This window comes from Schistocerca gregaria, unplaced genomic scaffold (genome assembly GCF_023897955.1).
Source record: "Schistocerca gregaria isolate iqSchGreg1 unplaced genomic scaffold, iqSchGreg1.2 ptg000180l, whole genome shotgun sequence".
NCBI classification, from domain to species: Eukaryota; Metazoa; Arthropoda; class Insecta; order Orthoptera; family Acrididae; genus Schistocerca; species Schistocerca gregaria.
This window is the reverse complement of record NW_026061730.1, coordinates 5,811,091-5,883,179: the sequence shown is the minus strand read 5'-3', so window position 1 is coordinate 5,883,179 and position 72,089 is coordinate 5,811,091. Positions and strand designations below refer to the sequence as shown.

General features: G+C 40.6%; 1 long non-coding RNA gene across 1 annotated transcript; it reads right to left on the bottom strand.

The window, feature by feature from the left end:
• Window positions 1–38,189: 38,189 nt before the first annotated feature.
• On the bottom strand, window positions 38,190–71,547 carry LOC126302909 (uncharacterized). The gene is made up of 5 exons (XR_007553155.1): window positions 71,497–71,547; window positions 63,542–63,631; window positions 63,299–63,460; window positions 51,722–51,814; window positions 38,190–38,262 (listed from the first exon to the last, which is right to left on the bottom strand). It is a non-coding gene; the product is annotated as an uncharacterized LOC126302909 (long non-coding RNA).
• Between the last annotated feature and the right edge of the window lie 542 nt (window positions 71,548–72,089).

Sequence of the window (72,089 nt, the reverse complement as noted above, 5' to 3'; positions counted from 1 at the left end):
AATGAGAGATTGAGACAAATGAACTCTTAGACAGATTAGACAAACAGGTGCAAGCCCCCGTGACACCTGCAGTCACATTTACTAGTGAAACAAAAACTAAAGAGCTACAAATATAGAGCAGACAAAAGCTAAACAGGCAACAACCATGTTCCTCAAATCAACAACTAACCAGGAGATGAAAGCAATTAGACAATGATAGAAAATGTCCTAGAAAGAAAAATTGTACACCAGCTCAATTAGAGCAACCACAATAGCACTCACAGTAGAAACCGCTATACAGAACACATATTTATTGAAAAATTCAAAGACAAACACCATCATTGGTGAAAGGCCTAGAAAATGAAAACCCCTTGTAGCCATCTACTACATACTACTGATGGAGAACCCTTAGAAAGTCTCTTTGAACAACGAAATTTCCTGAATAACACCACATGTGAGGAGTTTGACAGGGTCATGAAAATTAGATTCCAGCAGGATCAACCACCTGGTATACATATTAAAGAACACATTGCTGTTAATCAGTGGTTTAACTGCTGCGACCTTGGCCACAGCACTAAGGAAGTGAGAGGTAACATACACAAAATATGGACAGTCAGTTCACAAATGCACAGAGTGCAGCTCAAGCAAGACCATTGTCTGCATATCCTGCAAAAACAGATGCCATACCTGTAAAAGGGCTACAGCAGGTGACTGCCAAATGTACAAACAACTACACTACAAATACTGTCGGTTAGAAAATATTGATTGTGACAGTTAAATTCAACTCAACAAGAGATGTGAATGCAGTAAAGGATACCTCAACCACCAAGAGAAGCTACTGGAGAGCAATATTGCGACAAGAGGCAAAAAGGCCTCCTAACACACATTTAATACACAGGAATAAATTACTAGTTTGTATAAAATGGGATACTTGGTTTTCTGAACACTTGGGAGGGGATCCTGCGTACTTTCATGATTAGGATAAAAGTTCTGGTCCTAAACACAGGTTTACAACACTTGGATTATTATTCAAAACACTCACAGAACTTAACTGGTACATGCTCTGATACATATCTGTATGCATGAAGTTGATGGAGCAGTGACAACGTAGTGGTGGCAAGCAACATGGTGGCAAACTGTACTCACGGCTCTTGATGTTTGCATGCTCTTTACAATTTCTTCTTGGCAACGGATTTTTACCACATTAGAGCCATTCCCTGTTTCTGAGAGAATCATGCAACAGCCAAATCCACATCCGAGGCAACATTCCTTGCAAAACGGCTTCCAAATACTTACCTTGGCACCCTCGATGTTTACCGTGCAATGGCTAGAAACTGACTGCGTCACGTTCCCACCAAGGAGCCACCCACTTCGACCGCCAAAATCACCTTTTACATCATGCCAAGCCACTTCTGCTGTGGAGGGATTTCCCTAGATCTTTTACATTATACAATACAAGTGTTCTAAGCATGAACCAGCTTCCTATATCCAATATTTTCTTTATAAACATACATATATTATAAAATTTCATTATTTTAAACATTATTTAGTTTTTTCCATACATACAATACAAACTTAAAATTTCCTGTCAGAAATCAAAGATCTTAACTAACAAAGAACAAACACTTTATAATCACAGATACACAGTTACATAGTATAAACCTACGTCTAATTGATATAGCTGTTACACAATGATAATAGCAATTTGAATGCATCAAAGCCAGATTAAAATAATTTAGAATTAAACCTTAAACTAAGTTGAAGAGGAAAGAAAAGACAGACATTCTCCAAACAGTAAAGAGAATGCTAATTAGATTATTACACTCAAAGGGTGATTTTGTGTTTTACCAGCTGGACTCATGGACCAAATCATCCTGAGGACTGTAAATATTCCAACCTCTGCAGGACCATTGCTTGATCTGATGCTTCAGGCATGCCTGCACCAATCAGAGCCTTTTGATCTTGGGAAACTCCATAAGAATCAGGTTAGAGTGCATGTTTTGATTATATTTAAACGCATGGTAAATATTATAGCCACATTAAAATATCCATAAAGAGAATCGTTTAGATTAATGCAATGAGGAGTACACTTGTATGCACTGAGCTCCCTAAATGGCTCAAGAACAGCACATGGGAATTCTGTGCATACATGAATCCCATGCAAGCAATGGCCAACTTACAAGTCTTTGTACCAACACTGTAATAACAACTGGTGGCATAGACCATAAATCAGTGATAGTTGTAACCTTTACAAGCATAAACACTATTACAATAACTCAGCTTTGCAATCAACATCTTATCACAATAAAACTGAGATACGGTAGGGATACATGGATGATTGCCTCGCCATGTGCACATTGTACTCATAGAGCAAGGATTTATGAGGATTTAATTTAAGTTGTAGCCACCTACATAACAGGTACGAAATTTTTCATAAGTGCAGGCATCTACTGCAGGTCTGCCCTATGGGATTTTGACAGAACTGAAGAGAGGGGTTGCATCATCAATGAAACAATACAATTCGCACACTTTCACACAATATATGTAGAAGGACAAACCACCAACCCAATCAGGACATGACAGAACATAAAGCAACATTGACTACACTCACAAACAATGTGGCTATCACACAGACAACAGGCTGGAGAGCAGAGACAACAATGCAATACCATTCATTCGAACACATGGCCAAACACGGCAGACACAACACAAACCATATACTTACTATTTCACAAAGCAAACTGCTAAAAATTTTCAGAAGCAGCACAAGAACATAAACTGACCAACAGAGAGATAAGACTACAAGGCTCACATTCTAACAGAAAGAATAAAAAATGTACAAAACACATGTCCATGCCAGCAACATCCAGTACAAAACGCACACGCAGACACACGTGCACACGCACACCATGGACAGATAAACTAACAAGACTTAAACAAGAGTCTTTACATAAACAGAAACTATATCAGAAAGTTATAAAAGATAAAAGACAAACAACCAGGCCAGACAAACAAGATTAAATGCATTTAGGTAAGCAAAAGAACTTTATAAACACATGTTACTCAAGACAAGACATTGTTTCCAATTCATAACTACAGAAACATATAAAAACATGGAGGAAAGGGGGGGGACATACAAGATATTAACAGAAAAAATTAAAACCTCTTGGTTCTGGGAATGCAAGATCAGGGGATGTAGAAAACTGCATAATTTCTGATGTATAAACTCCACACTGATGACACCATTCACACAGACACACAACATCAAGCCACCCAAAAAAAAAAAAAAAAAAAAAAAAAAAAACTGCCATAGATACCTGATCCTTCTGAGCTAGCAATGTCAGAATGTCAGAACTAAAAAGAAAAGTGGCTGAACCAGATGGTATCCATTCAGAGGTGCTCAAACATCTAATAACATGGATCACTCCATGTCTGACAATATTACTGAATGATGCCCTATGGCTGAGTCTGGTACCTGAAGTTTGGAAAACTTCAAAAGTAGCTACACTCACAAAATCAGCAGACAGATAGCCTTCTGATCCTAATCATAATCAGCAGTAAATCTGATAAACACTCTGGCAAAGGTTCAGGAGATGCTACTTTGTCAGCACCTACAGGCCCCTAGAGCTCTTCTGGGCCTGAGTCCACACCAATTCGGTTTCAGACCCAGGATAATTTATAGGTGACAACATGAACAAAGCATTGCAAATTTCAGGAAAACAACAAATAAATATCCTGTGGCCATCAAGAGACACTGCAGAGCATTTCACATTTTCTGGTGGCCTTCAGCATTTTCCAGGTTAGGACAAGTGGAGGTACTACAGTCCCTGTACAGCAGTCTTTCAGGCTGCTGCAGAGACAGAGCAGCAGGATAAAAAAAAAGGAAAGAAAGAAAGAAAAACCAAGGGTTTTCCTCGTGTGCTGATTTGTAGCCCCATTTTCTGTCATGTACTTACTAGATCGGGAGAATATGACAGTTGGAGCTGTCGTGTTTGGCAGATGATTTTAGTCACAATCTCTGCAAAGGAACAGAAACCAACTAGCAAACCACTACATGCTATCACACAATGGTGTAGTAATAATAAAATCAAGACAGGAGACAGTAAAACCTACTCACTACTGAAGGGATTGCTGAAAAAGAATGTCTCAGTAAAGATTGAGGACATAAACATCAAACACCTCTAGATAGGAGTACACATATATGTTAAATTAAATTTCCATGAACACACAAAGTTCACATCAGTCAATGAATAAAAAGTGCTGTGCAAACTGACAAGGGTAAGTTCAAGCATGTACAGACTGCCTCTACCAGTGATACGAACATACCATTGCACCGTCTTTGAATCAGTACTAAGTTTTACAGCTAGTATATCGGCATACAGTGTGGTGTCATCCAAAGAGCAATGTGCCAAGGCAAGGCTGGTACCTCACAATGAAATGAGAAGTAAACATAATCACTGCCAGAAGCAATGACAAATGTGAGATGGTGGTGTAGACATGCCCATAAGTTTCCATACTCCACTGCATCAACATGCTCACTTGTGGCAGAGTGGAGGCCTGTTTACCCCATCAGCAATCATCATCGAGGACAACAGCATCGTCTCTCCACTGAGCCAACCGTGTGATAATTGTATTAAACAGAACTCTGCATAGAAGTTTATAATCAGTTGTACTCTGTTAGAAGAGACCAGTTGGTTGGTTTGTGGGGGTTAAAGGGACCAGACTACTTAGGTCATCGGTCCCTTGTTCCACGACCATAATAATACACGAAGAAAAGTCCAACAAGCAATAAACACATAACGGAGACGACAAGGGACAACACAGTACAAGAAAGACATAGACGAAGACCAGAGAAAAGAGATTAAAAGACACACAGAGTGCGACGGTCTTTGGCCGACCATGAAAATAAAACTGGAAAGGCCAACAACCAAGGGACACATTAAAACACCACAAACTAAAACCCCAGGCCAAAAGCCACAGTCGACACTAAAAAAAAATAAAAAGGGACTCTCATATTGAATGATAAAAACCCCCTGCTGGAATAAAACGGAGAACTAAGTCAGCCATGGTAGAGTCATCGGTTAAAAGAGCAGGGAGTGTATCAGGCAGCGCGAACGTCTGCCTGAGGGCAGTTAAAAGTGGGCAGTCTAGTAAGACGTGTACCACGGTCAGGGCCAATTCGCAGCGACAGAGAGGCGGGTCGTCACGGCACAAGAGATACGCGTGCGTGAGCCGGGTATGTCCTATGCGGAGCCGGCAGAGGACGACAGCGTCCTTGCGAGACCCCCGCATGGAGGAGCGCCACACACTGGTTGTCTCCTTGACTGCCCGAAGTTTGTTGGGAGAGGGCAGGGTGCGCCACTCATCACGCCAAGCAGCAAGGACCTTCTGCCGCAATACGGATCGGACGTCACTCTCTAAAAGGCCGATCTCCATGGCCGGGGAACTGACCGCCTGTTTCGCCAGTTCGTCAACCCGCTCGTTACCCGGGATGCCGACGTGACCCGGGGACCAAACAAAGGTGACAGAGCGGCCGCAACGGACGAGAGTATGGAGGGACTCCTGGATGGCCATCACCAGACGGGAACGAGGGAAACACTGGTCAAGAGCTCGTAAACCGCTCAGGGAGTCACTACAGATGACAAAGGACTCACCTGAGCGGGAGCGGAGAAACTCTAGGGCACGATAGATGGCAACCAACTCGGCAGTGTATACACTGGAGCCAGCTGCCAATGACCGTTGCTCACAATAATCCCGTAGAGTGAGAGCGTAACCAGTGTGACCAGAGACCACCGAACCGTCGGTGTAGGCCACCGCCGCGTTCGGAAACTCGGCCAGGATGGAAAGAAAGCGGCGGCGGAGGGCCTCCGGAGGCACTGAGACCTTCGGACCCTGTGCCAAGTCGAGCCGAAGGCACGGTCGGGGCACACTCCACGGGGGCAGATGGAGATTGGCCCGGAAAACAGGCGGCAGAGGAAAAAAGTCAAGGCCACGGAGAAGGTCCCAGAGGCGAACGGCAATGGGACACCCTGACCGGGGCCGCCTGTCTGGAACATGGACGATCGAGCGCGGGAACAGGAGACAGTAGTTTGGATGCCCTGGCATGCTATAAACGTGCGCGGCATAGGCGGCCAGAAGGCGGTCACGCCGGAACCGCAATGGAGGGACACCAGCCTCCACAAGTATGCTGTCGACGGGGCTTGTCCGGAACGCTCCCGTGGCGAGGCGGATCCCGCAGTGGTGTATGGGATCCAGCAATCACAATGCTGAAGGCGAGGCAGAACCGTACGCCACACACCCATAATCAAGGCGGGACTGGATCAGCGCTTGATATAGGTGGAGGAGGGTGGACCGGTCGGCACCCCACCTGGTGTGGCTTAAGCAACGGAGAGCGTTTAAGTGCCGCCAGCATGTTTGCTTCAGCTGCCTAATATGGAGCAGCCAAGTCAACCGGGTATCGAACACCAGTCCCAAGAACCGATGCGTCGCGACCACAGCAAGAGGTTCACCGTCAAGGTAAAGGCGCGGCTCAGGGTGAACCGTGCGACGCCGGCAGAAATGCATAACGCAGGTCTTCGCGGCCGAAAACTGGAAGCCGTGCGCTACAGCCCATGACTGCGCCTTGCGGATGGCACCTTGTAGCTGCCGTTCAGCAGCGGCGATGCCACTGGAGCTGTAATATAGGCAGAAGTCGTCCGCATATAAAGAAGCCGCGACGGACGACCCCACCGCCTCAACGAGCCCATTGATGGCAATTAAAAACAGGGACACACTGAGGACAGACCCCTGTGGGACCCCATTCTCCTGGACCCGGGAGGAACTATGCGACGCAGCTACTTGCACGCGGAAGGAACGATACGAAAGAAAATTCCGAATAAAAATCGGGAGCGGGCCCCTAAGGCCCCACCCATGAAGTGTGGCGAGGATGTGATGGCGCCAAGTCGTATCGTATGCCTTCCGCATGTCGAAGAAGACGGCAACCAGATGTTGGCGGCGCGCAAAGGCTGTACAGATGGCAGACTCCAGGGAGACCAGATTATCGACGGCAGAGCGGCCTTTACGGAACCCACCCTGAGACGGAGCCAGAAGGCCCCGAGACTCGAGGAGCCAACTCAACCTCCGGCTCACCATACGTTCCAGCAACTTGCAAGGAACGTTGGTGAGGCTTATGGGGCGATAGCTGTCCACCGCCAGCGGGTTCTTGCCAGGTTTCAATACGGGGAGGACTATGCTTTCCCGCCATTGAGACGGGAAAACACCCTCGACCCAGACGCGATTGAAAAGATCTAGGAGGCGTCGCTGGCAAGGCACTGAGAGGTGTTTCAGCATCTGGCTGTGAATGCGGTCTGGTCCAGGAGCCGTATCAGGGCAAGCAGAAAGTGCGCTCTGGAATTCCCATTCGCTGAAAGGAGCATTGTACGACTCCGCGTGGCGCGTGTGAAAGGAAAGCCTCCGACTTTCCAACCGCTCTTTCCGGGAGCGGAAGGCCAACGGGTAGTTCGTTGACGCGGAACACTGAGCAAAATGCTCTGCTAACCGGTCCGCAATCGTGTCGGAGTCGGTGCACACTGCTCCATTCAGCGAAAGCCCAGGGACAGAGACAGGTGGCCGATAGCCTTGGAGTCGCCGAATCTTGGCCCAAACCTGCGATGCAGAGGTACGGACGCCAATGGTGGAAACATAACGTTCCCAGCACTCCTGCTTCCGTTGGCGAATAAGGCGTCGGGCTCGGGCGCGGAACTGTTTAAAAGCAATGAGGGTCTCCAACGACGGGTGCCGCTTATGGCGCTGAAGAGCCCGCCGGCGATCTCGAATCGCCTCTGCGATCTCGGGCGACCACCACGGCACAGTCCTCCGCCGAGGTGACCCAGATGTACAGGGAATCGCAGATGCCGCCGCAGAAACGATGCTGGTGGTGACCGACTGAACCACCGCATCAATCGGATCAGTGGAAGGAGGTGCGATCACTGCGACAGATGTAAATAAGTCCCAATCAGCCTTATTCAGAGCCCATCTGGAGGGGCGTTCAGAAGAGTGACGCTGTGGCAGTGACAGAAAGATGGGGAAATGGTCACTACCACATAAGTCGTCATGGACCCTCCAGTGGATGGATGGTGAAAGTCCGGGGCTGCAAATAGAAAGGTCAATGGCCGAAAACGAGCCATGGACCGCACTAAAGTGGGTCGCCTCTCCCGTGTTTAAAAGGCAGAGGTCAAGCTGTGACAGAAGAGTCTCGACATCTCTGCCCCGGCCAGTAATCGCGGCGCTACCCCACAAGGGGTTATGGGCGTTAAAGTCGCCCAGCAACACAAAGGGAGGCGGCAGTTGTCCTATCAAGGCAGCCAACACATGACGAGAGACATCACCATCCGGCGGAAGGTACAAACTGCAGACAGTAATAGGCTGAGGCGTCCACATCCTTACAGCGACAGCCTCTAAGGGTGTATGAAGAGGCACACACTCGCTGTAGATAGAGTTAAGGACGTAGACGCAGACTCCACCAGACACCCTCTCATAAGCTGCCCGGTTCTTATAATAACCCCGATACCCTCGTAGGGCAGGGGTCCGCATTGCCGGAAACCACGTTTCCTGGAGGGCAATGCAGAAGAAAGGGTGACTGCTGACGAGTTGGCGGAGCTCAGCAAGGTGGTGGAAAAAACCGCTGCAGTTCCACTGGAGAATCTCTTTGTCCATGGGCGAAATAGGCGTGAAGGGACCGAGGAGGCGGATCACGTCACTGGGTCACCTGCTGTCACCGATCGAGGACCAGTACAATCGGCGTCCTCGGCGTCTGAGTGTATGGCGAGATCCAGGTCCTCAGCGGACGCCAGGATCTCCACCTCATCCCCAGACGCAGAGCCTGTATGGAGCGGTGGGGTGGATGCCACCGCGCGTTCCTTGGCCTTAGAGGCCTTCTTCTTCTTCTTCGTCTTCTCTCTCTGCTCCTTGGGCTTTACTGGCTGGGAGGGCTCCACCGAGTCAGTCTCCGGGACGGAGGAGGAGCGGGAAGCCCTGCGACCAGCCGCTGGCCTGCTTTTCAGCCATTGGCTGACGTCACCCTTCCCAGAGGTGGAAACCTGGGAAGGGAGGGACCCGAGGGATCCCTTGCGAGAGAGAGTCGCCGAAGAAGTCGGACGCTTCTCCGGCTTAGAGGTGGGGACTTGTGTCCCCGATGGTTGGGGGGTCGTTGCTCCTGAGGTAGGTGGTGCAGGAGCAACAGATGGGGAAGTGCCCCCCACCATCAAGGGGGCAGGTGTAGTATTCCGGCTCAGAGTGTTCAGTGGAATCGGTGCAGCAGATGACAAAACTACTGTTTTGGCAGCGGTGGCATAGGAGCTGGTCAGAGCCACAGGATGTAGCCTCTCGTATTTCCGCTTAGCCTCAGTATAGGTCATGCGGTCCAGGGCCTTATATTCCATGATCCTTCGTTCTTTCAGTAGAACCTTGCAGTCGGGCGAGCAAGGGGAATGGTGTTCGCCGCAGTTCACACAGATGGGAGGCGGCGCACATGCAGTATTAGGATGTGAAGGGCGTCCACAATCTCTGCATGTCATGCTGGAAGTACACCGAGATGACATGTGGCCGAACTTCCAGCATTTGAAACACCTCATCGGGGGAGGGATATAGGGCTTCACATCACATCGGTAGACCATCACCTTGACCTTTTCGGGTAGGACGTCACCCTCGAAGGCCAAGATGAAGGCACCGGTGGCTACCTGATTATCCCTCGGACCCCGATGGACGCGCCGGACGAAGTGAACACCCCGCCGTTCTAAATAGGCGTGTAGCTCATCGTCCGACTGCAAGAGTAGGTCCCTATGGAATATAATGCCCTGGACCATGTTGAGACTCCTATGGGGTGTGATCGTGACGGAAACATCCCCCAACTTGTCACAAGCGAGTAACCGCCGTGACTGTGCAGAGGACGCCGTTTTGATCAATACTGCCCCAGAGCGCATTTTGGACAAGCCCTCCACCTCCCCAAACTTGTCCTCCAAGTGCTCGACAAAAAACTGAGGCTTGGTCGCCATAAACGATTCCCCATCGACTCGTGTACAGACTAAATAGCGAGGTGAATAAGGTTCGCTGCCAACCGTAGCCTTTCGTTCCTCCCATGGTGTGGCCAGGGAGGGGAACGATTGTGGATCATATGCCTGAGCGTTATATTGAGGCCGAGAACGCTTAGAGACTGCTGGCGGCTGGCCGCCAGCAAGAGATGATGTACCACGCTTCATCGCGGGTCATCCGCCCTGATGCCACCTACTCCGACCAAGGGCCCTCCCCACGGGCGCCACCCAGCCTCAGCAACGACCACCTGGCGGGATGGCCATTGCTGGGAGTCCCGATGCCCCAAGTAGACAGGCATCTACTCCTTGGCATACGTGGGGAGTTAACGGCGCAGGCATCAGTAGAGCGATCCCTGTGTTGTCAGGGGGCTACAACCGACAGGGTACATGGCGGCCCCACCACAACGGACTGGCTACCGTGCTGGATTTCAGGTGAAATGTAGTCCATGATCGTCATTGGCGCATAAAGCGACACAGCAGAGCAGACTGCAAAAACCGCACCCAAGAACAAAGCCACGCCCTAGAGATGGTGAGTGGGCGGGACAGCTATGCGACGACGACCAACCAAGCTAGAGATGGTAATGAGCGATGGACACATTGCACCTTGTAAGGCGCCCTTCCCCAATCAGCTCGCTCTTCGGAAGAATTTAGAAGATGGAGGTCAAACCCGGTAGGGGACCATCACATAAGGCCGAAACGTTTGAGACTCCTTTTAGTCGCCTCTTACGACAGGCAGGAATACCGTGGGCCTATTCTTACCCCCGAACCCACAGGGGGGGAAGAGACCAGTATGGTGTTCTGTATCAAGAAACACATTAATGTTCCATGACATTAATAAATACTCAAGACATTCTTGCGGATATGAATTGAAACAAAGTTAAGTATTTCATTTGTAATAAAGCTATCTGAAATTTTATGTGTTTTAATATCACCTGAACCCCTCCTGGAGTAAAGCTAGGAACCCACAACTCTACAAGTAAATGTTATTTCATCCAGTACAGCACACAAACAGACTCAAGTTATACTAACAAGGTGTCTGACAGATAAGGACGAAGAAGTGTCTTGTTCAAACTATCAGGGGCATTAAGAACCAACTCAATTCAGGAAGAGCACTGAGTTTGTTACTATGAATATACTTGGTGAATATTACATTTACCCGATGAATATCATAATTACCAGTGTACCTACACACACCTGAGTGACAGTGACACAAGGGAGCATTTAAGGGTGAACTATACCTATCCCAGCCGAGGTATTTGTGCATTTCTTAACTGGATGTGGACCTCATTCCATGAATTCAAACCACGTGAGTCAGACAGACACCAACTTGTACATGTGGGCAAGAAGTATCCCCAGAACATACAGCTTTTCCTGCAGACAATATACAAACATTAGACACATATTATACCAAGACTACATAACACATAACCACATACATACACAATAATTAGAAACAAGAAATGGGACAAACTTAACACATTAAAAGACAACATCCCCAAAGCAACATGAGAAAACTACACACGAACACAAACCTATAGATGGTGAGCCTATACACGACCTCATGACAGATTCCATAGGGAAGCTGCATTAGAATAAGAAGAAGAAATCAACAACTCACCTACAACAAAACAACTTTGGATGATTTATATGACCATACTATACAATAAGTTAGTGAATGAGATCTGCCCCAATACTAAAATCTAAACCTGTTTATAAGATGAAGTAAAAGAAAGGGCATGTGTATTGTCACAAAAATGCTGTATAGATCGACAGATACATATAGAATAAAACTGTCAACAGATCATTAGGATGATGATGATGATGATGACGATATTAATAATAATAATAATAGACTAAACCAATACATTGCTCGAGTATCAACCATATAGCGAATTAACTATTAATGTTAAGAATTGTGACTGGTCATCATCAATTCAAAGCAGTAGTTCCAAGGTATTCATCCCCAGTCATCTATAATTTGTCCTATCTTCTATTTTCATCTTAAGTATCAAAACATTATTTATACCTCACCAAATTTAATGTTCTATGAACCGGTTTTAAAAAATGCTGCAGAAAAGTAAAATTAAAATAAAAAAAATGAAAAAATAATTATAGAATAAAAGTTGCTCAAAATGGAATCACATGGGACTAAAATAATTTTCCAAATTGGACAAGTTTCCGGATCTCACAAAACACACTTGACTATGTAAAATTTGTAAAGTACCATACACAAACACATAAATTTGTAACTATGCACCTATTTAGATACCTTTACTTTGACACAGTTGATGTGGCTTAGAACACCAGACCATTACAATACTGCTATGTGATACAGCATATCTGTATTTTTACAGTAACCTTCAATCTGCATTCTACAGGTGTACTAATTTCTCTAGGGACATTACTTTGCTCTTATTCTTCTTCTTTCTTCCCTTCTCATTGTCTTCTGTGTTTTGGATTTCTATTGCACCTATTGCCAAAGTAGAAGTGGAACAAGTTGACTGAAAGTCATCACTTCAAATGTAGTCATCGATACTACATATCATGTTTTGCATTTGAATTAATTCAGCACTTGCTGCAGAAATTTCTTGAGCTTTGAAGAGTACAGAAGCATCTTATTCATCACTTCCATGGCCCATTTTGTTGAAGCACTTGATGACAGTTTTGGACTTTATTTTCCTTACTGCCAAACCAATCCAATTTACTGCATTCAGTACAGAAACTGACTGTACTAGAGGATATGGACTTTTGGCTTCTTCATCACTAAGAATAAGAGACTACATCAATAATCATCTGTACTGGGACTTGAATGTGTACTTAACCTTCTAGTCCATTGGTTGTGTGAGGCTGGTTGAACCAGGCAGCAACCCAGTCAATTTCAAATTTGATAACTTGACTTTCAGTTTGCAGGATACATCGTCTAGGAAAAGGAGAACTTGGTGATTTCCTTTTTTAATTTTGGCACTGAAAAAGCTCAACCACTGTTCCATAAAACACAAACACCATCTATGCCTTTTCATTGTTTAGCCATTTGACTGGAAACTTATTGATATCTGTGTTTTTGAAACAAGGGAGTTTTGCCACCTTCTCAATCATCAGTGGCTTCTCCATTTCAACATGTTCCCACACAGCAGTATAGCGAGTCATTCCTCAGACATTTTCCACTGATGTACTTTTCTTGAATTGCTTCAGATTTTGTAGGCAGCACATGATAAAATAAACCCTTTTCATCAGCACTGGACAAATCTTTTGGATCATAATTTACCATTAGGTTGTGCAGTATTGTACTCCATTCTGTTTTACTGCACATCCTTTGCTTCCCCATACAATGTTATATCTAGCTTTGAAATTGTCCAGGTATGTCATGGATGCCTTAAACTCTGTATTCCCATGCTCTTTACAGACTTTCAGAGCCACTCTCTGCAAACATGGGTCCAGCCAAAGGTAATTTTTTTTGACGACGTACTTATGAAAATTCCCACACAATCTCTTTAATTACTTCAGTTCTGTCTTAACTTTTCTTTTTACTTTCCCATTCCCTTTGACTCACGTGCAGTGCCAGAGCTGTCCCATTAGCTCAGTGAGATGAGCAAAGCTGTGGAGAACAGATATGCACCAACGTTTAAGTTGTGTTCATGACAAACTTTTTTTCTTTTCCAGTTAAAGCATCAATCTGTATCAAAGTAACACCTCCACAATGTGGTATCTTCTTTCTGTTACTATTACCTTTATTTAAACATTAAGACATAAGATGAACTTCCTACAGACGTGAATGACCATTGTGTTTCGTCCACGACACAAGTAAAGCTGACAGAAAATAATAGATGATGCATTAACAGTACCTGTATCCAATGAGGTGCAAAAACACAATAGACAGGCTGCACTAGATTGTACATTGTGCTATGCACAATAATTCTATTCTGTATGTTTGACATCAGTCAGCCAGTACATAACATACCAGCTGCATTCACTTTAGAAAAGGTGATCAAACTGATCACTTGCATTTACTAACATTTTGACACTTCCTGGATCATACTTTGCTCAATCCTATGCAGGACACCAACATCCACTATTGCCAAAGCAGCATCCACATAAGCTATTACATCCTGTACATCCATAGGTGGAGTGCTATAAACTTGCTCCTTTAAGTATCCTCACAAATAAAAATCTACTGGATTAAGAAGCGGGGAACAATGGGGCCAGAACACTTGACCTCCATGGCCAATCCATTGACCTACAAATGCTTCATTTACACAGTTACACACATTCATTCCAAAGTGTGGTAGTACACCATCATGCTAAAGCCATAGCTGTGCCAACACCATGTTGAACATTTTCTAATGTATTAGACAAAGTATTGCAAAGAGACATATGATACAGCAGCATATTAAACTTATTTGGTAATAGGTAAGAGCCCAAAAGCACTCTTCCCACACTTCCAACCCATGGGTTTATGTCAAAACATGCCAAAGCCACATTCAAGGAAAACATATGGTTGTGTTCTGACTAATTATGGCTGTTGTGGAGGTTCAACATACATTCATGAGTGCAGCTACATTCATCTGTACATACCATGTTATTTATAAAATGTTTGTAATCTTTCATGTGGTGCAAAAGCCATTCACAAAACTGTATTTTTCGAATATGGTCTTATGCTGGTGTTGAGTTAATGTGTAATTACACGGATGTCGTTCTTCATCGTGCAACTTCAACAACCAGTCTTTGAGATAACTGGAACTGCCTTGAATTATTACGAGTAATTTTCCGAGGTGATGGTTTCAAGAATCATGACCTCTGTGGAGTACGTCTGGTCCTCGGATGACCTGTGTCCATTACGTGTGGAAGAAGATTACCCCGGTGTTGCTACAGGTGACAAAAAACATTTTTATCAGGATAGCGCCTTTGATGGCATACACACCAATGGCAGTAGCAGCAACAACATCTCTCAGTTATCAGATCCATCAGCACCAAAAGCATATTGACATATTCATCACTTGTGTACTCCACTGGGAAGCTGCCTGGCATGAACTTGACAAGACATTATGATTGAGCTCTGAGTGATTAGTAGACACGTGTAGTGGATCCCACTGTCATGTGATGTCCAAGATTATAAAAGGGTCTTATCTGACTCACCATGTATGTATTATGACAATCCCAACAAAATAACACAATGGAAATGACTGCTCAAAATATGAACCGCTGCAGGGAATACAGCTCACGTGAATGAAAACATATCAGTCATTTCAGATCCTCGAGAAAGATGCGTTGTTGAACAATTATTATGGAGACAACGGTAACTTCACAAACCAGCATGTGAAACATTCTCATGTGGACATGCTGATATATGGCAGGCAGATGTCATAGATATTAGGGATTGCTGATTTATGGCAGGTAGATCTCATAGATATTATGGCTGTTGATAAAATATCAGCAATATCTTTTTCACCAACATATTGATATCAAAATGGCAATAATATAAAGTGCCAATATTTTTATTTTATATTAATTTTTTTTGTATTTTTGGTAAATATTTGAAACTGTTCTTTTGAAATTGTAGTAAAACATAATTTTACTTTCAATGTGTGAAGGATTCTTACTTGTTTTAAGCTTTCATCACATCCAGTCTTTCTCTTTGACTGTGTGAAGCAATTTGGTGGCACAAAGAAGTAGTCCAGTTCCACTCAGTGGTGACAGTGTGAATAGAATAACAAGACTACCAATGCAAAGAAACAGCACACCACTTGGGTTAAAAAACAATTTATAATGCAACTTTTCTGCTATTTCTACACAGCAGCATTATTTTTAAAAAAGTAGGTGTAGGCTTCCGCATCCATTATCATTGTCAATGAAACAGCTCAGGGGCTGTTAAAATAAAATAGGAGTCAGCATTTTTAAAATAAAACAGGAGTTAGCACAGCAAAAGCCCTGAGGAAAACCACTTACAACAGTGGTCTAAACTTTGGACAATTTTACATATTTACAATGCTGTAAATAGCCCTAAAGAATTTTATTGACAGTTGCTGAAAAAGATGAACAAAAATCTAAATGACGAGATTGGTCTATGTGATAGGGCGAGAGGTGTGAGGGGGAATGCTGCTGTAATCGGCTAACAAAAGAAACTGCAATATTTAACTTCACCACACAATTTTGACATTCCTACTGCTAGGTCACTGACATTTGCAGAAATGAAAAAAACAGGTGCGGAAATAAAAAAAAAACCATGGAAGTTGACATGAAGTTGTTTGGACAGATCTGATATGTGACAAAACCAAATGATGTACCCATTGAACACCTTTTATTTACGTGCCACTTACATGCAGTTACCATTGTTAGCAAAGTGATTATCGCCAAGCACGAATGTGCATAACTTTCCTCTCAATTCTTGCTGTAAGAGATATAAGCAGGCTGCTAGCTTGTTGATGAACAGAACATCTAAAAATAAATCACTACAGTACTTAAAAATAGAGCTCTAAAACCGGCCACACATTTACAATGTACGGCTGATATTTTTATAGGCCAACGTTTTTTTCATCGATATATCAATAATTGTTTTGATAACAAGAGTTTTCTAAATAACGATATATCAGATTCATAGTAGTATTATAAATATTGACAGTCCTAATAGATGTCACACGATATGCACAAGCAAATAAAGCATTTACTTATATTTTAATGGTTATAGATACATATTCCAAATTTCTCTGGGCTCTCCATGGGAAAGCAAAGAGTGGAATGGATGTTGCATGGGTGTTTGAACAATTGCTGTGGAGAGGGATCAATTGTTGCCCAGGTAATCTTCAGATCGACCATGCAGGTTGTGATGTACCTTTCTCATTTCTTGTTTTCATGTTTTTGATTTCTTCAAAGGCAAAGAGAAGTGGTGAAGTGTTAGCCCAGCAGAGAGCCTGTGCCTACCATAATGTATTTTTGATTGTCAAGTGTTAAAAAACAAAAGATGTTTTTCCTGTTTCTTGGTAAAAGGAAGGACTCGCTCTCTGTTAATGAATGAAGGTAGACGCATATTATTTTAGAGTGTAATCCGCCATTTTGGTTATGAGAATAAGTAAAAAGTCTGTATTTTTTATGTGCATCAAAGGAAAAATACAATATTATTTTACTAACTGAAACATTATATGAGTTAAATGATTAATGGGAAATCTCATATAAAGATGTGAAACAAATACTAACAAAGAGATAAAGGGTCTGGCCAGTACTTACCTCAGCTCAGTACAGCCGATAGATACTGCTTTGTGTATCTATCGGCTGTATTGAGCTGAGGTAAGTACTAGCCAGCACCTCTATCTCTTTGTTAGTATTTGTTTCACATTATATGAGTTATTATTCCTAGTGGTACTGTAATATATAAAAATCCAAGAAGCCCACCTGTGTACTTTGGAGTTACAATGAAGATCCGATTACAATGTTGTAGACATGGTCCAGATTTCTTTGGTGGATACGGTGATCACACGTAGTATTATTAATTGGTAAGCATAAATCTACTACAATAGGAAGAGTACTTCGGCAATGCAGAACTAATATGAACCCATTAAAGGCATAGCCCAGTTTATTGTGCATGTCTAAGTGCTGAAGAATTAAACTCATTATTTCAATACATATAAACATTTACATTATTGTATCATATATTTTTTATTATATTATAAGGTGATTCTTACAGTATGTATTTCAAGGAATGGAGTACACTACTACTCAACATTCTCCCATCTGAAACTGAGTACCATGGAACATTTGTACAAAATGATAAAAACCACAAATGTATGTGTTTTAATCTTTGTGGTTCTAGATATTCAACCACAAATAATTTGGCAGTATAAGCATACTAAATGTCACTGAAAAAAATAAAATTACCAATGTTTAGGATAATGGGCTGCTAAATCTATATGACTCTACGAAGACAAGTCATTGTTTAATATCGTTATCAAAAATTTCTACACGATAGTATAAAGTTTGAATGGACATAATATATACTCTAATAAAAATTCTCACAGACATATGCTACATGTATATATAAAGGGGAAATGCTGTTAACAAAAATTTCAAAAAGTTCTTGAACAACTTACTTCAAACATATACATGATACTCTACTAAATGTTTAGACAGATATATGATAGCAAAGTATTTAAACCATTAGACAAAATTTTTCTCTCATATATATGTATTCTTTTCCCCTATATATAACTTTAAACAAAAAATGTATACACAGTAATGTGCTTTATTTCTTTTCTTTCCTTGCAGTTGGTTTGTGCAGAATACAGGTAAGTTGTATTTATGGCTTATCAGCTTATGATTAGAATACTACCACGCAACTGCATTGTCTGAAACTTTGTCATTCACAGATTAAAACCATATGAATTACTGTCACTGAAGCTACTATCTTCACAGATCCAGCAGCTGGAGATGTCTCTCTCATACCCTGCATACCAATAAACCCAACCGATTTACCCATTCATTTCATTCATTTTACGTGACTTCAGTTTCCAATCAAGGTTTTATTTACAATAACAATAAACAAGGCTCAAGGTCAAGGTCAAATAAGAGTGGATGGACAGAAGGAGATGGGGGGGGGGGGGGGGATTCTTGTAGACAGAGGCAAGAGGGAGATGGACAGAGAGAGGGGAGGAGGGTATGGAGTGAGAGAGGGGAGGACATGATGGATAGAGAGAGGAGAAGGAGGTGATGGACAGAGAGGAAGAGGATGAGGAGGAGATGGGCAAAGAGAGGGGGAGGAGGAGATCACGGTGTAATCAAATTCCCATACATATTTAGCAACTGTGAAGCACTGATGGGTTCCCTAGTATGGTACATAAATGTGTTAAAATGGGGGATCAATGCAAGCAAAAATTAAATGCCCCTGATTTGGAACATATTTCAAAATATGAGATGGTGTTTCAGAAATCTTATCAACAGAACTGGTCAACAGAGGTATTTACAGTTTCCAAAGGGCAATGAACAAACACAAGAACTTACATCTTAAAGGACAGTGAAGGTGAAGATATTTCTGTTTGGTTTTTACACAGAAGAATTACAGAGAAGATCTAAACCAGATGTGGTTCCCATACAACATGTCACAGGACATTAGGGGAACAGGGCTTCAGTTAAATGTGTTGGCTTCTAAAATTCATCAAAAAATGTCATAGGGTGTTCATGCAGAATATGATACCAAGGGCAAAGTGGAAATCTAAAGAATGCTGGCATGTAAACCTACATGTTGCAGGGGCATTTCATATTCAATGTGCTGCATACATAAAAAAAGGAATAAAATCTACTAGTCTGACTCATTCAGTGATTTAAATTCATCACAAGAATTGTGTCACAATTTTACCAACAACCACATGTTCTACAGTGTTTGATGCCCTGAAGACTCTGATACATATCTCATTTGATATTCCTGCCTATGGCCCTCTTAGTAACTGTACATGTGTCAGTTGATGTTTAGATCTGATGTCATACCTTCTGACTTTAAAAGAATGGTCATAATTATTACACACATATTTTATTAGCAAATTTTATTACATCATCTGTGTGCTTTAATAGTTTAGTTCCTTGAGTTTCTGCACATAAATTTAATATCTAATAGCCTCTGTTCTTGAATTTTCATTTGCTTTGGAAAGTAAACCGATTTTGTGACATATTAGTAGTTCCTAATTGAGGCGAATTATTTAGTTTCACCTGAGTGCTTCAGTAGTTAGGTTTTCGAATATCTGCGTATTATTAGACACAGTTCCTGTGTTTTCATCAGGGTCTACAGTAGAGCTGCGCAGCACATGCCGATAGTCGGTTTATCTGATAGTTTACTTTTCTATGGTCTTTTGTATGGACAGGGACTGCAATTGTTGTGTTCGGATGCGAGTTGACTTGGTGACACTTCGCTCTCAGCTTCAGGCTGTGATGGATTCGGTTACACATCTTGAGGCTGCAGTGGATGGGCACCACTTGTTATGGGCCAGCCGTCGGGACCTGCCGGTCCTCATCAGTGACCAACCCAGTTACTACTCACACTGAGGCTGACCCCTCACCTGTGGTAGAGTGGGAGGTCGCCCTGGGGTGAAGCAGGCAGTGAAAGACTTCTGAGGTGGCCGCACATAAGGCCTCTCCTGTTTGTCTGACAAAGAGGTTCCAGGTGCTGTTTGTGGCTGACACTGTCTCTGAGCCAGATGCTGTTGCCTGCCCTGTTTCAGAGGAAACCACTCAGCGTGCAAGATCCGGGCAATCACAGAGGGTGAGATTATTGGTAGTTGGGAGCTCCAACGTTTGGCGCATTATGACAAGAAGTGTAAGAAAACCAATTTGCATTCAGTGTGCGTACCAGGTGGAGTCATTCCAGATGTGGAAACAGTCCTTCCAGATGCCATGAAGAGCACAGAGTGCAGCCAACTGCAGGTGGTTTCTCATGTTGGTACCAATGATGTATGTCACTTTGGATCAGAAGAGATCCTATCTGGTTTCAAGCAGCTAACAGAAATGGTAAAGGCTGCCAGTTTCGCTGAAAGCAGAGCTGACCATTTGCAGCATAGTTGACAGGACCAATTGTGGACATGTGGTACAGAGCCAAATGAAGTGAATGAATCAGAGGCTCAGACAGTTCTGTGACCGTGTAGGCTGCAGATTCCTTGACCTGCGCCAAAGGGTGATTGGGTTTCGAGTTCTGCTGAACAGGTCAGGTGTCCACTATATGCAGGATGTGGCTAGGTGGGTAGCAGGGGCTGTGTGGCGTGCACTGGGTGGTTTTTTAGGTTAGAGGGTCTTGGGAAAACACAAGGAGGTCTTCAGTCAGAAAGGGTGCAGGCCATACACAGGAAGAATGTAGATACAGGAACCAGTGGTATAACAGTTGTAAATTGTCGTAGCTGTGTTGGGAAAGTACCACAGCTCCAAGCACTAATAGAAAGCACTGATGCTTAAATCATTATAGGCATTGAAAGCTGGCTAAAGCTGGATATTAGCTCAGCTGAAATTTTTACAAAGAACTTAACAGTGTTCCGAAAGGATAAGCTAAACACGATTGGTGGTGGCATGTTTGTTGATGTTAGAAGTAGTTTAACTTGTCGCAAAATTGTAGTAGACACTGTCTGTGAGTTAGTATGGGCAGAGGTCATTGTTCAAAACCAGAATAAAATAATAATTGGATCCTTCTACCAACCACCCAATTCAGATGATACAGTTGAAGAAAGTTTCAAAGAGAACTTGAGTTTGATTTCAAAGATGTACCCAACTCATACGATAATAGTTGGTTGGGACTTTAATTTATCTTTGATGTGTTGGTGAAAGTACATGTTTAATTCTGGAGATACACATAAAATATCATCCAAAATTGTGCTAAGTGCATTCTCTGGAAATTATTTCGAGCAATTAGTTCATGAGTCCACGTGAATAGTAAACGGTTGTGAAAACACACTTGACCTCTTAGCAACAAATAATCCTGAGTTAATAATGAGCATCAAAACCGATTCAGGGATTAGTGAACACAGGGTTGTTGTAGCGAGATTGAATATTGTAATCCCCAAATGTTCGAAAAATAAGTGAAAAATATACCTACTCAAAAAAGCAGATACAAATTTACTTGATACCTCCCTGAGACGCAATCTCCACACATTCCAATTAATTATAAAAGTGTAGACCAGATGTGGCTTAAATTCAAAGAAATAGTATTGGCAGCAATTTAGATATTTATAACAAATAAATTAACAATGGAGCTGATCCTCCTTGGTACACAAAATGGTTTAGAACACTGTTGCAGAAACAAACATGCCAAATTTAAACAGATGTGATATCCCCACGATTGGCGATATTTTATGGAAGCTCGAATTTTAGTGCCAACTTCAATGTGATATGCTTATAACAGTTTCCACAGTGAAACTTTGTCTCAAAACCTGGCAGAAAATCTAAAGAGATTCTGGTCATATGTGAAGTATGCTAGTGGCAACAAACAATCAATGCCTTCTCTGTCCAATAGCAATGGAGATACTATCAAAGAAAGTGCTGCCAAAGTACAGTTACTAAACACAGCCTTCCAAAATGCCTTCACAAAAGAAGATGAAGTAAATATTCCAGAATTCTAATCAAGAAAACCTGCCAACATGAGTAACGTAGAAGTAAATATCCTCTGAGTAGTGAAGCAACTTAAATCACCTAATAACATCTAGTCTTCTGATCCACACTGTATACCAATTAGGTTCTTTTCAGAGTATGTTGATGCATTAGCTCCATAGTTAACAGTCATATACAACCATTTGCTTGATGAAAGATCCATACCCAAGGACTGGAAAGTTGCACAGGTCACATCAATATTCAAGAAAGGTAGTAGGAGTAATCAACTTAATTACATCCCCATATTGTTAGCATTTATATGCAGCAGGATTTTGGAACATATATTGTGTTTGAACATCATGAAAAACCTCGAATAAAATGGGCTATTGACACACAGTCAACATGGGTTTAGAAAACATTGTTCCTGTGAAACACAACTAGCTCTTTATTCGCATGAAGTGTTGAATGTTACAGACAAGGGATATCAGATCGATTCTGTATTTCTGTATTTCTGGAAGGCTTTTGACACTGTACCACACAAGTGGCTCATAGTGAAATATCATGCTTATGGAATATTGTCTCAGAAATGTGACTGGATTTGTGATTTTCTGTCAGAGAGGTCACAGTTTGAAGTAACTGACAGAAAAACATTGAGTAAAACAGAAGTGATTTCTGGTAGTCCCCAAGGTAGTGTTATAGGCCCTTTGCTGTTCCTTATCAATATAAAGGATTTGGGAGACAATCTGAGTAGCCGTCTTCGGCTGTTTGCACATGACGCTGTCATTTATCAACTAATAAAGTCATCAGAAGATCAGAACAAACTGCAAAACAATTTAGAAAAGATATCTGAATGGTGCGAAAAGTGGCAGTTGACCCTAAATAACAAAATGCGTGAGCTCATCCACATGAATGCTAAAAGGAACTCATTAAATTTTGGTTACACGATAATCATTCCAATGTAATAACCACAAATTCAACTCAATACCTAGGTATTACAATTATAAACAACTTAAACTGGAAGCAACACACAGAAAATGTGGGGAAGGTTAACCAATGGCTGCATTTTATTGGCAGGACACTTAGAAAATGTAACAGACCTACTAAGGAGACTGCCTACACTATAGTTGTCCATACTCTTTTAGAATACTGCTGCATGGTGTGGAATCCTTACCATGTAGAACTGATGGAGTACATTGAAAAAGTTCAAAGAAAGGCAGTACATTTCGTATTATCATGAAATATGGGAGAGAGTGTCACAGAAATGATACAGGATTTGGGCTGGACATCATTAAAAGAAAGCCATTTTTCATTTTGATAGAATCTTCTCACGAAATTCCTATCACCAACTTTCTCCTCCAAATGTGAAAATATTTTGTTAACATTGTCCTACATAGGGAGGAATGATCACCACAATGAAATAAGGGAAATCAGAGCTTGTATGTAGAGATATAGGTGTTCATTCTTTCAACACGCTTTACAAGATTGGAATAATAGAGAATTGTGAAGGTGGTTTGATAAACCCTCTGCAGGCACTTAAATGTGATTTGCAGAGTACTAATGTAGATGTAGAAATTACTTTCCAGCAACAGATCTAGGCAAGGGTCCTGGTGTATTGCACTGATCAGTCTTGAGACATACAACCGATTTCCTACTATCCACAAGGCAAACAATAAACTACATCTAGGAATTGGTAAAGTTGTGGAAATATGCCCGGCTCATATGATATTGATGATTTAAATGGATGTATAAAAAAATTTATCTGTAAAAGAGTGCAAGTTACATGCAAATGTTAATATGTGTAAAATGAAAATAAAAATGGCAAAACAGACAACAGACTTTAGCCATGAATGTTCCATAAGGCCACTATAAGCCTTCTCAAGGATTCACATTTTGGAGAAGAATTCAGATAAATTTTAAGGATCAGAACAACCTGTGGATGTACAAGCAGTTAGCATGATTAGTGTCGAGCATTCCATTGCAATGAATCTGTATCTTCACTACAAAGGCCCAGGATACAAAATTGTCGAGATGTGCCAAGCAAACTGATACACCTGCCAGTGACTTGGCAGGCACCAGACCATCTCAATTTGAATACTCTTGACTGGGACAAGAATACAGTTGATTTTTTACAAGAGACAACTGCAATACTACTTCACTTTAAACAGCATGGTACGAAAGGGATGCACACAATCTTCAGTACATCACATCATTTCAGAAGCTCAATGTTGTAACATGGGAGAATTACAGGTTCCTTAAACTGATAGGATTGAAACCACATAGTGATGTCACTCAATATAATGGCCCCAGTTTGTGAATCATTTGCTAGAAATATTTCTCTCATAAGCCTTTTGCTTTAGCAACTTCTAGTAATAATGATGGGATAATAATTCGCATTCTACACACACGATGGTTTAACAATTGTGAGCAACAGTTTCCTATACTTGGAAGGGAAATTTGAGAAGATAGATGGAGGCCCTATACCAGCTTCCAGCTTACATGTAATATTTTTGCCTTTATCTGTCAAGAAATAAGATACTAACTGGATGGCATCAAGGTCGACCATAAAAACATATGTTTCTGTGTCAACTTTGGACTTGAGCAGGATGGTACAAACACAGATGAGTAAGTCTCTGCTTTTGAGTATGTATCCCACCCAAAATGTTTATGGGGTGTGTTTAGGATACAAGACACATCATGAACGCTATGCAAGAACTAATTCTGGTTTGAAGTAGAATAGATAACTCAATATAAGAGACTAAGCCTAAAGAGAATAAAAGTTCATCAGATAAATTGGCATAGGAAATGCCTCATATTCCTGTGATAGGGGAAATGCCTCATATTCCTGTGACAGTTAAATAACACTTGAATTTTTGATGGGTATGGAAATCAGAAGTTTAATTACCAAGAAGTTTATGTTCATAGGAACTGTTTGAATATTCAGTTCTACAGCAGTTCTACTAGAACTGTGTTGATTCATTATATTGGCTCTCCAGACAGAATGGGATGTCTGAAAAAGTATTCGAGTGTGTTCAACAATAGTAAACTAACCAAAGCCAAAGTGTCCTTAATTCTGAATTCTACCTATATAATAATTTACAATTTGACTGTAGTACAAACACTCATGGCCTACTCTCTGACATGTGTACAAGGTTTCACTCCAATTAGATACATCGTTCAAAGCAAAATGAAAGTGAAATCAGGACTAAGAGACATATGTGTTGAATTTGAATCATCAGATAATTTCCCCAGGTACCGCAGATCCACAGCATTTCACAATGACACCTACAAGTGTGAACATCATTGCTGACACACAGGGTTTCTACAAGGAATGAGGAAAATTTGTATTTTAAGATATCATCTTTACTGTATTCACAAATGTTGGATATGTAATAATGACATTCTCTGCAAGTGTGACACCATCCAATTGTTCAGAAAAGTAATGTGTGCCAAGACAAAAAAATCACATTGTGGTCAGCACATTGTCACCACAGACAATACTGGAACATCTCAGGAACTGCTTACAATGATATAATGACATCCGTCCAAGTCTTTGTACACAAAGACATTGTCATTTACATCAAAGTTAATGTAAAGGTGTTGTGGATATGTAATTATAAGAATGCTTCAGTTAGCAACTGGGAATAGCATCCATCTGTCAAAAAGGTGTATGAATTTGAGTGACCAACAAACGATATTTTCTTTTTCAAATAAGCTTCATATTTAATCAGTTCAATACCCTTCTAAATCCTCCTCCACCAACAGGTTTCAACATGTGTGCAGACAGGGAATTATTCACAGTAAGTATTTATTTTCATCCAGAAACATTTACGTTTCCTATCCAAAATAGTAGAGTTTTAGATATGGCTTCTACATGTCTTTGGAATCAGCAACAGTCTCCTGCTGCCTCTTTCCAACACACTATCTAACCCATTCTGAATGCATGAGGTGCACACCTCATACTTAAAGTTAACTTTTTTCTTCATCTCTCCACTCATGCTGGATAAAAGCCACCCAACATTTATGTCTCAGCCCTTTAGATAATAATGTAACACTGGACAGTGCATACAGACACAGCTGTGTCCTATGCACTCAAAGGAAGAATTCCAGATATCCAGACACTGTCGCCTCCATTACAATATCGAAACCTCTGAACTTCTAACCCAGCATACGAAGTGAATTTTGGGCCTGAAGACAGCATACTGAAATGCTAACACTGGAACTCAAAATAAAATAAAATAACTTCTCAAATATGTACTGCTATTTGGCAATCTTCCACGATAAAAGTTTTTGGATAGGTCTATGGCAGCAGCACATCACAGCATTGCTGCAATCCTTTACTTGACTAAAGTAACATCAAGTACATAGGAATGCGCAGATATTTAAAATGCCCTCTTGATTTTTAGTGGTTTAAGATATCTTTTTTAAAAACAATAATGATATTGTGTGTGTGTGTGTGTGTGTGTGTGTGTGTGTGTGTGTGTGTGTGTTTGTGTGTGTGTGTGTGTGTTTTGGGAGGGGGGAGTGCAAGCTGGTTATCTACTGGGCGATGAAGCTCAAGAAAGTTTACTATGCTCAAACTTAGAATATGTTCATGGATTCACCAACAAAACGAAGTTAGGGATATTAGTCAGCAATTTTTTGGGTCTGTTCCTTTACTCTTCTTATTTTCTAGCATCACCTGTGCTCTTTTCCAGTCACTTGGGACTTTGTGATGAGCAAGAGATTCACAATAAATGCAGGCTAGGAATAGGCCCAATACCGTAGAATACTCTTTGTAAAACTAGATTGGGTTTCCACGCAGACCTGGTGATTTATCTTCTTTCAAACCTCCCAGCTGTTTCTCTACGATAGCATAACTTTGTCATCTTATGAGAGTCAGTCTGATGCTCAATTGAGTGTATCTTTGCATGATTCCCCTGTGAGAATGATTTCTTGAAAGCAAAATTTAAAACTATGGCTTTCGTTTTGCTATCTTCAACTGCCATGCTGGACTGGTCAATAACAGAATGAATTAAAGACTTACATATGACTAGAATTTTCTCAGGTACCCTGCCAGAGCTTTTGCTGAGGTGTGACTGCAACAGTCGACATGTGCTTCATACATAGATCTTTTCACACATGCATTAATCTCTACTAACCTTCACTTGCCATCATTTGGGCATTTTCTTTTGAAGTGAGAGTGCAATAGCCTCTGTTTCCTCAGCATCTACAAAAATTTCGTTTTTAAACCATAGAGGTTCCTTTCCATCCTTCATCCACTTTCTATGCAGTTAACTCTCCAGGCAATGATTTACAATATGCTTAAACTTTGCCCATAATCCCTCTATATCCACCTTACACAAACTAAGTATTGTCAATTCACTCTCTAAGTGAGATGCTAACAACTGCTTTTCTCCTCTATCTAGCAGAAATTCTCTCCTGGCCTTCTTTCCTGATTTATTAACTTTAGAAACCATAGTTGCTATAATGATATCAATACTGCTAATCCCTGTTTGTATACTGAAATTGTCGATAAGATCCATCCTATTTATAGCTACAAGGTCTAAAATATTTCCAGTGTGTGTGGGCTGCTGAGTTAGCTGCTCAAGATAGATTTCAGAAATCATGTTCAAAAGTATTTCACATGACTGGCAGTCTATACCACCCCAATGAATCCATAGGAATCCCAATCTATACTCAGTATGTTAAAGTCGCCTCCAACTAGTCTTGCACGAAGTCAGTATTTATGCGCTACTGACAAGATTTTCTTTGAATGACTATAGAACTGTCACAGTGGAATCGGATGGCAGGTAGGAACATCCAACAATTAACATGGTTTCACCTACAACTGTTATATGGAAACAGATAACATCACTGTCACACTCAGCTTCAACCTCAATAGAGGCAATATTTTTGTCAACTGCAATGAACAATCCCCCACCTATGGCCTCCAGTCCACCTTTGCGATATACGTTCCATGACTTGCTAAATATCTCACCTTGAGTTTCAGCCAGCTCTCGATCCATGAGTAATTTGAGCATAAGAACTTTCCCGGAGGGCAGTAAATATGATAACTGCATTCAAACACTTCAACAGTTTGCTGATATTGTGACAGTTGAAGTGTCTTTATTCTGAAGGCCATCTGGCTTCCTTCGCTGCACATTGACTGTGAGTGGTCATAAGAGCACCTCAAAGTAACATCTAGCCTAAAACCCTTCATGTGCACTCCACAAGTAATCTGCTACCTGAGTAGCTGCTTATTTTGTGTAGTGCGCCCCTGACCCATCAAGGGGAGTTTACAAATCCTGACAAGATAATGCAGGTCTAGAAATCTGCAGCCAAGACCATCACAGAATCGACCAAGACTTAGATGAGACCTTCCACTTAGCTGCAAACCAAAGGATCCTGATCAACTCTGGGAACAATACTGCAAAGTGCGACCTCTGCTTGTACCCCACACGCGAGGCCAGCAGTCTTCACTACCTCTGCCAGTCACTGGAATGAGCTGAGGATGGCATCAGGATCAAAGCAAAAGGCGTCGTTGGAGCCAATATGAGGCACAACTTGCAGATGACTGCATCCTGCATGCTCAATAGCCACAGGCAAGGCCGCCTCAACATCTCAGATGAGGCCTACCGAGAGATGTATTGGGTGCACATTGGCTTACTTTCCAGCCCTGAATGCTGTGCTCCTAAGGGGCCCCATAATGCGCCTAGTGTTGGAGCTCCTGATAACTAGTAATCCCCACAACCCCGTGTGCCTGCTTGGGCCCTACTGAAGAAGCAGAGGAGTGGCCACCTGTCCACTCACAGGATGAATGGACGAGGCAAGGTAACCGGTCTCCACATTGGTGGTGTGGGTTTTTGTAGAGAACTGGGTGCCACTGTTCAGTATCCAGTCTTTTGAACACCTCCCTAGAGCTGACATTTTGTTATACCAGTGATGTGGAGCTGCAATGTAAAGAGAAGTCATCAACACACAGCAGTCAACAAATCACACAGCTCACCATGGCTATGATCCCACTGACACCAATTACAAAATATTAAATATTGGTGATGCATGAACGCTTTTTAACTGGATATATCAAGAGAATAAGATGGTAAAAAACTCCATTGATACTGGACTAAATATTGCCTGAATTGGAGAATTTGGCGGATCATCATCCTTTTGAAGAGTTTACACACTCCATTCAACAGAGGGATCATGCTGTAATTGTTCAAAAAATGAGGAAACTTTGCTGACCTCATGGCTGCAATAATGCAACTCTTTAGCCATTAGGAGGAAAATAACCCATCTCACCATACCAAATTAGCAGATTTTGAGACTGTGCAGTAAATTCCAGTGGCTGAAAAGTTTTCATTTCTACTGACGTGTTGGAAGATAATGTAATGCACAATGCAGCTTCCATGGACTGTAGCACCACAACCCCTTTGGAATCCTGTATCCTACTCCAAACTCATTTCCACTCTCCCATTAGGGTATATATGTAATATTAGTAAATATATCTAACAACAAAGATGATGTGACTTACCAAACAAAGGTGCTGGCAGGTCGATAGACACACAAACAAACACAAACATACACATAAAATTCAAGCTTTTGCAACTGACGGTTGCTTGATCAGGAAATAGGGAAAGAGAGGGAAAGACGAAAGGATGTGGGTTTTAAGGGAGATGGTAAGGAGTCATTCCAATCCTGGGAGCAGAAAGACTTACCTTAAGGGGAAAAAAGGACAGGTACACACACACACACACACACACACACACACACACACACACACACATACCCATCTGCACATACACAGACACAAGCAGACATTTGTAAAGCAAAGAGTTTGAGCAGAGATTTCAGTCGAGGCAGAAGTACAAAGGCAAAGAAGTTGTTGAAAGACAGGTCAGGTATGGGCGGCGGCAACTTGAAATTAGCGGAGGTTGAGGCCTGGTGGATAACGAGAAGAGTGGATATACTGAAGGGCAAGTTCGCATCTCTGGAGTTCTGACAGGTTGGTGTTAGTGAGAAGTATCCAGATAACTCGGACGGTGTAACACAGTGCCAAGATGTGCTGGCCATGCACCAAGGCATGTTTAGCCACAGGGTGATCTGCATTACCAACAAACACTGTCTGCCAGTGTCCATTCATGCGAATGGACAGTTTGTTGCTGGTCATTCCCACATAGAAACCTTCACAGTGTAGGCAGGTCAGTTGGTAAATCACGGGGGTGCTTTCACATGTGGCTCTGCCTTTGATCATGTACACCTTCCGGGTTACAGGACTGGAGCAGGTGGTGGTGGGAGGGTGCATGGGACAGATTTTACACCGGGGCAGTTACAAGGGTGGGGGCCAGAGGGTAGGGAAGGTGGTTTGGGGATTTCATAGGGATGAACTGAGAGGTTATGAAGGTTAGGTGGATGGCGGAAAGACACTCTTGGTGGAGTGGGGAGGATTTCATGAAAAATGGATTTCATTTCAGGGCAGGATTTGAGGAAATCGTATCCCTCCTGGAGAGCCACATTCAGAGTCTGATCCAGTCCCGGAAAGTATCCTGTCATAAGTGGGGAACTACTGTGGTTCTTCTGTGGAAGGTTCTGGGTTTGAGGGGATGAGGAAGTGGCTCTGGTTATTTGCTTCTGTACCAGGTCAGGATGGTAGTTGCGGGATGTGAAAGGTGTTTTCAGGTTGTTGGTGTAATGGTTCAGGGATTCCAGACTGGAGCAGGTTCTTTTGCCACGAAGACCTGGGCTGTAGGGAAGGGACTGTTTGATGTGGAATGGGTGGCAGCTATCATAATTGAGGTACTGTTGCTTGTTGGTGGGTTTGATGTGGACAGACATATGAAGCTGGCCATTGGACAGATGGAGGTCAACGTCACGGAAAGTGCCATGGGATTTGGAGAGGACCAGGTGAACCTGATGGAACCAATGGAGTTGAGGTTGGAGAGGAAATTCTGGAGTTCTTCTTCACTGTGAGTCCAGATCATGAAGATGTCATCAATAAATATCTATCAAACTTTGGGCTGGGAGGCCTGGGTAACCAAGAAGGCTTCCTCTATGTGACCCATGAATAGATTGGCGTACGAGGGGGCCATCCTGGTACCCATGGCTGTTCGATTTAATTGTTGGTATGTCTGGCCTTCAAAAGTGCAGAAGTTGTGGGTCAGGATGAAGCTGGCTAAGGAAATGAGAAAAGAGGTTTTAGATAGGGTGGCAGGTGATTGGCATGAAAGGAAGTGCTCCTTTGCTGTGAGGCCCTGGACGTGTGGAATATTTGTGTATAAGGAAGTGGCATCAATGGTAACAAGGATGGTTTTGGGGGGTAACAGATTGGGTAAGGATTCCAGGCATTCGAGAAAGTGGTTGGTGTCTTTGATGAAGGACGGGAGTCTACATGTAATGGGTTGAAGGTGTTGATCTACATAGGCAGAGATACGTTCTGTGGGGGCTTGGTAACCAGCTACAATGGGGCGGCCGGGATGATTGGGTTTGTGAATTTTAGGAAGAAGGTAGAAGGTAGGGGTGTGGTGTGTGGTGGGGTCAGGAGGTTGATGGAGTCAGGTGAAAGGTTTTGTAAGGGGCCTAAGTTCTGAGGATTCCCTGAAGCTCCGCCTGGACATCAGGAATGGGATTACCTTGGCAAACTTTGTATGTGGTGTTGTCTGAAAGCTGACATAGTCCCTCAGCCACATACTCCCAATGATCAAGTACCACGGTCATGGAACTCTTGTCCATCGGAAGAATGACTATGAATTGGTCAGCCTTCACATCACGGATAGCTTGGGCTTCGGCAGTGGTGATGTTCGGAGCAGGATTAAGGTTTCTTTAAGAAGGTTTGAGAGGCAAGGCTGGAAGACAGAAATTCCTGGAAGGTTTGGAGAGGGTGATGTTGAGTAAGAAGTGGTGGGTCCCGATGTGATGGAGGATGGAACTGTTCCAGGCAGTGTTCAATTTGGATTAGTTCATCCCTATGAAATCCCCAAACCACCATCCCTACCCTCTGGCTCCTACCCTTGTAGCTGCCCACAGTGTAAAATCTGTCCCATGCACACTCCCACCACCATCTACTCCAGTCCTGTAACCCAGAAGGTGTACATGATGAAAGGCAGAGCCACATGTGAAAGCACCCATGTGATTTACCAACTGACCTGCCTACACTGTGAAGGTTTCTATGTGGGAATGACCAGCAACAAACTGTCCATTCGCATGAATGGACACAGGCAGACAGTGTTTGTTGGTAATGCAGATCACCCTGTGGGTAAACATGCCTTGGTGCATGGCCAGCACATCTTGGCACAGTGTTAAACCATCCGAGTTATCTGGATACTTCCCACTAACACCAACCTGTCAGAACTCCGGAGATGGGAACTTGCCCTTCAGTATATCCTCTCTTCTCATTATACGCCAGGCCTCAACCTCTGCTAATTTCAAGTTGCCACCACTCATACCTCACCTGTCTTCATTGCATCTGTACTTCCACATCAAGTGACATCTCTGCCCAAACTCTTTGCCCTTACAAATGTCTGCTTGTGTCTGTGTATGTGCGGATGGATATTTGTGTGTGTGTGTGTGTGTGTGTGTGTGTGTGTGTGTGTGTGTGTGTGTGTGTACCTGTCCTTTTTTCCCTCTAAGGTAAGTCTTTCTGCTCCCAGGATTGGAATGACTCCTTATCCTCTCCCTTAAAACCCACATCCTTTCGTCTTTCCCTCTCCTTCCCTCTTTCCTAATGAAGCAACCGTTGGTTCCGAAAGCTTGAATTTTGTGTGTATGTTTGTGTTTGTTTGTGTGTCTATCAACCTGCCAGCACCTTTGTTTGGTAAGTCACATCATCTTTGTTTTTAGATATATTTTTCCTGAGTGGAATGTTTCCCTCTATTATATTCATATCATTAATTTGAACCCAACAATTACGTTTGTAATATTAGTAATTTACACCAATTTAAAATGTTAATTTGCCTTTGACTACATTGTGTCTCACCAATACATAGAATGAAGGTAACATATTTCTGGTTATCTGTATTCGAATTCGCCAAAGCAACTTTGAAATTTGCACTAATTTAAACTATTGTGGTGAGATTGTTTACGTCGGGCCTCACCATTATATTGAATGAAGGAAAAACATTGGATTAAAAACTAAGGTACCATCATAATTTGCTCACAATACAAACTACAGGCACATGGAAGGAATAAAATTGTTATTGTAGTTATGGAGTAACTAGCAATTAAATCTATGATATTGCAAGTCATCGAGAGACATCTATTTTTATGTTTTTTAAGTCAGAAATTGTTCATTCTCCAAACAGAAACATGACACAATGCTTTTTCAGAAAGAATCAAACATGTTCATGTTTTAATTGGTGTTAGTTACTATAGCTGTAATAGCGACTAAATTTAATTCCTTCCTGCCTTTCTATAAAATTATTCACTGTTATTCTATGGAATTTTCTATGTGATTTGGGAAGATGCATGTAAAAATTTTAATTGTTAAACATGCAAAATTCAATGTATAACAATAACAGTAATTGTTTAAAATCATATAAATAGAGGCAACTTGTATGATACCAGAGGTTAGTCCTACATCAGTCTTAAGTCTGCAATGGACAGAATTTTTGTATTAACAGCATATAGTCAGACTTTGTATGTTCGCAATCCAACATCTAGCATACAAAATGAAATTCTTTGTGTACAAAAAGTACTGAACTTACTTATTTCATTCTTCATTACACAATTCCCATGTGGCAATGCAGTAACATCAAGTTGAACCTAGGCCAGCATCAAGAAAAAGCACTCTCGATTACACAAGATATGTTTTTTGAGAAAATTGCTTGTACTTCTTAGATATCCATGACAACTGGTAGTGACCATACATATTGTATGCTGAATCCCCAATCTGACTTGTTTTAGTTTGAACAGACGCTTTCTATGCAGACCATTTGTCACTGGTTTTGAGGACCTTCACATTCATTCTTGTCATGTGTCATAATTAGGCACAGTCTATGAGTGAGACAGAACTATATCGAATAATTTTTTGGAATACCTGTTCATGAATAAATCTTCAAAAAAGGTAACAACTTGCTCAGAAAGACAAAATCATAATATGCTCTAATGTCAAAATGGTGATGTACACTGGCGAAACAATACACCACAGCAATACACACAGCATATGATTTATTATTTTAAAACAAAATTACATTGGAAACTATGTTGACATCATCTTTAGTAAAATTGTAGCAGCCAAAGCATAAAATTCCCTAAAATAAGTCATGATCAGCCTTAACTGGTGAGTAGAGGCAGAAAGTGTGTGTGTGTGTGTGTGTGTGTGTGTGTGTGTGTGTGTGTGTGTGTGATGCGAGCGTCTGTGTTGGGGAGGGGGTTTGTGTTTGTAGTTCACTCATACATTACACAGCCCCAAGTGCTGTGACTGACCCCATCATAAGTTTACAGGATTCAGAGACAATGGCAAGGAATCAAGGTATTCATCTCTGACACAAGAGCCAGTGATAATTTTATCATTGGTAAGAAAACCCAAAACTATTTTACAGAGCTGAATACTGTTAATGTGGCAAAGTTCGGGCCATACTAGTGAATTGATGTGTGAACTCTTGCTAAGCTGTTCCTAACATTTTTTCCCCCTTTCTTATTAAAAATCAATCTCACACTTAGTAAAGTTTTCTGTGGAAGAATGACATTTGAACCATTGAAGTGCCCATCTCCATGCTTTGATGGCTGCAGCAATCAGTTTTAGCCCCCACGCCACAAGTTTCTGATGACACTTCTCAAAGAAGTGGGAGACTGTCACTTGTAGTGTGTGAGATTTATTCTCACTTTTTCTTACACAATAACTGGGATAAAAACTGTGTGCCCAACCGAGACAGGAGACAAACAATTTACTCTTTTACCACCCACTGAACTAGCAACCTTCTTGCATTTGAAGGCAAGGCCAGGTACTGTGTGCCACATCTTCACTGAGACATGATGAACCATTGAAATCTATATTAAGGTCATAGTTCTCATCTCTCCTACTATTGCAATTATTACTGATTAATTGTTGCCTGGTTTTACACATAACCTGAAGTAAAATATTTGTATTCTGCTTTGGACTTTCTGCTAAGAAACATACACTGAGGGCAGTTTCTCCCATGTATACAATTATTTGAGGAGATAGAAGTATCCTTGGCTCTGCCCCTCAGTATTCAGCGAAGGATGAGGCAAATTGAGTGTAGTGAATGAAATGATCTTCATTAGAACTGGAGCAGATTTGTTTCAAACCTTCACTGAGGTATCTGTTCTTACTTTCAATAAATTTAATTTTTATAGTCAAATAAGCTACATTTAATTACAAAATACTTTACTTTATGATTGCTCTCAGCCTAAGTGGGAAAGAAAAGCACCTAGTATATTACAATAACTAATAAGCTCTTAGGGAGTGATATGCACTTCGAAAAAAAGGTGTCACGAAATTTTAACCTAGAAGAACTAATGTTGTGTAGGTCAACAGTGCACCATTTATAAACTATGGAAACTTTCTGCCATGCACTTTGATTGACTGTGGGTTTGCCCTGTTGCCGGTGGTCTTGAGAATGCATAACTGTGAATGATTTGCCTGCTAGAGATCAAAACGTATCCAAGGCATCCCACACACTCGATGGTACTGTGACAGCTTTCCACTCAGGGAGCCTCGGGGCAAATCCACCAAGGTCCCAACACATCCATTGCAGTTTCATGATAAGACGTTCTGGGAACAAACCCCTCAACAGCTGTTAGTTCATGTACAGAAAGCCTTTTACAAATTGTGTCGGCACTGAAAAGAGCCTTTTTTGTAGCTAGGACACTGTTTACCAAAGCAGGTGCTCAAACTGGCGACCCTCTGAGGTGACACAAGCTTGGTAACGTCAAACGGTGTTTTGCCGAACTCTTTTAAAGATTCCTGGCATTGCCCTGATGTGATTGGTGGCATGCTCAATGTGATACATTAATTCCTCTTCATTTTTAGGTGGTTCACGTGCAGGTGAGTGAACAAGAACCTTGAAGAATCCCCATAGGAAAAAGTCTGGTGGCATGAGATCTGGTCTTCAGGGCCATGTCCTACAAGCACCTCTGCCATTGAACTGGCCGTCAAAGAGTTAATTTAGATATATGCACACAGCACGACTGTTATGTACGGATGCCCCATCATGCTGCAACTACATGCGTAGTCAGATGTCCAGGGGAACGTCTTCCAGCAGGCTGGGTAGAGTTTCTTACTAAAAATCAAGGCAATTGGCCCCAGTAAGTTGACGAGGTAGACGGACTGGCCAAATCAGATGGTCGCCCACAATGACTACCTAAATGTTAAATGAAAATTGTTCCTGGTTTCCCTGGGTGCATGTGAGAGGAGGATTTCCCCTTGCCCAGTAATGAACGTTTTGAGTGTTGTAAAGGAAATCTTGACAGAAGGTACACAATGGTGGGGAAGTCAGGACCTCGTGCAACACTTCACAGAAACCACCGGAAAAACCCTAGCCTGTGGTCATAGTCCGCCACAGGATGTAGGTCTTTGACAGGGTGGAAACTAAATGGATGCTGTCCATAGTTACTCAGAACCTCCCAGACTAACTGATGAGTGACCCCCAAGTTGTGTCCAACCACTCGAGGACTTGTCGTAGGTGCTTCCTTGAAGTGCTTGAAAACAGTCTCTTCAAATGCAGCATCCTATCATGTTTGAGGTCTTCCAGCATCATCACGATATCCCACTAATGAGTATGTTTCATTAAGTTGCTGGCTAATTGCTGTAAACATCTGGGGGTATGGGTGGAGTCTTGCTGCATACCGTTCCTCACACAACTGTCGAGCTTCATGCGCATTACCACTGGCTAGTCCATAGTCAAAATTCATATCTTGTTGTTCCTCAAATCAATACTGTGCTGCCATGCTTACAGCATGACTAAATCACAGGTGATGTTTCTGTGCTCTGAAGTGAAGCTTATGTGTGAATGCCTCTGATGTGAGGTTGAGACAAACAACAAGACCAATTTGACGTGTGTGTATCACATGGTGCGAGTGACAGGGTGAGGGATGTTTGTATGTGTGAACCAACAACCATAGCACTGCCCGTCAACTGATGAACAGCAACAGGGCAATCCCACAGCCAATTGGAGCATGTGGTGCCAAGTTTCCATAGTTTAAAAAGGATGCGTTGTCAACCTACACAACATTAGTACTTTTGGTTCCTATTGGCGTCAGCTATCTAGGGTTAAAATTTTGTAACACAATTTTTCTGCACCCTGCTTAAATTATCAAGAAACTGCTTACTAGACAATGGACATATTTTGCCTGAGTCAGAATCATGGCAAAAAAGTCAAAAAAATATCTGAGGGATCATCATATGGACAATTTTCTGGGAGAGTATGCCAAACAGTGAGAATGGCTGCATAGTTACTTTTACATGGCACTGTGAAATATATGCTGAAGAAAACAAAAGTTTTTTAGTGAACTACTAAATGACGTACATTAAACTCAAGATATCCGAGGGATGAGAAGACTAACCTGAAATGTGTGTGCAGAATCATTTTGAAAACCAGGTTAATATTTTAAGAAGATTATATGCTAAAAAATCAAATTTTTCAGATGTAATACCAATATCAATGCTCCTTCCCCTCCCCCTCCTCCCCCTCTTCCACCTCCACCACCACCGATTAAACTTACCACCAATGTCTGAGGTGTATTAGTTCTTATGACAACTGATTGTTTCTTATTTCTATACTGATTATCATTGATTTTTGCCTTTTGTCAATTTGTGTCCAAGTCAACAATGCCATTATCTTCATCACTTGAGTCTTCACTATCACTAATAACATCGAAACTTATTCCAGCTGCCAGAAAATGATTCTTTGTAGTTGTAGCTATGTTGCTACATTCTGGTTTATTTCTTTTGAGGATTACACAATTAGTTCTTTCTTCTTCTAAACATGGCTGATTTCCAGTACTTTTAGTATCACATTTTTCATTTATAGCATTATTGGAACCAAGTCCATGAACTGTATCTGTGAACTTATTGTTGGCAGGTAAGGATGAAAATGCAGAATTCCTCTTTCGTGTTTTGTTTCTGAATTCCTCACAACTACTTTCTTGTGACGATTGCCCAGGGGTTTTTGGGAGGAGGAACAGCTGTCTAAAATAGCTTCATTGTCATTTCCCTTCCACTGAAAATCTTGTGGTTCTCCTGATTATCAGACAGAAAGCAAAAAAAAAAAAAAGATTAAAACTGAAGTTATTATAAAGAAGAAGTCAACTTAATGCATGAATGTAAAACAATCAAAGAGAAATAAAATAATTAATTAATGGAATTATCATATCATTTACAATGTGATATAAATATGTATGTACAAGAATTAAATGATAAACAAGCAAATCTGTGAAACTAAAACCCTTAAGTGGTAACTAAGTTAGTCAAATGAGTTTAAAATGAACTAACACAAAATCTGGAAAAAAATTAAAGAAAGCTTTCTCAGAATCTACATAAAGATAATCACTAACCATATAGGTATGGTACTGAATAGACAACATGCACATACAACGAGACTGGAAATGTCGTTGTGTTTTTGGACAACATTCTTCTTAGCTTTCAATGTTCTCCTTCTAAGCTGATGAAAAACACAGACCCATTGACTCAAACATGCACAGCTACGTTGACCCAACTGATTACATAGCCCTAAGGCAGCAGCCCAGTGGTGGGAGGAGTTCTGCTGGATGGGGAGGGTGGGAGGAGTAGTGAGGGTGAAAGGCAGTGGGAGGAAAAGGCAACAATGGAAAGAGATAGGTATGCAGAAACAGAAGACCCACCAATGAGCAGATGCCACAGGTTCTGCAATATCCAAGAAGTCAAGCCTGTTGTGCTCAGCAACATGTTCTGTTACTGGATAGTCAATTTTGCTGTTTGTTATATTTTTAGATTGGTTATTATTCAAGTGTCGTGTTTACATAAAAATCTGTACCAAGGTCACAGCTGAGTTTTCCCTATTCCATTCCCACATGGAGCACAGGAAGAATGATTGTTCACAAGCCTCTGTGTGTGCTGCAATAAATTTAATCTTGTCATGACAATGACTATGGGAGCAATCTGTAGGAGTTTGTAGTATATTTGAAAGAGTCAAAATTGATAGCAATTCTAGAAACTTTGTTAGAAGACTTTCTCAGGACTCTAAGGCTGCCAGTTCAGTTCTTTCAAAATCCGTAACTCTCTTCTGTGGATCAAACAAACCTGTGACCATTCATAAAACAAGCCTGTGACTATTAATACTTCCCTTCTCTGTATGCATTCAATATCCCCTACTAGTCCTAATTGGTAAGGGTCCCACACAAACAATATTTTAAGATGGATCACATGATTGATTTTTAATCTATCTCCTTTGTAAACTAATTGCATTTTCCTACTATTCTACCAAAAAACTGAAGTTTGCTACATGCTTTACCTATGACCGACCTTATGTCATTTTCCCTTTCATGTCATACCAAGTGTTACACTCGTGTATTTGTGTGACTTTACCAATTTCAACTATGATTCACTGATATTATGTTCATCTCACACTATGTTTATTTTTTATGTTGTGAAGTGCACAATTTTACATTTCCGAACATTTGAATAAACTTGTCAATCATTGCACCACTCTGAAATCTTATCATGGCCTCAGTGAATATTTTTGCAGTTTCCTTCAAACTGTATTTCATTGTAGATAACTGCATCATTGAAAAAAGTTGAGTTTCTATTAATATTGTCTGCAAGGTCATAAATATGCAACATGGGCAGCAAGGGATCCAACACACTTCCCTGGGGTACATCCAAAGTTACTTCAGTTCTATATTTGTCAATAGTTCTCTATCCAAGATAACATGCTGAATCCTTCTTACTAAGAAGTCTTCAATCCAGTCACAAATTTTGCCCAGTACACCACACGATAGTACTTTTGTTGAGAAATGTAGGTGTGATATTAAATCAAATGCTTTTTGGAGATCAAGAAATACTGTAACTTTGATGGCTTTAGAACATTGCATGAGAAAAGCATGTGCTGATTTTCACATGATTATGTTTACTAAATTCACTCTAATTAGCATGGAGGAGGTTGTTCTGTTCAACAGCTCTTATACGTGGGTTCAGAATATGTTGTAAGTTTCTGCTACAAATCAATGTTCAGGATACTGGACAGTAATTTTGTGGATCACTTCTGCTAACTTTCTTATAGACAAGTGTAACCTATGCTTTCTTCCAGCTACTGGGTATGGTTTTTGCCTGAGAGAACTACTATAGGTTGTAGTAACAGAGGGACTAACTCAGATCAAAATTGGGCAGAATTTGAAAGGTACTCAACCGACCCCTGAGATTTGTTCAAATTTAATGATTTCAGCTGTTTCTCAATGTCACTGAAGCTAATACCATTTCACTCATCTCTTCAGTGGTATAAAGATTTAACTGGTGCAATACTCCTGTGTTTGCTTTTGTAAATGAACATTTGAAAACAAAGTTAAGAATTTTTGCTTTTGCATTACTACTCTCAATTTCAGTTCTCGTCTAGTCTGCAAGTGACTGGATGCTAACTTTTGTGCTACTAAAAGCCCTTACCTATGAGTATATTCCAAATTTCATTTAGCATTTCTATCTGCAGCCCTATGGTTTCTTTTACACATATTATCCAGTAGTCTGTTTCTTTAAAAGATTCTTTACAGTGACTGTATACCATAGAGGATCTCTTACATCATGAACTGTTTACTGGGTATATAACTTTCCAATGTTCAGTCAACTATTCTTTGAAACTTGAGCCCTAATTCCTCTATATGTCCCTGTACTGTGCTGAAAGGTTCCAGTTCCTCACTGAGATATGATACTACTGCCTCTCTGTCTACTGAACACATAGGAAAAGATAGATTGCTATGTATCGTAAAAATGACATGTTAAGTTGCAGACAGTCACAATTAAAAGATATGTAAATTAAAGGGGTATCACTGCTGTTAGCTGCAGTGAAACATTAAGCAGAATCAGTGGTGATATTCATCATTTCAGAGCAGTATTAAACGAAGGCAGATGCTGAGCTAAAAATGTGGTTAAGTTGTTTTAGTCTAGAGTAACAATGGGAGCATTCCACAGCAACTGGTTCAGTGGAGTGGTTCAAGGAATAGGGCCATATATGGATATGCAACAGGAGATATACTTGTAGACTAGGTTTGCAATGGAGTGAATGTGAAGGTTCTGCCAGCATACCATAGGGGCACATTGCCTGTTACTCCAGGTATGTTATCAATATGTGGTCATGTTCTATGGCAGGGGATGGCTGCTAATAGAATAAAGTACTGTTGATGGTTTGTAGTCTCAGTGACAGAGGTTCTCATAGAGCCATCGGAGAGATGGAGATTGTTGTCCAGCACGGTGGCATGCCAAGTTAAAGAGGACCGTGCAAACAGAAGAGGACAGAAAGTCTGGATGCTGTGGAAGAATAAGGATATAGTGTCTTGCCCAGATCAGATCAGATCAGATCATAATATAATTAACAAAGACAGACATGACAAGGGCATAGGATTTTTGGGTGGCTAGTAAGGCTTCCTTTAATAACCCATAAACAGACTGGTATGTTTTAGACTGGTCGCACTTTAACTTTTCTGTGGTTTCCTTTAATTACACTGACTGACCACATTAAGAGTGCTGTCAAAGAGTGGTACATGCTTCAGCAGCAGCTTCTCAACTACCAAAAGTACTGCATGTCAAAGCATGTCAACAATGATCTGAGCATTTTATAAGTAACACAGTATCGAGTGTTACCAAGTGGCAGATTTTGATTTCACAGGTATGTGCTTTTGAACAAAGGGGTTTTACACTGAAGTGACAAAAGTAATGGGATAGCAATATGCACAAATACAGATGCCAGTAGTGTTGTGTACAAAAGGTATAAATGGACAGTGCACTGGTGAAGCTGCCACTTGAACTCAGATGATTTATGTCAAAAGGTGTCCAATGAGATCAGGGCTACAGGAGATGAATTAACAGACTTTAGATGTGGAGTGGTAGTTGGAGCTAGACACATGGGTACCCTATTTTGGAAATAATTACACAATTCAATTTTCTGAAATCCACAGCGTCAAGACTGTGCTGAGAATACAGTTACCTCTCAATGAGCACAATGCACTGGCCAACTGCCTTCACTTAACAATTGAGATCAGTGATGTTTGAACAGAGCTGTCAGTACCAACAGACAAGTGACACTGCAAGAAATTACTACAGAAATGAATGTGGGACGTAAGATAAACATACGCATTAGGACGGTATAGCAAAATTTGGCATAATGGACTCTCACAGCAGATGACCAACACGAGTGCCTTTTCTAATGTCACAAAATGTGGCTTGTGAAGACACTGGTTAGACCCTAAATGACTGGAAAACTGTGGCATAATCAGACGAGGCCCAATTTCAGTTGGTACAAACTTGTGGCAGGATTTGTGCAGATGTGTGCTGCAGACCCCATGAAGTTGTGGACCTGAGTCATCAACGAGGCACTGGGCAAGCTGGTAGTGGCTCCATAATGGTGTGGGCTGTGTTTACATGGAATGGACTGGGCCCTCTGGCACAACTTAATACAGCATTGGCTGGAAACAGTTATGTTTGGCTACTTGGAGAACATTTTCAGTCATTAATGGACTTCGTGTTCCCAAACAACAATGGAATTAATATGGGTGACAATGCATCATGTCACTGGGCCACAATCATTTGTGATTGGTCTGCAGAAGATTCTGCACAATTTGAGCAATCGATATGGCCACACAGATTACTCAACACGAGTCCCATTGAACATTTATGGGTCATAATCGAAAGGTCAGTTCATGCACAAAACCCTGCACAGCAACATTTTCACAATTATGGATGGCTATAGCAGCAGCATTCTTCAATATTTCTGCAGAGGATTTCCAATGACTTCTTGAGTCTGTGCCACATTGAGCTACTGCATTACACCAGGCAAAAGGAGGTCTGACACAATATTAGAAGGTCTCCTAAGTCTTTTGTCCTCTCAGTGTATTTTGGTTATTGTGCTGTTTCTGTTCACCCTAATCTTCCATCCTACAACTCTTTATTTACACAATACCTTCAACAACAAGTTTCATAAACAAGGCATAAAGTAACATGTACCCAACCATTTTCTCTTTTCTAGTTATAAAGTTCTTCACCTGTCATATTTCTTGCTGACTCACTGCTGGACTTAGTTCCTTATTCAATCAGTCTCCTGATTTTCAATAAACTCTCTTGGAACACCAAAATTTACAGGCTGTAATAATTTTTTTCTGATTTTCCATCATACATGCTGTGCTCTAAACAGACTTTAATTAATCTTTGTCTGATCTCTGCATATGGGGAAGCATTTAAATGGTGTTCCATTTTTATCTTATGGGACCAAATTGCTTATGTCGTCGGTCCCTATGATGTTCCATAATTCTACATAATTTGATCAGCAATATATATCCATAATTTGGTATGCCTGTCTAACAATAATCCTGAAACATTAAGCAAGAAGAGTTGAAAGAATTGCCATCCTTTCTCATAATTTATCTTTGGACAGCTGAGTAAAGGACTCTGAAGTGACTGTGGGACAATGAATGAGACAACACTCTTAGCCATGCTTTGATTATGTCAATCTTTCAATGTAATTCAAACAGAATACTTTCCATCATATATATCACACAAAAACATTTTCAAAGATTTTTTGATATCTGTTGGGCACACTGTGAGAAAATTGAGAAATGTTTTGTCATACCAATATGCAAAAATACTAAGACAATGAAGAGTCAAGGTAAAACCACATCCTTAGGTAACAAACAAAATATCTAGAGATACAGGTACAATTGCAGTCTGGACACTTGTTAAATATCTTGAAAGAACACTTGCTGAGTAATTTGTAACTCGAGTCATATGACTGAAAGGTGGAAAGCTTTTCTAGAAATATTCATTTTCCTGTAGCTGCCCTTACGATATTCATAGACTTAAAATATTTAGAAGTAAAATCATAGTATTAACAGACAACCTGTTTCATTAGTATAATCAGTATTCAATATAAAAGGAAATTTAAGTTGTAACACAGTTTAATACAAAGAACAGTCAAGGGCAAGATGCAGAATTTCACTCAATCAACCAATTGTTTAATGTTCAATTAACGAGGGTATTTGAGATACAGAACAAAGTCAATTGGGGGAAAACCAGCCAATCTCCAGAAAACACAGAACAGAAAAATCTGGGTGGCCGGATGGTGATTTGCACCATCTCATTCAGCAATTCCAGTGCACAAAATACTGTGAAACAGTGAATAATGCTATCAAACAAGCTAAAACCATGCATCACATGAGAGAACAGCAAACGCACTGAATAAAATTACAACTATTACAACAGGAATAGGGCATTCAGGGTTAAAGTGAAAATTTACGCAATCCAGAAAACTTTTCATAGCCACTATTTTTCATTACTTTGCAAGTAAAATCAAGCTGTTACTGACAAACATGTAGAACTTTTGGAATATTGTTTTCTGAGTCAGTTGCATCACATGCAGCAACAACAACCAAACAAACAAACAGAGGAAACTGAATCATTTATTGAAACAAGTAAAGACTCATACATACAACAAAATATCATGTAAAACTATGTTGTTGTTGTGGTCTTCAGTCCTGAGACTGGTTTGATGCACCTCTCCATGCTACTCTATCCTGTGCAAGCTTCTTCATCTCCCGGTACCTACTGCAACCTACATCCTTCTAAATCTGATCAGTGTATTCATCTCTTGGTCTCCCTCTACGATTTTTACCCTCCATGCCGCCCTCCAGTTCTAAATTGGTGATCCCTTGGTGCCTCAGAACATGTCCTACCAACCGGTCCCTTCTTCTCATCAAATTGTGCCACAAACTCCTCTTCTATTCAATACCTCCTCATTAGTTATGTGATCTACCCATCTATCCTTCAGCATTCTTCTCTAGCACCACATTTCGAAAGCTTCTATTCTCTTACTGTCCAAACTATTTATCATCCATGTTTCACTTCCATACATGGCTACACTCAATATGAATACTTTCAGAAACGACTCCCTGACACTTAAATCTTCAGAAACGCTTTCCTTGCCATTGCCAGTCTACATATTTTATTTTCTCTACTTTGACCATCATCAGTTATTTTGCTCCCCAAATAGCAAAACTCATTTACTAATTTAAGTGTCTCATTTCCTAATCTAATTCCCTCAGCATCACCCGACTTAATTTGACTACATTCCATTATCCTCGTTTTGCTTTTGTTGATATTCATCTTGTATCCTCCTTTCAAGAAACTGTCCATTATGTTCAACTGCTCTTACAAGTCGTTTGCTGTCTCTGATAGAATTACAATGTCATCAGCAAGCCTCAAAGTTTTCATTTCTTCTCCATAGATTTTAATACCTACTCCAGATTTTTCTTTTGTTTCCTTTACTGCTTGCTCAATATACAGATTGAATAACATTGGGGAGAGGCTACAACTCTGTATCACTCCCTTCCCAACCACTGCTTCCCTTTCATGCCCCTTGACTGCTTTCTGGTTTCTGTACAAATTGTAAATAGCCTTTCGCTTCCTGTATTTAACCCCTGACACCTTTAGAATTTGAAAAAGAGTATTCTAGTCAACATTGTCAAATGCTTTCTCTAAGTCTAAAAATGCTAGAAACATAGGTTTGCCTTTCCTTAATCTTTCTTCTAAGATAAGTCGTAATGTCAGTATTGCCTCACGTGTTCCAATATTTCTAGGGAATCCAAACTGATCTTCCCCAATGCTGGCTTCTACCAGTTTTTCCATTCGTCCACAAAGAATTTGTGTTAGTAGTTTGCAGCTGTGACTTATTAAACTGATAGTCCGGTAAATTTCACATCTCCTGCTTTCTTTGAGATTGGAGTTGTTATATTCTTCTTTAAGTCTGAGGGTACTTTGCCTGTCTCATACATCTTCCTCACCAGATGGTAGAATTTTGTCAGGACTGGCTCTCTCATTAGTTCTAATCTGAATGTTGTCTAGTCCCGGGGCCTTGTTTCAGCTCAGGTCTTTCAGTGCTCCGTCAAACTCTTCACGCAGTATCGTATCTCCCATTTCATCTTCATCTACATTCTCTTCCATTTCTATAATATTGTTCTCAAGTACATTGCCCTTGTATAGACCCTCTATATACTCCTTCCATCTTTCTGCTTCCCCTTCTTTGGTTAGAACTGGGTTTCCATCTGAGCTCTTGATATTCATACAAGTGGTTCTCTTTTCTCCAAAAGTCTCTTTAATTTTCCTGTAGGTAGTATCTATCTTACCCCTAGTGAGATAAGCCTCTACATCCTTAAATTTATCCTCTGGCCATCCCTGCTTAGCCGTTTTGCACTTCCTGCCAATCTCATTTTTCAGATGTTTGTATTCCTTTTTGCCTGCTTCATTTACTGCATTTTTATATTTTCCCCTTTCATGAATTAAATTCAATATTTCTTTTGTTACCCAAGTGTTTCTACTAGCCCTTGTCTTTTTACCTATTTGATCCTCTGCTGCCTTCACTATTTCATCCCTCAGAGCTACCCATTCTTCTTCTACTGCGTTTCTTCCCCCCCTTTCCTGTCAATTGTTCTCTTATGCTCTCCCTGAAACTCTGTACAACCTCTGGTTCTTTCAGTTTATTCAGGTACCATCTCCTTAAATTCCCACATTTTAGCAGTTTCTTCAGTTTTAATCTACAGTTCATAACCAATAGATTCTGGTCAGAGTCCAAATCAGCCCCTGGAAATGTCTTACAATTTAAAACCTGGATCCCGTATCTCTGTCTTACCATTATTTAATCTATCTGATACCGTTCAGTATCTCTGGGGTTATTCCATGTATACAACCTCCTTTTATGATTCTTGAATCAAGTGTTAGCTGTGATTAAGTTATGCTCTGTGCAAAATTCTGCCACACAGCTTCCTCTTTCATTTCTTCCCGCCAATCCATATTCACCTACTATGTTTCCTTCTCTCCCTTTTCCTACTCTCTTATTCCAGTCACCCACAACTATTAAATTTTCATTTCCCTTCAATACCTGCATAATTTCTTTTATCTCATCATGCATTTCATCAATTTCTTCATCATCTCCAGAGCTAGTTGGCATATAAACTGGTACTACTGTAGTAGGCGTGGGCTTCTTGTTTATCTTGGTCACAATAATGCCTTCACTATGCTGTTCGTAGTATCTTACCCGCACACCTATTTTTTTTATTCGTTGTTAAACCTACTCCTGCAATACCTCTATTCGATTTTGTATTTATAACCCTGCATTCACCTGACCAAAAGTCTTGTTCCTCCTGTCAGCAATCTTCACTAATTACTACTACATTTAACTTTAACCTATCCATTTCCCTTTTTTTAATTTCTAACCTACCTGCTCGATTAAGGGATCTGACATTCCATGCTCTGATCCGTAGAACACCAGTTTTCTTTCTCCTGATAACAACGTCCTCTTGAGTAGTCCCCGCCCGGTGATCCGAATGGGGGACTGTTTTACCTCCGGAATATTTTACCCAAGAGGGCACCATCATCATTTAACCATACAGTAAAGCTGCATGCCCTAGGGAAAAATTATGGCTGTAGTTTCCCCTTGCTTTCAGTCGTTTGCAGTACCAGCACAGCAAGGCCGTTTTGATTATTGTTACAAGGCCAGATCAGTCAATCAACCAGACTGTTGCCCCAGCTGAAAAGGCTGCTGCCCCTCTTCAGGAACCACACATTTGTCTGGCCTCTCAACAGATACCCCTCCGCTGTGGCTGCACCTACGGTACGGCCATCTGTATCGCTGAGGCATGCAAGCCTCCCCACCAACAGCATGGTCCATGGTTCATGGGAGGGGGGGGGGGGGGGGGGATGTAAAACTATAATAATGAAAATAATCATTTTTTGAAAATATATTGTAGTCTTTCCTTTTCATCCCAGCCAGTAAGTCTTCCCTGACCTGGGGTTCTGGCTGATTTTTCTGAACTTTATCTCTTTTCCTAAACCTCAGCAGGTCTTTTTCCTTCAGGCCTCTGCCTAAAGCTTGCGTACATAATACATTTCTTACGTGTGTTCCCCTGCTGCCATCAGTAACAAGATCTTTTGTCTATCCATTTTTATTATGTATAATTATAAGTATCAGTACATAACACAACAATACTGTAATGCCTCCAGTAAATTTTGTGCATCACTCAATTAAAAGCAGCTCCACTATAGCAGTATGCAAGACAAGCGGTCAAGTACACCATTGCACCATTTTCTATTACATGTTTTGTAGATCTACTTCTAAACTTACTGTATTAAGTTTTTTCATTAGTTATTGAACTCTACCTGCACTACACATTAACAGTGATTCTGTTAAAAATAGTCTGCAATGCTTCAATGCATGTGGCACTACAATCCTGCAGACAAAGAGAACATTGCAGTGGAAAACAGACAACTTGAAAAGCGGAGAGAAGATGAAGTGAAACTATTATGGTGAAATGTAAACTATAAAAAACTGCATTCCATAAATGACCACTGGTCTTGAAAAAGTGCTTGTGTTAACTCTGATACAGATCATTTTTAAAAGGTTTGTTCTGTATCTTTGCTAACTTACCCTAACTGTAGTAGACCGTTCTCATTCATGAAATGTGAATGTTGATTGTGAAAGAACTTTTCAGCAATAATATTTGACATACAAGGTGAGGAGAAGTGACTGAACAGTTCTTGATCAACAGAGGGAATCTAGTGTCTGTATTCAATCTTGAAAAGGAGAAGGTGCAGGATAGGGTTCACTGATTTGGATCCAATTTTTTGAGTAGTAGCATGTGGATGTCACTTACATGTGCCTAAAATATCAAAGGATATTCCTCTCATACTCTCATGCCCTTGACCAATATGAAGAAAGTCAATGATTTTGCTGATGCTCGTTTAAAATGGAAATTCCTGTTATTAAAAATAACATAGTTGCATTCAATAGCTATGAAACATATGAAGGGTTTCAGGGTGCAATGGGCTGCTATGAACAACTGATGAAGAGAACATTACAACAATGGGCAACAGCAATGCCAGGAGAGGGAAAAAAATTTAAAACTGGGAATCAAACCACAGAGAGAGAGAGAGAGAGAGAGAGAGAGAGAGAGAGAGAGAGAGAGAGAGAGAGAGAGAGAGAGAGACCGACCACATAACCTCTTCATAATGATCTTGTTTGTTAGGTTCAGTGTATAATGTCGTATCTCCATTATTTACTATGAAATTCTAATTCATAATTTCAGTAACCTGCTCTGCAATTGCTTGACTCCTAGCTATTTCTACAGGACTCATGTAGGCAGAAAGATTGTTGGTGATCACACATTTTTCTTCATAAATTGAGAAAGCGTCATGAAAAGTTGTAGTTTTGATGTTTCCACCCATAACATCACTGGTAGAAGATTTTTGTTGGGTTTCCATTTTCCATTAAAATAATAACTTTTTATGAAAATCACTGCAAACACAATGCAAGGCAGCACTCATAACTGTAGAGACCATTAAAAAAAAGTCAGGCAAAAGATACAGCAACGACAAACTATACGGGATTTGAAACAGCTGCCAGAGCCATGTGCTCTGACCCATAGAAGAGAAACAAACAGGAAGGGGAAAGTGAGGATATGACAACAGAATATTGCTACTGAAGGACAGTTTAAATCACAAACCATCAGAAATGTACCATTTAAAATGATTATTCTTTATATATATTAATTTATTAATGTAATCGTAAGTAAATTTAATATATTAAACAAGGAAACTTCAGGTCAGAATATCAACAATGTAGGAAAATATAGATTGCTACGTATTGTAAAGGTGAAACATTGTGTTGCAGACAGGTACAATTAAAAGACACTTACACATAAGCTTTCAGACACCACCTTCATGAGAAAAAGGTGAAGGGTATGGGTGAAAGTATAGTGCAAGTATACTGGTACATTTAAAGCATTAATTTTAAACAATGAAAACTCCAGGCTGGAATATCAACAATATAACGAAATGACAGAGTGCTATTTACTGTAAAGATGACACGTTAAGTTGCAAACAGGCATAACTACATGACATTTAAACATTAGCATTCAACAACAGTCTTTGTCTGAAAAGTAAACACACACACACACATTCACTCACCCAAGCAGGCACACCTGATGCCCACATCTTGACTGCCATCCATGGCAGCTCTGGCCAGAATGCAACTGTCACATAGAAGAGAGAAGCAGCAGTCTGGAGTGGGGAGGGAAAGGGAAGTGAAGGAGACAGCAGTGTACGTGTGGGAGGAGAGATGAGTCTGTCTGACAGGCCATGCAGGGGACTAGGCTGGTGACAAGTGTTGCTTTGGGAGGCTGTGAGGCAGGGAGCTGGGGAGAAACATGGAGCAAAAAGGGGTAGAATCGAGGAATGGGACAGATGGGTGGGTGTGTTGGCAGAGGGTGCCAAACAAAGAGGTTGGGAGACAAGAATAGGGATGAGATGACAGAATAGAGGAGGTGAAAACTGTTAGATGGAGGGTGTGGGAACAGTATGTTGCCACAGGGTTAGGTCGGAATAACTTCAGGTGCAGAGAATGTGCTGTAAGGATACTCCCATCTCTGCTCTTCAGAAAAGCTGGTGGTGGAGGGGAGGATCCAGATAGCTTGGGTTGAGAAGCAGCCATGAAACACAAGCACGTTATGTTCAGCTGCGTGTTGCGTCACTTTGCTCTCGGCCACAATTCGGCGGTGGCCATTCATCCTGGCAGACAGCTGGTTGGCAACTACAACAATATAAAAATCTCTGCAACAATCGCGGCAGAGCTGGTATATGACGGTGGCTGCTGTCACAGCTAGGCAGCCTCTGAAGGGATACAATAAGCCTGTGACAGGACTACAATAGGAAGTGCTGGGTGAGGGACTGGGCAGCTCTTGCACCTGGTCCTCCCACAGGGATGTGATTGGGATTGAGAGTGGTACAGGAATGGACTATAATGCTGAGGAGTTTGGGTGTGTCATGGAACACTACTTTCAATGAGGTTTGAAGTATCTTGGGTTGGATGTACGTCATTAATCCCTAATTTTATGTATATAAATGAACTGTTTAAACATATTTACATTTTACAATTAATAGATTAACATTGAGAGGCCCGTTGATATACCTTATGTTGATATCTCCCTCACCCATCCAACCACCCCCAAAATACAAAATATAGTAGTCTCCTTGGTGTTATTTGAGAGGAATAGGCAATGTGTACCAGATTTCACCATCTTCCTTCATTTTCATACTCATCCATGATACAGCACAACAAAGAAACAAAAAGAATCCTAGACTAACACAGGATAAAATTTCAGTTTGAATAAGTGACTATATTAGTTACAAGATACAACTAGTTTTCAAAGAGAAAAGAAAATAAAACTACAAAGTCTTCTCCTCCACCCCCCCCCCCCCCAAACCTCCTCCCACTGTCAGAGCCTTTTTAACTGTACATTGCATTTGTAAAATATGGTAGAAACAGAAGAAGCATGTTTCTTTGCTATGGTAAGTGTTTACATGTTATCTGTCTTTACTGGAGATAGCACCTCCCTTTCTTCATTAAATAAGTACAAAAAGAGGTCAAATTTCTTTCAAGCACAGGTTAGTACTTGATTCACAAAGAGGTTTAACATACCTGCTTTTAAAAACATGATCCACTTTATTCTTAACAGTTCCCAGTCCTTAGGGAATCCACAAGCATATCTGTTTTTAATTAAGTGCGGTAAATCTGGAACAGAAGCCAAATTGAAAATGTCAATGAATGTTTTTCAGATATTTTTATATAAAAAACCTGATTAATGGACTAGTGGCAAAAATTCTGACAATTTCTATTACTGAAATCAAACATATCGGATTATTACAAATTAAAAACAGTATAAGTTGTGGGAAACAACACTTCTGCATGAAAAGCTTAAAGCAAACAGAAAAAAGGCAAATAAGAATATCACAAAAAGAGCTTACCAGTTAGACTAGTTTAGTTCAGAGCTAGGTACCAACAGTTTGATTAAAAGTTGCTAACAAGGGGCTCTTGAGGCTTGGGGCAGTCAGGGCAGGAATATTCATGTTAGTTGGTTGGTTGGATTTCATCACAATTTCAAGGGTTACATGGTACTTTTGTGCCTGGAGAATTCTCTCATAGATTTTACAGATGTGAGGCAGAGGAGTGAGTGGGGCTGCCTGGGAGGGAGGGGGGGGGGGGGGTGCGGGTGAGTCAGGAGCTTCCAGGATTATTAACTGGCTATCGTTGTTTTAAGATTGCTGTTACCCTTGTCTGTTTCTAGATGTTAATGTGTTGGTTGAAGATGCAGCAATTTACAACAATTTCTGGCACCCATTGTTATATTTTAGCTCCAAAACACTTAATTTGTTGTACTAGAATATCATATAAGTCTTTGAGCCTTCTTCAGTTTGCTCCTGTTAAGTGCCCTGTTTGGCTCTCCTGTACTGAAGGAGTTCCAAGTATTGGTATTTCTTCTTCTTCTTCATTGTTCCTATATATTTTGAAGTATAATTTGGAGGATTTCAGTCTAGGTTTGCTGTTTTCCAGGAGAGCCTGGCTATTTGGCTGGCAGTGGTAGGAACAATCTCCTGTAGAGTATTAAGTGTTGCAGTTGAGACATCTCAAAGATTCAACTGCTCTTCCCATTTACAGTTCTTCCATTGCCTTTTAATACAACTTGCTGTTTTGGCAATCTGTACTGAGTTGATTAACAGTTAGCTAGTACTACCTGTATGCACAAAGGGGTTAGCTTTAAATAGTTATACACATCTTTATAGCTTGTGTTCCATTTCTCTTGATAAACCCTTGAGCTAATTGTACCTACAGCCTCTTGGAATGGACTGTCTTAGAACTTTGTTGCTGGTGTTATTTCAGTACTATTTTATCTATTATGCTCTGGAACATCTTCTGGTTTGCTGTTTGGATTTTATACCTGCGTGAAAATCTGACATTTGCAGATGAACATGTACATTACTTGAAAAATATTTTCCCTGTTTTGGTTGTTTGATATAGATGTGCCTCATACTTTATGCTCAAAGTTGTAATCCCTTCAACATCTCGCTTTTTTAAATGACACAGGGAGTTTGACACTGTCAATCAGTTGTAAGTAGTTTCTTTCAATCCACTGAATAATGACCTCCCCATTGTTATAATCTTCAGAGTGGCCCCTTAAGTTTCTGTAACTGCTCAAGTCAGTACTAATGACAGACAAAATTAACTGAATGTTAAGTCGTTGATGTTGTTACCAGAGAAATACATACCTGCTTCATTTTCAATAATACCTTAAGTAAATCTTCCAGAGATTTGCAAAAGGTATGACCCTACAAGCCATCAACTTTCTATTCTGATAGGTTCTTGAGAACAGAGCTATCTCTATACATTCCCATTTTATAAACTCCATAGCACACTGTTTAATGTATACATAATTATTTCTAGCTGTTATGAAAAGAATGTTGGGTTGGGGGCTATGCTTAGTGCCTACATTTGAGGCTCTGGCATAAATGTTCGGCTTGAATTTTCAATGGTCATTGTATGAGAAATTCCCCTTTTGTGCAGGATTAGAAAATACAAGACAAAAGTACTTTTCTGAAACTCTTTAGCTGATACTGCACTGATAGTGGTGACTTACTACTGTATACTCTATTCTAGAAAAGTATACACAGCAGACTATTTCAATTTCTTTTCCTTTGCCAAATGCTGAAACAGGAATAATCGGATTGACACATTCACACAAATAGATTATGTATCTACAGTGTTTGCTCAATTATCAAGATAAATAGGAGAAGGCAAAGAAAACATGGACCACAGCGTACATATTTACTTTGTGCTCACTTTGTTCATCATACAAACAAACTTGATGCAAACAAATACAAACGTAATGATTAGTATGCAGCCATAGAACATGTACACTGGTGTTCTTACTCTCTTGGAAGAAGGTCCTACTTATGTATTAGATATCGTATTGCTAGGTTACTGTAAATGAAACTTCAAGATCTATTGTATTAACAGCCATCAACATACAAGGATGGCTTGAAAAGTTCTTGGAACGGAAAAGAAAAAAGTACTTATATCACCAAAACTATTTTTATTTTTCAATGTACTCTCCTTGTAGAATAATGCACCTGGTCCAACAATGTTCCAGTGCCTTGATCCCCTCTCGAAAATGAGTTTCCTCAGGCCTGCAAAATAGACGTCAACTCTGGCTATCATTTCTCCATTTGAAGTGAAACTTTGTGCTCCAAGAAAAATTTTCACTTTTTGGTAGAGTTGGAAGTCTGATGAAGCAATATCAGGTGAATAAAGCAGGTGTGGCAACAATTCATACCTCAGTTCATGTGATTTTGCCCTGGCAACGGCACGTGCGTGGGCACACATTGTCTTGATGTAAGATGACTTTCCCTTACTAAACCTAGCCTTTCTTGCAAAACTTTTATTGCAATTTGCCCAGGAGGTCAGCATAGTATTCTCTAGTAATTGTTTGCCCAGTGGATAGATAATCTACAAACAGAATTCCCCTTCCCGGTGAAGCGATAGTCTTTGCTTTCTTTGGTGGTAGAGAATCAACATGTTTTCACTGCTTTGACTGCTGTTTTGTTTCTGGGGTTAAGTAGTGCACCAGAGTTTCATCTGTAGTCACAAACTGGTGCAAGAAATCTTTTTTATTTATGCTAAAACAGGCCAAACATTCTTCCAATATGTCCATTCTCATGCATTTTTGATCCAGCATCCAGAGTCGCGGCACCCCTCTTGCAGATAATTTTTTCATTTCTAATTATTCAGTTAAAATGTGATACACCCTTTCAGATGACATTTGCCAAGCATGATCAATTTCACATACTTTCAATCGGCGATCCTCGAGGACCATACTGTGCACTTTTGGAATGATTTCTGGAGTAGTAACACATCTCAGATGACCACTACGGAGATCATCATCTAAGCTCTCCTGACAAAATTTAAATTCATTTGCCCCCCACCCACCTTCCTGCCCCCCACCACGTATTTTGGAAATCAGCATGAATGTTGTTTCCTTTCATACCTTTCTTTATGAAATACTTAATCACTACTTAAATCATGATTTTTTTCTATCTTCACAAATCACTGCGTAGGAACAACAACAAAGCCACATCACTGCCACAGCTCTCTTCCAAAAACACTGATGTGGCATGTGTGTACATGCAACAGTACAATGAATATCATGTAAACAACTCGTTGGGCTAGCGGTGACCTCTTGTAATGATTCCGAGAAATTTGCAAGCCACCCTCATATTTCTTAAATACAACTCAGCTGTGTAGTTTTTATTGCAAAAATTGTATACCACACTAGTTGTACTCTAATTATCATGCTGTTAATACACACTTCAAAAAAAGTTTTGCATCACCTTGGTTCTGAGAGTTATGGAACCAGCACAGAAAATTGGAATAGAGATTAACATAAACATCACTTCCGCCCTTTTATTGCTCATGAAAACCACACGTTGCTTGTTGTATCATCATACAGCGAGACCTTCAGAGGTGGTGGTCCTGACTGCTATACACATTGGTACCTCTAACACCCAGTAGCATGTCCTCTTGCATTGATGCATGCCTGTATTCATCATTGCATACTATCCACAAGTTCATCAAGGCACTGTTGGTCCAGATTGTCCATCTCCTCAACAGCAATTTGGCATAGATCCCTCAGAGTAGTTGGTGGGTCATGTTGTCCATAAATCCCACGTCTTGTTCAATAGGGTTCATGTCTGAAGAACATACTGACCACTCTAGTTGAGCAGTGTCATTATCCTGAAAGAAGTCATTCACAAGATGTGCATGATAGGGGCATAAATTGTCATCCATGAAGATGAATTCCTTGCCAATAAGCTGCTAATATGGTTGCATTATGAGTCGGAGGATGGCATTCACATATCATACAGTCATTATGGCATCTTCCATGACCACTAGCGGAGTATGTCGGCCACACATAATGCCGCCCCAAAAATTCAGGGACCTCCACCTTGCTGAGCTTGCTGGACAGTATGTCTAAGGCATTCAACCTGATCAGATTTCCTCAAAACATGTCTCAAACAGTTGTCTCGCTGAAAGCATATGCAACACTCAATGGTGAAAAGAACGTAATGACAATCCTGAGCGGTCCATTCGGCATGCTGTACCACGATGAATGGTGTCATGGTTGCAAAAATGGACCTTGCCATGGACGTTGAGACTGAAGTTGCGCATCATGCAGCCTATGGTGCACAGTTTGAGTCATAACATGACATCCTGTGGGTGCAAGAAAGGCATTATTCAACATGGTGGTGTTGCTGTCAGGGTTTCTCCAAGCCATAAACCGTAGGTAGCGGTCATCCACTGCAGAAGTAGCCCTTGGGTGGCCTGAGCGAGGCATGTCATTGACAATTATCTCTGTATCTTCTCCATGTTCGATCAACATCATTCCAAGATGCCTGGACAATTCCCTTGTTGAGAACCATTGTTGGCACACAGTAACAATTTCGATGTGATCGAACCGTGTTATTGACTGCCTAGGTATGGCTGAACTACAAACAACATGAGTCATGTACCTCATTCCTGGTGGAATGATTGGAACTGGTGGGCTGTCGGACCCCCTCCATCTAATAGGTGCTGCTCATGCACAGTTGTTTACATCTTTGAGCAGATTTAGTGACATCTCTGAATAGTGAAGGAACTGTGTCTGTGGTACAATATCCACAGTCAACGTCTATCTTCAGGAGTTCTGGCAACCGGGGTGATGAAAAACTTTTTTTGATGTTTGTATATATAGTGAAAATTACTCATGCAATTTCCTGCTCCATACTAAACTAGACAAACAGAACACCTTTAAAAATGGCCAAAAACTGGTTATTCTTAACACTTTTCAGAAGTTCAGAGAGGAAATTGGCTTTGAAGTTTTCTGAGGGATTTTATTTACAGAAGTTAAGGCAAATTTGTGAATGATCTGCATGGCTGAATCGCTAGCCTTATAGAATTGTGGCTGGATGTTGTATTGATCACTGGTTTGAAGCTTGCTCTAGTCTTTCTCTTTTCACTGCCCCCCCCCCCCCCCCCCAATTCAATTTGATTACATAGATTATTTCAATATAGAATTCTCCTAGATCGTTTAAATATAAAATTCATCAAATGTATGCTATTTAACACTCATCTAATCATCATTTCCCTTCTTTTCTTCTTGTTTCTAACTACACATATTCCAGTTTTCTTTGCAAATATAAAACTGTAATTATCGATATTTTGCATAAAACTAGCTATTAAAGAGTGTTTAAATTAAGAACACACTAAAAATAAATTTTTGGGACAAAAATGAGAAGTCAAATTCTCTTTATTGGGACTAAATCCACCATTTTACATTACACATGTGACCTCAACAAGCCAGAGTGATAAGCTTTGTTAGAAATATGGAAAACAATAGTTTTCATGACACTGTGCATATCAAACAACTGCTGCATTTTTATAGCTGCCACCATACAACTACAATCTAAGCAGAATTGAGTTTAAGGTTATTTTGTGAGAAATAACATGAAATTTAATCTCCCAGATCTACTGGAATAAATGTATGAAGCTTTGTCATATGTCAATGCTGAATGCTGGTAGGATGCAGAAAAGCATGCACAAAAATATGGAGGAAAAAGTGATGCTTGAATGGCTTCATGGTTTCTCTTGTTGAATGCCTTGTTATCAACATAGCTAATAACAGTTCCTAAACTGTACACTATTTTAACTATACGGTGAAATCCCTGCAATACACTTTTACGTTACACATAGCTGGTGCAGAAAAATTGCCCTGTGTTTAAGTTGTACATCACTATGTTAGCTACTGTCAACATTATGTTATGTTTTCTGTATTGTCTTGTAAGAAGCATACTGTCAGAGTTTTGCTGCGTACTATTTCATTCTATTCAAAAATTAAATGACATTCAAAGTCATATTTTTTGTCTGCTCATCTGTTTTTACATCATAACTGCCAATGTTCACATCACTACTGGTTACTTGGGCCAGCTAACTGGCCAGTGCTGTCCAAGTATAATGTGCTGGTAAAACTGTTGTCCTGTATTATTGTTGAGTCAGTGTGCAAGTGATACAGCATAAAACACACCTTCAAGATAATAAAATGGGTGGTACTTAACCAAATCAGTGCCACCCTCAAATTGAAGTCTATCTCACAACAAGCAGGCTTTCATGCTGGCAAATCATGCAGTAGTCAAATCTTGACTACCAACTAACATCCCTTATTAGCAAATTCCTCCAGAACAGAATATTCCAAGTTTCATTACAGCGTAAGAAGAGTAGATGGTGAAACCAGAAGAACGGTCTCCCCCAAGGCAGTGTGCGTGCTCCAGCACTGTACAATATTTACACAAATGCTCAGCCACTACCAGCAAGTACTAGGCTCTTCATCTATGCCTATAAAACAGCAGTCGCTGTTCAGTGGATAACCTTTAAATAAGTAGAGGCAAAACTGTCTCTAGCAATGGATGAACTCTCCAAGTATTATGATGACAACCACCTGAAGCCCAATCCCAGTAAAACTCAAGTGAGCGTCTTCCACTTATGAAACAGCCAGGCGCAGCAAAAGGTGAACATCACATGATGAGGAGCAGCTGAAAAATTGCCCAACACCAGTCTATCTAGCTGTCACGCTGGAAAGGGCTCTAATGTACAGGCAGCAGTGACTAAATGTGGAACAAGAAGTTTTTGCTCGAAATGTGATACTTAAGAAGCTGATTGGCAGCAGCCGGTGAGCCAACCTGTCTACACCTCCTAAGGGCTTCTGCGCTTGTGCTCTGTGTATCAGCTGTCGAGTATGCTGCTCCTGTGTGGAAGGCTTCAGCTCATGCTCAACAAGTTGATATTGCAGTCAATGATACTGCAAGGATCATCTCAGGATGCTTGATTGGATTTAGATTAGATTAGATTAATACTTGTTCCATAGATCATGAATACGACACTTCATAATGATGTGGAACATGTCAGGTTAATAAAAGATGTCTGTACAAGAAATTACATTACACAAAATATTGCATGACACTAATGATTAAGTTTTTTTTTTTTTTTACTTAGTTTATATCTAAAAATTCAGCCAATGAGTAGAAGGAGTTGTCATCTAGAAATTCTTTTAATTTATTTTTAAATGTTAGTTGGCTATCTGTCAGGCTTTTGATGCTGTTTGGTAGGTGCCCAAAGACTTTTGTGGCAGCATAATTTACCCCTTTCTGTGCCAAAGTCAGATTTAACCTTGCATAGTGAAGATCATCCTTTCTCCTGGTTTTATAGGTATGCACACTGCTATTACTTTTGAATTGGGTTGGATTATTATCAACAAATTTCATAAGGGAATATATATACTGTGAGGTACTGTGAGGATCCCTAGATCCTTAAATAGATGTCTGCAGGATGACCGTGGGTGGGCTCCAGCAATTATTCTGATTACACGTTTTTGTGCAATGAATACTTTTCTACTCAACGATGAATTACCCCAAATATGATGCCATACGAAAGCAGTGAATGAAAGTAGGCATAGTAAGCTAATTTACTGAGATTCTTATCACCAAAATTTGCAATAACCCTAATAGCATACGTAGCTGAACTCAGACGTTTCAGCAGACCATCAATGTGTTGCTTCCAGTTTAACCTCTCATCAATGGACACACCTAAAAATTTTGAAGCCAACAACAGTGCTTAAATTGTATCCGATTGTTGGAATAGCCCCACCCAACACCTGGAGGGCCGCTTCTGCAGACAATGAGAGAATACAGCAGGAAATGACCACCGACATCCTATGTATGGTCATCAGGCAGCAAGATCATGCTTTAAATCTTGCAAGAGTTTCATTCCTAGGACTGTGCCACTGGAGGAAGCACCAGAGGTGATTCATCTTGCAACATGGAAGAGTTCATTGCCTGTAGAGGTATCACCAAAAGAAGAACTAGCTCCTGGTACAAACCTACAATATCCTATATGGAGGTCGCTCAACCAACTAAGAGTGGGCATCCCCTGATGCAAGACCAACCTGAAGAAATGGGGAACCCTTCCAGTGAGCGCAGACACCTCCTGCAACTGCACTGCTGAAGAAGATCCGAGCCTCCTCCTGGGCAACCTGTGCACAGTACAAGATATTTAGGAAGGAAATAACAAAGCTATCACAGCTGTGGTTTTTTGGAAATGCTGACTGGACATGACAATGAATGAATGAGCATAAAGCATATACTTCTTATTGTACTTTACTGTACTCGAGACAGCTTGGCTTCCACTGCCTGTGAAATGCAATCCCACGAGATTCTAGAACGTGTGGAAGTATATATAATGTAATGTTTACATCAGGTTTCTTCTTATGATATTCAGAGAGTCCTATCATGAAGTACTGGTTCCCACCATCAACAGAGCTATTAATTCAAATGTTATTGTTGAGTCCCAGTTTACATCTTTTGTGAGTCAGGAGGATAGAGAGGGTGGAGGGGAGGAGAAACGAGAGACACACAGAGAATCTACACATTTGTAAAGTGAAATCTGTGATTTGATTTCATTAAATGAGCTTTGTGTTTCAGTTTTATCCATAAACCTAAGAATGTGTTGCATAGGTTGGAGAAACCACAGAAAGCCAATCTTCATCAGAATTACACAAACAATTTGTGTTTGACACATAATCATATGCTAATGTCACGTGTGCATGAACTGGTGTGAAGACTGGTTATTTTTCAGGTGTCACATACATGTTTGTCATTGGCAAATCCCACCCAATATCTGGTACAGAGGGGCCGGACAATCATGTCATATTGCTGAAACCAGTAGCCTATAAAATTGGAGATAAAATTGCAGCTGACTGGGTTTTCGATTTTTTTTTTTTTTTTTTTTTTTTTACATACATATGGGCTGTTGTCACAAAATTCAGCAAAGCAGGAATGCAGGCACACAAACTGCTCAAATCATGTCCAGCTGTCACCCAGAAATTGTTAAGCAATATAATATTAAATTTTTATTAACATTCCACATCTGAAGTTGATTAAAGCTGATCACAGTTATTAATTATAAAATGATGAAACTTTGTCTACGCATTTGTACCTAATAATAAATTAAGAGATTTGCTGCATCAGCAGTGGAAATGTTAACAGAGTATATTACTCTCTTTCATTTTTGTAAAATGTTTCATTATGGCCCATAGTTTACTAACTTTACTAGTCATTTATAAAACACTATTACTAAACAACATATTTCCATCACTACAATTCAAATAAGGAAACAATAATATGCTCATTACAGTAATGAAAATCCCAGAGACATTTTCCCCGTATTTTAGTTATTGCTCTTACAAGGTGTAATGTGGTGATATTGCTTAAGGGCATACTATTACCAAGTGATGGCCAGTCCGTCACCAGTTGAGGTATTGCACAATGCCCATGCGTGTGCCCTGCAAACAGAGTAGTCTCTACGAACAATTGTAGCCAAGTTTTGCAGCGGCAGTCAGTTTGGGTGGGACAGGTGGCTACTGTTTATGGCACTTGCTTGCAGTGATCACCTTAGACACACACAAAATGCCATGAAAGAAACTACTTTTAGACTGGTCTTTCCAGGTGTAAGAACAGGTGTACATTTAAACTGGTGATATAGTAACACAGACCTGCTTATCAGTATTATGACTTGCATCCAAATATCCAATACAAGTAGCACCATGCAACAGCCTTCCTCAAAGTGTAACAGACATTCCATACCCTGCTGCTGCTGCTACCACCACTACTACTACTACTACTACTACTACTACTACTAATATTCTTGTATCATACTGGAAGAGACAAACAACATCATTAACCAAAGTTCATTATCCTTCTGCCTAGAAGTGAATAACAGCTTATAACATAGGCACAAACATATAAACAAGCAACATACTGATATAATCAGCTGCTGATGGCAAGTATGAACACAATTTGCTTATAAAGAGAAAGGCTCCAGTATATGATGCAGCAGATGCCACGGCATGTGCACAAGTCACACGGCCCACAGCAGACGGCCTCTGGTGGCCAGTCCACGCAGATGCCATTGATGGAATATTCAAAGTATAGCGTGCCAGGGGCCTGGTGCCACAGCTTGTACCGAAGTACCATATCCAGAGTTCTAGCAGTCCTCCTCCATGGGGAGAGAGCATTTCAATGATGTGGACATGAGGGCAACTCTCAAAATATCCACGGCCTCTGTGACAGACACCATAAATGATGAGTGTGGCATGGAAGGAGATTCAGGGCTGGAATCAGTGAGTACAGGTGCCGAAATGGTACGGTTGCAGTCACATGTGGCATCTACTCTCCTGTGAAGTCCCACAAGAGAGCAACAGTAACACAGGTATCGGTAGCATCTCAATGTCCAGTTCTCGACACGATGGAACTGTGCATACGGTGAAGGTGCTGGCATCTCATTTGGAGGCACCAGTGTCAAAGGGCCTGAAGGCACTGGCCCTGCTGGCACCAATGGCAGTAAAGCACTGCAGAAAGGCCTGGCAGCAGGCGTCAGGGCAGCTGGACCCTGGAGAAAAAGCAGGAGGTAGCAACCTCCACATGGAGGGTGGGTTCACCCCTACACCAGGGATGCTCTATGAGGCTAGGACAGGTGCTGATGGCAGAGGCAGCAGGTACTGTTAAGCAGTACTGGTAGTGGTGCCACACTGTCAGCCTGCCACTGGTGTGCACAATATAGTGGTAGTGGCCTCGGCAGCTGTGGACTGTGGCCAGAATCCTTTTTGGTCTGTGGCCAAACACCAAAGCCCAGTCCGTGGAGCCAGTAGTATGGCACAGAGAGAGCTGTGCCTTCAGGCTTTGGCTGAGTGGCATGAGCAGATGCAATAGGGTGCATTCCTGGCAACCTAGGACCATCTCAGTTGGAATCCAATCCCTGTAGGAACTTGAGGAGCATCTCAAGGTCTTGTCTATGTAGGAGGCCACCATGAGGTACTTTTTCATTTGTACATTGAAATGTGTGGACAAGACATCCCATCTCACCATTACACCACACTGCGGACTATCACCTGTCAAGCACTTCCGAGACAGCCTGAATCATAGCTGCGGCTGATGTCTGAGGGCAGTGAATAACATATGGAAATTTATAAAAAGCATGGACAACCAAAACCTGGAAAAATTTGGGATGGGTCTCATGAAATCAATATGAACACATTCTCACACACTCTGCAGCACAGACAACAAACAGAGTGTCACTCACAGCGCTGTCTATTGTGTAGCATCAAGATGTACAATGTCAGCATAGATTTCCGGTCAAAACACAATAACCTGGTACCCTAGAAACCTCAATGTCCTCGATGTAGGAGCTGAAGCACATTCTGCTGTAAGGCAGCCAGAATCACAACCGTAGACAACAACTCATCTGTAAATAAGACACAATCATCAAGCACTGAAAGGTTGTGACATAAGGCAAAATAGTTACGTAAAGAATCAAAAGTCATACCCAGAGGCCTGTCCGGTCGGCTGTGCTGAATGAGGTGAACAACTTGATGCAAGACCATATCAGCAGCGCCAACAGTTGCAATCCAGGAGCCTGTAATAGGAAATCCTTTCACTGTACATTGCACCTCAACATCAAAGTGAAAACAAAGGAGTTCATCCTAGTAAAAAATAGGATCTAGACCCTGTGGAAGGCAAAACAGCGCATCGGTGTCAGTTTGTTGCACAGTAGGCCAAAAATGAATTTCATACTCTTAGTGTCTCAGAAACGAGACCCCATCTGGATGCAATGTGCTGCTTTGTTGGGCAACAAAGCAGAAGGGTTAAACAATGAAATCGAGGGCTTGTTGTCAGTGAAGAGGAAGAACTTAGACCCATACAACACATTATGAAACTTTTTGAGTGCATAGAGTGCAAGTGCTTCCTCCTCAACTCAGGAGTTGCACTGCTGAGAGAAGTTGAATATTTACCGAAAATTAGCTATCGGAAACTCAGAACCATCCTCAAAACTTAGACCCATACAACACATTATGAAACTTTTTGAGTGCATAGAGTGCAAGTGCTTCCTTCTCAACTCAGGAGTTGCACTGCTGAGAGAAGTTGAATATTTACCGAAAATTAGCTATCGGACACTCAGAACCATCCTCACCTTGAAGTGTAAGAAGTCTGTAATGGAGGTGTCCATAGCCAAAATGTCATCATAGCGCATATAGTGTTCTGCCACTGCACCTCAACTTCATGCCATGGTCTAGGTCACAAATGTCAGGTTGTTACCAATTATCATCACAATTCCGACGTCAATTGTATGGTCTTTGGCACCATCTTTCAGTTGGTTCTCGAAACAGAGATTCCAAATGTAATGTAGATTTCAAAAGCGTGAACACACACTCCCAGGACAGTGTCCACTGATAACAAAGGTTCTTGTGAGGAGAGACAAGAATTCAGAACACAGAGAGTCTAACTGCAAGTATGGAAAATGTTCGGGAACAAGGTACACCTTATGTGAAATGGAAAAATCAAAGGTACTGAAAGCATCTAGACCAAACAAATGTGCAGTACCAGCATCCACTACAAAAAATCAAGGAACAAATCACAGACAATACATAGTGGGAGCCATAAATAGCCCAAAAGTGGAATGTACTGCTCGTTTAAGGTTGCCAAATGTTAAGTAACTGGAGACCACACTGGAGACACAATTAACGTCCACCTTCAACTCCACAGGAGGGGGCTAGGAATCATACACAGACACTAGATGCCCTTTTCTCCTTCTCTTGTTGCCAAGTCAGCAAGTGCTTAAGGAAAATGGTCTTACCATGTTGCACAAAAAAAAGTGCGAGATAGGAGAATGAGGTGCTGCCATTGCTGTGGTGGTTGTTTGGCATGTCACTGTCCAGTGTGGCATGGAGGCTGCATTTGTACAGATTTCACATCATCCTCCCTCAGAACTGACCAGCACCTAACAACCAGGAACAGGAGTCACCACAGCGATGTCACACTGAGTCTCAATCTGATAACTAGCAGCACAAGATACGTAGGTTGGAATTTAAACAGTGGCAACACTGCTGTGGAATCACTATGCAATGAAATCTACTGTTGTCACTGATAGCACACGTTGTTGACATACCTACCTTACCTTCAACCAAACGGACTCACCTGTACCACGTCACCGGCATGCGCACAATCAAGAGAAACACAGTCACTTCTGAGTGAGCAGTCTAATGTAACGGTGCCACTACATTTTTGAAACAGGAGCAATAGAGTTGGATCAAGATTGAATGTGCTCGAGGTTGTACAGTACGACAGTGTCATCAAGGTCCTCAAGAGGCATGTGGGGAATCGGCATTGCCATACAGAACAGTGTCACATTGGGTAAATGCCTTCAATGCAGGTCAACAAACTGTGGCAAACATGCATCGAGCAGGTTGTCCTAGAATGTCTGAAGAAGAAGTGCATGCTGTTGCAATGTTAGTGGACAGTGATTGGTGCCATATGATTCATGAGCTCGCCCATGAAACTGGATTAGCACATACGACTGTGCTTTGCATCCTCAAGGAACGCCTTTGCATGTGAAAAATTGCAGCATGATGAGTTCAACATGACTTGATGGAAATGCAGAAATGGATGCATTAACACACAGCTCAGATGCACTTGGAGCACTATGAGTGTGAAGGAGGGGCTTTTTTACACCATATCATAACAATGGATGAGATATGGGCCACATCGTAAGAGCTAAAACTGAAACAACAATCCCATGAATCGTATCATTATAGGTCACAGCGAAAGTCGAAAGTGCATCAGAGCTCAGTATGGTGAAAGTTATGGTGATTCTTGTGCACAACTGTGATGGCGTTAGCATAATGCATTATGTTATTCCATGACAGACCATCAATGCACAGCATTACTGTTCGTTTTTGAAGCATCTCCTGTGACTAGCTTTGTGAAAGAAGCGGCAACACTTTCTAGGCAATCCACCCATCATTTGCGAGACAATGTATGGGCACATGCGGCAAAAGCTGTGGCTGCTCTGTTCGGTCAATGGGACTGGGAAGTACTGTACGATCCACCAAACTTCCTGGACTTAAGTCCTTGTTGTATCCACGGACGCAAACAACCAACCAACCAACCAACCAATTCACACACGTGCACCCTGACTGTGACATCACTGGCCACATTTCCTGTCTCAGCCATCGGTGTCTCATGGCGTTACCACCGGCGGAAGAGGTCACGTCATGGCTGAGCTCGGGTCCACAGCGCCCTGTGCCTTTGGCATATAAGGAGGAGCACTGGCCCCGAGACGGACAGTCTAGTGTCGATTGTCTATTGCTAGCCTTTTGTGGAGTTTATAGCGGAGCCATTGCAGTGCAATATTTGCTGTTGTATTCGACTAGGCTCAGTACATGGATTACTCTTGGATATTACTCAGACTTGTATCGCTGGTGCACGTTTCGTCGGAAATAAAGATAAGTTATCTCCTCATTCTAGCTGGCACAATTCTTGTCATTCATTATTTTTCGGCCAACAGACATAGCTACATCCTGGTCACTAGTCACTCTTTATACAATTTGTGGTGGCTGCCCCAAACGTACCGCTGAGGACCTTGGGAGCCAACACAAAACTTGTTACTTTTATTTGATTCCAAAGATGAAGGAACCACTTTGTGGCATTCGCTTCAGAACTGTTCCAGAGTATGACAGGCAATAGACCACTCCATTCACACCATCAGCAGAACACGCTCTGCTAATGGTATACTATGCCTTCCACATCCCTGGCAACAGGTTCTACACAATGTTGGTGACTGTTTGAAGGACAGTAACAGATGCTAACGTGTAACTCTTTTGTATCAGTTGTGAATAAATAGTTGCCACCATTTAAGTTACAATGCTTGTACCTTGAAAGATTGAACAATATTTAACACTTCACTCAAAGATGGGTTTTCAGGTTGTAGTGTGCACTGAAGCACCTCCTTTTCATGAGCCAACCAAATGATTGTGCCATTATCCATAGAAATAGCATAGGAACCGTGATGAGAATTGGTAACAAACTGACATTTGTGAATTAGATCGTGGTGTGGAGTTCTGCCACCTCAGCCCTGTAGGACTGGGGGGCAATGTCAGAACTCTACACACAATGAAACATGTACATTTAATGGTGATAATTTGACAACTTAAACGCTTCATCAAGTGAAAGTGACACAAGTTCCTGGATTGTTTCTAACTGTTAGGTGCATCCATTGGTGCTCTTCATTTTGAGAAATAAGGGTGGTGCTCTTTCTTTGTCACACATTAAAAATTCCAATTTATCCAGAATTTTTTGTATTTCAAATCTTTCAGGACTGCTTAGTAGAAGAAATTCACATTTTTCACAGAAAAGAACATTGGAGGGTGTGATTCTCATTAAATTGAACAATGTTGAGTCCAGGTGAGAATACCAACAACCATGAAAAGGATACATTGCTACTCAATGTGTCATCTATATGGTGAGTAACACTCTTACACCTTTCATTAAAATCAGTGTTTAATTTGTAAAAGTGAATTACCATTTACTGTGGATGCTTTGTTGGCATACTACTATATACTGAGTCCAGCATGTATTGTATAATGTAGTGTTGTGTAATGTATATGAGAGCCGGCAACTTTTGTGTTGCAATCATTCTCTTAGAAAACTTGTGTCGTGGATGAAATAATTTTCGTGCAGATGTTTCCTAACTCACTACATAGCCAATATATTTCTATTGTTGCCAATGTATATTACTGCTTGTAATCCTGTTAAGTCATAGTACAAGTTGATAGTGTGGCATCACAGTCCAGGTGCGTGGACGGTATAAACAAACAGTTGTAATGTTTGCATTTACAATGTTAAGAGTTGGCCTACACATAAAAAAAGAAATGAGACGCAATAATAAACCCAAGCCATGTTTCTGCAAACACTCTATTAACTTTTGGCAGCCACTGCAATGTGAATTTTTAGTTCAGTGGCTACAGTAAGAAATTTCTGATAATGGTCATCAATAGGTATTTGCTTATAAGATTAATATGTGTGTTTTAAATCTTGAAATAGTCACAAACATAATGCAAGCAAATTGCTAGTAGGTGGAAAAACTGCAGAAAGAAAAATGAAATATTGCTGTTACTGTTGCAGTACCAGTCATTGATATTCTAAGTAGGATTTCATGAATAGCAATTCATGAAATCCTGCTTAACTTTCACAAAAAAGTAAAGGACAAATGGCTTTCACTGCAATTATAAAGCAAACTTTTCTCTCCATATATTTTCCATATACTAGTAAATTACTTGCACTCTGGTGGTGACCATTTCAAGATTTAAAACATGCTTCATTGATTTTGTGAGCAAATACCCATTTATCACCATTACAAGAAATTCCTTGTTGTTGTCAATGAACTTAAAATTCACATTACATGGCTGCCAAAAGTTAAGAGAGTGACTGTAGAAATACTGCTCAGATTTATTATTACATTTCATTCCTTTCCACATATGTAGGCCAACACAAACATCATAAATGCAAACATTACTACTATTTGTTTAAACCCCATGCCCCCATGGACTGTGGTGCTACACTATCAACTTGTGCTATGACTAAACAGGATTACAAGCAATATCACACATCACCAACAACAGAAATCTACTGGTTATTTAGTTCGTCAGGGAACATCTACAGAAAGATTGTTCATTCATGACAAAAGTTTTCTACAAAAATAAATGCAACACAAAACTTGGCACCCGTAATATCCTTTATAGAACAGTGCATTATACAATACATGTTGGACTTGGTATATAGTAGCATGGCAACAAAGCAAGATCATCACACTCACATCACCACATCCATAGCAGATGGTAATTCAATTTTACAAATGTAACACTCAATTTAATCAAAAGGATAAGAGTGATACTTGCCATAAAGATAAAACAATGAGTAGCAATCTGTCCTCATAACTGCTGATATCGCAACTTGGACTCTCCCTTGTTCAGTTTAATGAAATGTACATCCTCCAATTGTTGTTCTGTCAAAAATTGTGAAACTTTGTATTAACTCCTGCATCTGTACATCATTTCTTTCCTGTTCCTTTCCCCAGTCCCAGCCTGCCTTCTCCTCCTGGTGTAGAAACAACTAAAAACACCAAAACCTAAATTTTCAACATTTACTTTTCCATTAATGTGTGTCAGATATACACCACTCATTCTGGATTTGAAATTTGTTGAAACCTTCTTCTCCCTGAAGTGATGTTAATATTAAATTTTGACAATATTTTGAATTAAATTATAGACTATACAACAAAAAGGGTATAATAAAAACTAGTTTGTGAAAAAAATGATTTGGTGTAATCTCATAATGACTCCACGGTTCCAATTTTTCCATGGAAACAAAGGATGCCCACAGGCAAGATAAAATGCTGTATATGTCGAACTATTTTCAAGGTCACCCTCACAGTCCAGAAATCCCATGACATCACCAAATTCAGAGAAGAATAAATACTCAGTATAAATATGGTACAACACCTCTACCACATTCCTTTCATTTTGTCAGTGCACAATAATGCTGTGCTATATGATATTAACTAGCTTAGTGCCCACTGCTTCACTCATGTAGACTGTATGGCCTGCAGAGATCAAACTCTTACGTTGTTCACAAATTGCAAAAGCCTTTACACTTTTCACACTAATTAAGGCCTCATAAGCATGGCCCTTTCTGAATGTACTTCTGCCCAAAAAACAATTCTGGTAGCTAGAGTCCAAAGTTTTCATTAATCATGCCTTTGGCATTCTTGAGGAGATATTTCTATAGCAACTTTCATTCCCCAACAAATATTTCTTTATATCTAACTAAAAAATGAAATAACAATTTTGGTAAATTTAGCATTAATAATTTTTTAATGTTATGAAATATTTTCTTAAAAACTTTTGACCCTATTGTAATCTCTTAGACGCTGAATTTCCAGAAACACTGAAACCTATATATTATTATTACTATTATTATTATTTGTAACTGAGATGTCAAATACCAATTGTTATAGATAAGGTCTTAAAAATCCTTTAGCAGTTCTTTAGTAATTACGTAATTTTCAAAAACTTTTCACCCACTATTATACCCCCTTAGTTGTTGAATTTACAAAAATGCTGAAACTCATATTTTTAGTTCCTGAAAGAAACCAATTACCACTTTTCGCAGTTCTAACTTCAAAATTACCTTCACAGCAACATATTTTCATAAAGCCTTTTATCCCCAGTTTCACCCCCTTAAAAGTGGAATTTCAAACAATCCTTTCTTAAATGGTGCCTACAGTGTAAAATCCACACCCTCTCCAAACTTCAAGTTTCTGTCCTTAGCAGTTTGGGTAGACAATGGTAAATAAGTGAATCTGTCTGACCTTATTTCACCCCCTTATGGGCTTAATTTCCAAAAACGTGAAACATGTATTTTTAATCTCTAACCAAAAAACCAAACACCAAATTTCAAAGATTCACCTTTAACAATACTATTGCAATGAAATATTTTCATAAATTCCCCCCCCCCCCCTTCCCCCGGAATTTCACCGCGTTAGGGGCTGAATTTCCAAACACAGTGATTTGCATATCCTTTATTTCTAACAGAGAAACTTAATAAAAATTTTCCTACATTTAGCTTCAAAAACACTTGCACAGTGAAATATTTCCATAAAAACTTTCATCCCCTGTTTCACCTTATAGGGCTTGAATTTCCAAATACAGCAAAACACTTTTTTTTTTAAATTTCCAACTAAGAAGCCAAATTTAGATATTCACAGATTTAGCTTTGAAAATTCTTTCATAATAAAATATGTCTATAAAAAATATCATCTGCTTTTTCACCCCATAGAGGTTCAATTTCCAAAAACACTGAAACAAATATTTCTTTTATTTGTACCCGAGAAGTCAAAATGCCAATGTTCATAGATCTAGCTTAAAAAATACTTCAATAGTTCCTTAATAATGATACACTTTCAAAAAAAAACTTTCACCCACTATTTCAATCCCACAGGGTTAATTTTCCAAAAATGACGAAACATATTTCTTTGTTTCTGACCATGAAACGAAATACCAATTTTTGTAGGCCTAGCTTCAAAACTAACTTATAATGACATTTCAAAAAGAAGACTCTTCATCCCCCATTTCACCCCTTTTTCGGTTGGTATATAGAAAAATCCCTTCTTAAACAATTCCTACTGTAAAAGATCCATACTTTTTTCAAATTTCAGATAATTGTCCTTAGCGGTTTGGGGCAATGAGGAGTCAGTCAGTAATGATGTTGCCTTTTATACAAATAGATTGAGATATATTGTACCACCTGCATTTATAAGCCATTCACATTCTAAATAGTAGAAAATGTTTCCCTTGGAATGATTCAAACAGATTCAGTTTGTACCGAATATTGAGAAAATAAACTATTTTCTCTGTAACAGTGTAATAAAAATATGGCAGGACATACCACATTCTTCATCAATGAAATTTTTCAATTTGCATAAATACTGGCCACAGTATGGGAATCCATTCATTTTATTATTGGTTCAGTCTGGACAATAACACTCCTATAAAGATAAAGAAGATAAACAACAAAATGATTGCATACATATTGTAAAAAGTATAAAATTAACTGTGTATAGATATCGATTACAAAACCAACAATTAATGCACCACTACATGAAAGTTATTTTTAAAATTTCTCATATTTTGCAAATCACTGACCTAGTTTAGCAGCAGTATTTTATCCAAACAAAGTTTACCACATTTTCTGCTTGTTAAATGTCACAAAAGCATGGATCTTGCATTAATGAATAGTAATTTTTCCAGTCAAAAGGTACTCCACTTTTGTTATTTCACAAAATATAATTGCAAACATATCTGCAGGACCTCACACTATATGTGGGGCCTATAAAAGTGGCAAACAGTATGTATTTCTGCAATGAGATTTGTTGCACAAACTGTTCTTATCATTGTAATTCTCTCAACATCAAAGCTTTAGACAATAATCATCATTACCTTCATCAAGAAAGCAAATGACTGTCAAAGAAATAACAGGAT